Below are 72,089 nucleotides of genomic sequence, written 5' to 3'. Positions count from 1 at the left end.
ACACTATGTAGGAGGAATAGATCACATCAATACCATCATAGCAATAGTTAACTTCATAATCTATAAGAGATCATAATCATAGCATACGCCAAGTACTAACACGGATGCACACACTGTCACCGTTACACCGTGCAGGAGGAATAAAACTACTTTAATAACATCACTAGAGTAGCACATACATGAATAGTGATACAAAACTCATATGAATCTCAATCATGTAAAGCAGCTCATGAGATTATTGTATTGAGGTACATGGGAGAGAGATGAACCACATAGCTACAGCGGAGCCCTCAGCCTCGGGGGTGGATTACTCCCTCCTCATCATGGAGGCAGTGATGGCGGTGAAGATGGCGGTGAAGACGGTGGTGGAGATGGCTCCGGGGGCAATTCCCCGTCCCGGCAGGGTGCCGGAATAGAGAGTTCTGTCCCCCGAATTGGAGTTTCGCGATGGTGGCGGCGCCCCTGGAGTCTTTTTGGAGTTTCGTCAATTGGTGCTGCGTTTTTAGGTCGAAAGGAGTTTTATAGGCGAAGAGGCGGCGCAGGAGGGCTGACAGGGTGGCCACACTATAGGGGGCGCGTGCCCCCCCTTGGCCGTGCCGGCCTAGGGTTTGGTGGGCCTGTGCCCCCTCTCCGACTCTTCTTCGGTGTTCTGGAGCCTTCCGGGAAAAATAGGAGGTTTGGCGTTGATTTCGTCCAATTTCGAGAATATTGCCCGAACAGCCTTTCTGGAACCAAAAACAGCAGAAAACAGCAACTGGCCTTTCGGCATCTCGTCAATAGGTTAGTTCCAGAAAATGCATAAATATGACATAAAGTGTGAACAAAACATGTCGGTATTGTCATAAAACAAGCATGGAACATCAGAAATTATAGATACGTTGGAGACGTATCATAGATTATGAAGTTAACTATTACTATGATGGTATTGATGCGATCTATTCCTCCTTTCATAGTGTGATGGTAGAAGTGTGCATGCTATGTTAGTACTTGGTTTGGTTGTGTTGATCTATCTTGCACTCTAAGGTTATTTAAATATGAACATTGAATATTGTGGAGCTTGTTAACTCCGGCATTGAGGGTTCGTGTAATCCTACACAATGGTGTTCATCATCCAACAAGAGGGTGTAGAGTAGTCCTATTATGTGATCATTGTTGAGAGTGTCCACTAGTGAAAGCAGGATCCCTGGGCCTTGCTTCCAAGCATCGAATCTCTGTTTGTTTACTATTTTGTTGAATGTTTACTCGCTGCCATATTTCATTCAGATTGCTATTACCACTCATACTTATCCATATTACTTGTATCTCACTATCTGTTCGCCGAACTAGTGCACCTATACATCTGACAAGTGTATTAGGTGTGTTGGGGACACAAGAGACTTCTTGCTTTGTGGTTGCAGGGTTGCTTGAGAGGGATATCTTTGACCTCTTCCTCCCTGAGATCGATAAACCTTGGGTGATCCACTTAAGGGAAACTTGCTGCTGTTCTACAAACCTCTGCTCTTGGAGGCCCAACACTGTCTACAAGAATAGAAGCTCCCGTAGACATCAATACACCGCAAAGAATTCTTCATGAGACTTTAGAAAGGTACAAAATATAAACCAGACTTAAACCAACTACCTAACATTGGAGTTTAATGATTAGAAGAAAGGAAGTTGGAAGATCATTAGTAAACTCCAAGGGGGAGAGGAAGGCTGAAGGAGAAGTATTAAAATATGATATTTGGAGTATGATGGACCAAGAAGAAGGTCTGAACTGAGAGGAAGTCCGATCTTATTTTTATAAGGTTGTTGGGAACTACCCATATAAAAGTACTCTCAGGAGGTTGTCAGACCAGAAGCCGAGGTTCATATCTCGAGGAAGTAAGGGTTAGACCTTAACTTGAGTGGGTAATTTATAATTACTCAGCAGTAAAAGACCTCAAGTAAGTCTAAGGCAATGAAGTTGGATGAAGAAGATACCGGAGAACAATCTAAGCCTAAGAAGATACTATACGAAGGAGTTTGACCATACTAAAACATAAGCCTAGTAGAAAGATTCCTTTCATGGAACCTAAAGAAACCAAAAGGAAGATAACTAGTATAAACTAGAAGCCATGATTGGATGGACTAAATGGGTCTAATCCATTCGTAGGACTAAACTACCAGGACCATGCCTATTGTAAACACCTTACTAAGTACCATTACTTTCGTTATGGTAGTAAGGGACAACAATACCTTACTTTAAACAAATCCTTTAGAATTAAGGTTTGAGTATCGCAGCTGGTAAATCGTAGTGCCATATTACACCGCAGCTGGATTACCGCAGCTGGTAGAACCAACCTTTGAGTACTCAAATAGGAAGATGTCACCACAACCATTAGTAAAGCCCATTAACACAATAAGATGTCCTAAACCAAGGATCTTTGAAGAGTAAGACTAGAAGATTAGAGTGTTGGAAGAAATCATAGAATAGAAGAAAGTATCAGTGCCAGACATCAGAAGACTTCCGGAAGGATCTGGACAAAGGATATATTCAGATATATCTAGTGTGATCACCATGGAGTTGAAGGATGGTGATCTGTTCAAGACATTTCCACATTCCGAAACATGAGAGCGTTCGAACTTCGGGACGAAGTTCAGTTTAAGGGGGAGAGGCTGTAATATCCCAGGTTTAGAGGCAATAAAATGAGAGAACACCAAAGTGTGCATTGCATTCATGCATAGAAAATCCGGGGAATTTTCGCGCTTTCAAATAAAACTTACCACAGTAACTGAAATTTCACTTGACTTGCTGGAATTGAAGTAGATCATCAAGTCAAGCGCTATAAACTTCACTGTGACCTTTGCTAAAACCTTGTTTTGGGTAGAGATGATTTGATCTATGGGCTAGATCAAATAGAAGTAGATTTATAACAAATAACACCTTAAGTAAGGATCAACTACCAGATCTTATAAAGGATCTCAACATGCCATTCCTTACAACAACACATGAATAAGTATTCAATCCTAAATCAAAGAACTCAATTAATTAAGAAACTATTCTTTACTTATATAATCCATGTCTTCTACTAAATAAATGTTCCTACCATGAGTCACATGGTATATCTTTTCAACTACAATAATTGAATCCATGTCAAGGACATTCATATTTATTCTTCATTAACTTTGACCATTCCAACCTTGTTTCCAAACTCCTTCCATTAAACCTTAGAGAAAGGAGAGCACCATTCATATGCTTATATTATGCATTCAATAGAACCTAGCTTAATACTTAAACCTTATCCAAGTGAGGTACTTGTTGATACTAACCAATGCTACAAGAAATATAAGTCAAGGATTAAACCCTACTTGACCTAGCTCACACTTGATGGTAAGCAAGAACCTATTCTTCTAGTAATTATAGAGAGGCAAGTGTTGTGATCATTACAACTTTTGGTAATGATCATAAACCTAGAGAAACCCTACCTATTCAGAAGAGCTCAACCTAAAGAGGTATACTCAAGTATATGGACTTATACCTGATCTTGGAGAGAGAACCATGATTCACTAATGAATTATTATGAGACCAATACTTTTATCATTACAAATTGTGTAATGATCATAAACTTTAAGAATCTAAGTGAGTGTGTGGACAGAAGTATTAAAGAAGAGAGATTAGTGAGGAATGAGTGGATCATGTCTAATGCATGATCTTACCTTATAAATTGAGATGATAAGTTAAACATATACATGTGAGCCATAGATCTCATTCTTCTCATGAAATGATAAATATATAAATAGGAGTTAATCCAGACCAATACTCATGCCTTGTATAGAGTAGTAATGATATTGTATTTAAACCTTGCCTATTCAAACACTTGAGACAAACCTAGCATTGCCTTGATACAATAATTCTACCTAAGTGAGGAGGATAACCCTAGCCACTAAAATAGAATCAATGCTTATGCTCATACCTAATCCTAGTGGTGTATCACATTGGTGATCACTACTTAAACCCTAAACCATATTTGAATTCCAATCCAAGCATCACTTTGGAACATAAGTATAACCCTGGCATGCCTCATGCCTAATTAATACTTCTAATGGTGAAGTATTCCCAAAACCATAAACCTTGTCATATGGAACCAATTTACATAAAATATTATGTCCTAACTTGTGTATCCTGGATCACAAGTATAAACCAAGCCATATATACCTAAAGACTAGATTCCATTTGGTGAGTAGAGTGAAACCAATAACTAATTCCACTTTGATTTCCAATCACCTTGTTTACTTGCCCAAATGGAATATCGTGTCATAATTAAACCATCACCTTAACAAGTGAATTAACCATAATGAGCTTAGGATCTATGTTAAATAATTCAAGTCAGTAGTTTGCTAAGCAAGGTTATTTAACACAGAGTGAAGCCAACCATATTCTTAAACCTTTGGAAACAATTATTCACATAAAATCATGAACCAATCCATTCCCATTGCCATTTATTTTAAACTCTAGTTATAATTATAATATGTGCACAATCCAAATTATGATGTACAAGTCAAACCTAACAAAGTGTTCACCAAGCACATGTTATAATTTTCAACCATTCAAACAGATTGGTTCCTAAATAAAAGGAATAGAGATAAACATTTAAAACCATGTCCATTTTCAATTTAAAATGCATTTCACAAGAACACCAAATTAATCAATTATGAAATGGTTATTTATAAACAAAACAATACAACAGGTAGCATTATCAAATTGTTCTGATATTAAAATATTTTAGAACATGTAAAACAAAACATAATTCAACTTTGAATTCAAATAGAAATATCCAAACAGAAAATAAAAACAGCAAATAAAATTTGAAATGAGAAATGGAGGGAAACTTACCTGGACCACCGCAGCCCAACAATTCAACCATCTCCACACAAGCCCAACACCAGCCCAGTCCACGAAGAAAACGATCCAACACCGCGTAACGTTTCAACGAAGAAGAAAATGGGCATCGTCTTCTTCTCCGGCATCGACAGCGTGCCTGCGCCAGTCGGCGGCCTCCTCGTCGACGATAAGGACGGGACGGACTCCACAAGCGCGCTCAGAACCTCGCCCAACCATCCTCGCGTTCGTCTTATCTTTCCACGCCAAGATTCGTGCCCGTAGCGTGCTCGTCGTCGTCGTTGCATCTGCAACGTCTCCGCCGGTGTGCCGCCGCTGTAGAGCTTCCCTAGGCCTATAAATATACGAGAAGCTCCGCCACGGAACCCTAAGCCTTCGAAGCCTATCCATTTCATCTCAGCTTCTTTCTATCTCTCTCAATTAACCAAGCTCACCGGCAGTCCTTCTCCGGCTAGCCGTCGATAGAGACTACCCCGACGTCTACCAAGTGGCTCGTTGGGAGCGCCTGGCCGCGTAGAGCATCCTGGAGGAGTAGAGCATCGAGGGAAGTCAAGTTGAGGAAGAATTTCGCCGTTCCCTTTCACTCGGGTTCGCCGGGAAACCGTCAATCGCCGTCGTCTCCGGCAGCAATCGTCGTCGCCGACCACAACAGCATGTTCAGGGTGAGTTTGCGCGCCGACATAGCATCCTTTCGTTTCCTAGCATCATTTGTAGCTCTGTTTTGCCGTTTGGCCGGAGTAGCTCCGCCGCGGACATGACTGTCGGCGAAGCTCCGATGAACTATTCGACAAACCATCACCACCGTCGTGTTCGTTAGGTGCCAGGGAGTCGGAAAAACCTAGCCGCGCGTCCTGGGGGGCCTTAAAACGGCGGCGCCGTCCTCTACTACCCACCGGCGTCAAGCCGTCGGCAAGAGAGTGACGTGGCCGTGGGACCGGGAGAACTTTTGACCCGGTCTTCGCTAGCGGGGCAGTCAACATGTAGTTTGGTCCCACCAGTCAGTCACTGCGGGTATATCTGAACCGGTACGTTTAGTGTTTTAGGTTTATTTCAAATTTCAGTAAATTGCTGAAACTTTGCAAAATTGTATAAAATCCATTTCAACTCAGAAAAATATAAATAATATATCAAAATGTTCACAAAAATAAACTCTATTCAAACAAAATATAAAATAAAAATGTGTGTCAAAATAAAAATTCACTTATTTTTAACCTTATTAATTATGCCATTTCATTTATTTAAAATACAATTTGAATTCAATAATTAGTGAAGTTTAAAAATTAAATTTTAACTATTCAGTAACTAAGTAAAATGTTAAGATTAATTTTATTTATCATATTTGCATTAACTTAATTATTAGTAGTAATTCATAAACCCTAATTTGCAAATTACTATTCTATTTTTTTTAATAGTAAAAACTCAAGAAAATATTATAAGCCAATATTATTTTGGTAAATCAAAACTTATTTACTTAAACATTCTTAAGTTAACAAATTAAATACTTTAAACTTACTAACAATTATTAAACCCCGATTCTTAATTAAACCTAAATAGGAGTTACTCTAATTATTAAATCTTGTAAAAAAATTAATAAAATTCTAAACCATTACTAATTTTTATTCAAAGTAATTAGTAACCACAACTCTATTACCAATCATCATTTTAGGAGTTGTACCATAATTTAGAAACCCTAGTATCAATTTGAGTAAGACCTTGATTCCATTATTTCATGTGATCATTCCACTTAGAAGCAATTCCAAAACCCTAATTATGTGTCCCATGTGATCATGTGAGATTCATCTATACCTATAGAACCCTAGTTAGAAACCAATGAATGCATGCTTATGATCCACTAGCATAAACCAAGTCACATGAGATTATCATTCCATGTTCCTATTCTTAATTACAACCTATATGATTCACTAGTATCACTTAGGAGCAAACCCTAACTTGTTAATTGGATTAGTACCATTGATCACCACTCCTATATACCATACCATTAAGATTAACCTCAACCATCAAACCCTAGTAGCACCATGATGATAAACCCTAATACCAACCTTGTGTAGCAAATCACATCACATGCTCCTATTCCACTAAACCCTACTTAGGAAATGATAAGCCACTTAGCTTAGAAACTATTAGAAATTATTTGGTAAAGCAAATATGAAGTCATAGTAAACCCTGGCTCATAGCAACACCTTGATAATCATCCTTTAATAGGATACCCATAATCAACCATAGTAATAAACCTACCAATACTTTCTATATAGAAGCCCATTCAACTTAAGAACCCAACTAGTCCCTATTAGTGGAACTAAATGAATCCAATAGTAAACCCTAGAAGCCATAGCACCTATGTATAATAGTTCATATTCTTATTTAACCTGTTCTTCAAAAGTTATTCTTTTGAAGTACAAATGACAATCAAACCTTAGAAACCCTAATCCTTCTTTGAAATACTAAATATTTCTGAAACAACATGTTCTTCAAAAGTTATTCTTTTGAAGTATAGTATAAGTAATCATCAACCATGTTCTGTAGAACTTAAAACTGACCACTGTTCTTACATATTATTCCACCACCATTCTTTATGTGAATAATTGTTATGATGTCTTATATCACTTGGTTATGATGCTAATATAACCAAACCCTAATAAGAACCTTGTTTGAGAACCATTCTAAAATGCAACCAACCCTAAAGAAATCTTTACAACTCATACATCCTAAATCATCGAGGTTAAGTTACGCTCGGGACGATTGCATCTCATACTATGCATTATAGCATCATTGCCAGTTCTTTAAACATTGTCCTTACCGGACGATGATGGCATTTCAGAATTTGGAGTCATCACGTATCGAAGCTTTTGCCTGCATAATCTTGCAGTCAAGAAAGGCAAGTTCATCGCTTGCTCATGTCATTTGATTATTTGTATCAAACTATATGCAAAGTACTATACTTATCACTCATGCATTGAAAAGCAAAGTATTATTTTACAATTATGAATATGACTATGTAGTGGGCAATGGAACCATGGTATGTGTTGATATGGTGGAGGTTCCATTGCATGGGTTATATTAACCTAGGATTAATCACCAATGCCGTCCAGTGATTCTAGCGCCGTACAAACCGCGTTAACCATGAGATCTATAATGGCTCTGGGAAGCCAGCCGTATCTTTTCCCTTCTGCACGCCAACGGACTGGTAGAGCTGCGGGGTGTTGGAGGCACTTCCGTAGGTTGGGATAGCCTTTAAATCCCCATCCATTAGTGATGTTAGCTCTACGGTCTATGATGGATTGTCCGGAGTACACCGTGAGTAAAGCCGTATTATCGGAAGAAGTCTACTGGGGGTGTAGGGTCGGACAAAAGGGTGGGTTTGCAGTCACGGAGAAGGCGGTGTGGGCTTGGATCTTTATACCTGGCCTCACACCAAAGGAAGTGTGAACGGGGGCAAGTCCCTGCGGATGGCAAAAAGGGTGGGATCTCTTGTGGGAAAAGTAACGCACCTCTGCAGAGTGTATCAAATTGTGGCTGTCACTCCCTGTTCCGGGAAGGGAACTGCGAACGCGACAGGAAAGGAACTCCATGAAGTTCTAGTCAACCTGTGAAGACTGACGGGCATAGTTTTCAGAATAAAATAAACCTTTTGAAGAAATGTTTATGAAAAGTTACATTAGCCTATGACTTTCTGGTCTATGGCTGTAGCTAGTGCATGATACACCTATTTCCTAATATGAACTTGTTGAGTACGCTCGTACTCATTCTATCCCATTTGAACCCCCTTCTTAGATCAAGGCACCGAAGGAGAAACTACCGTGGAACTCGAAGACAAAGGAGTCAACTGCAACAAGATGAAGAATCCAATCAAGGAAGTCAATGGAGTCAACTTTTGCACCAACTATAATGGAAACCTAGACTAGTAATAGAAGGGAACCTTTCCCTAATCCTAGCACCTAAGTAGCTAGAATTCGATAGCAAGCCAAGTAGCTCTTAAAACTTGAGTTAGCAATAAGATAGACTACGAGTCGTTCTTCTGGAGCTCTATTTGAAGTTTTACCTCACTGTAAAGTAGGAGGTTGTGTGGATCTTATGTAAATAGTTCGTGTGTACTTCTATAGACATACCTTGGACTCGCATATGTTTCTGTTGTACCACTCTGAGAGATGTAATATGAGTGGAACGGTGTTTCACTTGTGTTATGTCAATGACTTGTGTACTACACCATGCAGTGGTACGCGGGGTCATCACATTTTCTGTATTATATATGCCCAATTGACTCACATCCCCAATGTAATCTTTTTAATGTTGGTATAGACTTCTTTACTGGATGTATAATATCATACATGGCATGCATTTGCCTAAGCAACATTCTATAACCGTTCTAGCCAAACTGATTGATCTGTCAAGCTTGATGCACTAGATGCCATGTTTAATTTACTCCCTTGCTCCGATCCATATTTCTTGATGCTAAAATGAAAGTATCTAGATACATCTATATTAACATTAAATAATATGGATCAGAGGGAGTACTTTTCTTAGATAGTACTACATAAGTTTAAAAAAAGTACTACTACATCACAAATGCATCAAAAGAGTACTACATCACAAGACCACCACGTGCAAAGAGCGTACATTGTACTAGTAGAGTTTAATGCTGAACTTCCAAAAGGGAATAAGATTGCATATATAAACTTTAAATAGGACCATGAGCATGAGGGCCAGCAACAAGGGCATTGACCGGGAACAAGCTAGGCAAAACGTAATTCTGGAGAAAGAGGCCATCTGCTATGTGCTTGGCCTTGGTTGCAAGGCGGTGCTTCCTCGATATACTTAGGTCTACACCCGTCGCATGCTCGATCATGTTGCGGATGTCCTTATGGACAATTTTGCCACATAATAGGCAAAATAGCTCCCCGCGCATGCGGAAACGAATTTGACCACCCTTTAGCCGCTTCAGAACGTAGCGGCTCTTCTGGTTGCTGCGCTCCTTGTTGTCGTCCATGTCATCAGAGTCCTCCTATGAATTATTAAGTACATAACCTGGTGTTTAATGACAGATCAAATAAATACTACACTATCATAATCAAACCTTAGGAACCCAAAAATTAAATGTGTAGAACAAGAAAATGGCAGAAGAAATCATACTAAATCACGAGAAAACCATATGAACAACAATGAACATAAGCCACAACAATTAAAAATCCAATAAGTATGAACCCATAAATTAATTATATGACTAATTAAAATAACTACATGGAAGATTAGTCAAAATTAAACTAGAAGCCTACCGTACGAACCGTAGAATCAAGTACGTCTACAAGAACAAGGTAGGAGATCCAATCAATCAAGAATCAGGCTCGTGCAAACCATATGAACAGTCTTATGACACAAAGAGGATCGGGAAATTTTTGGTAAAAGAGCAGTACCTCCTCATCGTCACCCTCGACATCCTCCTGGAACTGAACATTAGGGCCAAAATCGTTAAAGGGGTCAATGGCGGCAGCGATGAGGTCCGCGTCCAGAACCGGGTCTAGGAAGACCACGCCGTGGTCGCCTGCAACACCGTGCAGATCTTTGGCGGGAGAAACGGTGTTGCTATCCACCTTCTCCTCATACGCACTACCGCAGAGGCATCCTCAGTGCCAGCGGCCGCCGATTGCTCCGCCTCGTACGCACGACCTCTCTTCATGTTGCTGCGGTTAGAAGCGAGGAAGTCGATGCCTTAGAGGTGCGGTACGTGGATGGGGTTTTTTCACAGTGTGGGGGAGGAGAGAGCTAGAGCTCGGGAGAGACGATGAGGCCGATGATTTTATAGCCTCTGACTCTCTGTATCAAGTAGTGGACGCGTGTAGTCGTGCATGTAATCGACTTTCCACTTTTTGGGAAACGTGTACATGACCTTTCTTTCTTGGACCATTTAACTTCATGTGGGGCTCCGAAAGTCATAAGTAATTCAAAATCATTCAGAATAATATGAGACCTTAACCTTTTATTATTTGTATCAGATATTGTCAATGAAAAATAACATCCTTCAAAAAATAAATCCCCCATGCCAATCCGATCATGCCCGTCTACTCCAACTAGCTTCCTCTTGAGTAATTTGTCACCTTGCATTCTTAAAATGAACCAAAATTTGGCACAGTAGTGCATCATCACATGGAAAATGATGCTACCATTGTGTCTTCCCATTTTTGTTTGAATTTTTCAAAATTTTCATGCCCTACGCAAAAAAGGTACATTCCTTCTATGAAGCATGTATCAGAAAGGCATTACCAAACCTGGGGGAGCACATGGTGGTGTAATGATACATCACATTTGGACCACACGACACCATTTGGACCAACCAAAAAATTTCAACCACCCTACACAAACCTTGGTCAGCCCTAGTTTGACTAATATTCCAAAAATCGTACATAATTCAAAAATCTTCAGAAATATACGAAACATTTAGAAGACTGAAGACAAAGCAATTATGCCAAAAGACGAAGGCAGAGTAGGAATAGGTCTTTGCTATATTACACAACAAAGCCAAATGCAACTTTTCATCGATTGCAAAGTTGTGGCTGCAAGTAGCACACCCGGGTTCACTAGTGTCGCAATGGTTGGCGGCTGGGAGCGGAGATACTCGACTTCCTTCTTCAACTTACCGCACTCAGTGCGAACTTCCAAGTACTTCGTCTCAAAAGATTGCACAAATGTAGCATGTAAGTCCACTTCATGTCTTAAACTTTCACAGTCACAGTTGCAATCACACTGACCAGCCTCGTCAGTGACCACACTCATTGGTGGCTGGGCGCGTAGCTCCTTGACTTCCTTCTTCAAATTGTTACACTCAATGAGAACGTCTAAGTACTGTTTCTCACAAGATCGCATAGTACGGACATTCGCCTCCGATATGGCACGAAGGAAACCACACATGGCCACGAGGTGGCGGATTTTCTTATGAAGGATGGTGTTGTGGCCCCTGATCTCGTCCACTTTTACCGAGAATCTTCTTATCACATCATGCATTGTGAATTCATCAGCAATGAAGTATGCATAGTACAGATGAGGGGGAAGAAATAAACAAAGTGTTTTGTAACGGCCCATGGTAGGATACCCCATTAGATTTGCTTGTTCTTTTTATTTTATGCATCATCATGACATCACATCTCATCCATGTTTTGCTAAAATAAAATTATTTTATAAGCCCTAGCTATTTATTTCCCTCTTATTTGGTTTGTATAATAAAACCCCCTCTTGTGTCTTTTCTTTTTCAGCAATACGCTGACAAACAAATCTTTCGAAGTCTTTTTGACATTCAAATTTTCGGAAAATGCACCAGACTTGCTCTCTCTTCATTCTTTTTTTTCTCTCATCCATTTTCACTCAAGCTTTTCATTGGCAAATCCTGTAACAAGGAGTTGGAGCTGCATCCTTTTAATTTGGCCACTCCAGCCCATTCAATTCTTGGTCATCCTTGCTCCAGCCCAACTCCAACCTGAAGCCCACCTTACCTAGCGCTTAACCGAGCAAGGAGAGGTGCCTCCAGTCTTTTTTTGCGAATCACGGAGCTTCATTAATCAAAAGGTGGGAGTACAATCCTTATGAAGGACATGATCTAGGAAGGGTGGAATATAGTTAACCCACAAACACCTTCTTCTAGAACTACTAGCTACCTTAGCACAAGAATGAGCTGCCCCATTGGCAAGCCTCCCAACAAAGCTAAATTTGAAGCTAGCTAAAAAACCCACAGAGCTCCTTAATCTCCTAGCAAATGCCGGCAATTTCTGATCTGCCACTACCAGGATCTTTGATCATCTTCAGTACTTCATTTGCATCCGACTCAATCTCCACAACCATGTAGTTACGATCAAGAGCTAGTTGTACTCCATATCTGATTGCCTTCGCCTCCATTACCATCGCATTGGTTGCATCCCGATACCAAAGAGCTTGGCCAAGGATAAGATGGCCCTCATTATCACGCACAACTAGACCCGTTGAGCCTCCAGCATTCTGAGCAATAAAACTTGCATCACCATTTACTTTTAGAACACCATGTCGAGGTTTCTGCCACTTCGGCTCAGGTTTGTAGACCTTTATGCTTTTCTTCTTGCCTGGCTGTGCAAGATCAAACGTGGTCTCCATCACCCATTTAACCGAAGTTGTCACATTCGTTCCTCCCTCCCCATGCAACACGGCATTCCTTTCTATCCATATCGCCCAACAGCCACATAAAATAATACACGCCGACTCTATGCTTACTCTTGTACCTCCTACCAAGTCAGTGGCCCAAAACTCAGGGTGTAGTTCTGGTATTTTGAAGGAAATAGCTTTGTTCAGTTCATGCCAGAATTGACTCACCCACGAACATTTAAACAATGCGTGAAATATGGTTTCCTCCTCAGCTCCACATATCTTGCAAAAAGCAATTTCTTCCATATGTTGTCTGTTCAGAGTTTGGCGACAAGGGATATACTCATTAATCACCCTCCACCAAAAAGATCCGACCTTCGGCGGTACCTCCATTTTCCAGAGGATCTTGCATGTCTTGCTCACATCAATTCCTGAAATCGATGCTAGGTCGTTCTGCTGCAGTGTCAAGGCAAGATGACGGTAACACGACCTCACCGTGAATTGGACAGACTTTTCGAAGCTCCAAGACCAGAAATCTGAACTGAATATGCTTAATGGTATTTTAGAAATAGCCGCAGCATCTGCAGGAACAAAGTTAGCTTCCAGCTTCTCCCCGTTCCAGCCAGAACCCTCATCATTAATCAGTTCATTAACTCTCATCACATCTGCTCCAGGTTTCTGTACAATAGGTTTGAAACGAGAATTTCCACAGATCCAGGGGTCAATCCACACCCTGATCGACGTGCCATCACCTGGTCTTTTAATTAGACCCACCTCCATTGCCTCTCTTCCATGAAGAATGGCATTCCAGATATGGGAGGCGTTCCTCTTCTTCTTTGCATCCATGAAATCAGAATTATTGTAATATTTTCCCCGTAGAACACGAGCACATAGTGAATCCGGTTTTGTAAGGAGCCTCCAACCTTGCTTGGCCAGCATAGCCTGGTTAAATAGTTGGAAGTCCCTGAAACCCATTCCACCTGCACTTTTCAGTATAGCAAGTTTGTCCCACTTTCTCCAATGTATTTTATGTTTCTTCTCATCACCACCCCACCAGAATCTCGCAATTCAGCTTACAATTTTCTTACACAATCTCTTTGATAATTTGAAGCAGCTCATCAAATATGTGGGGATGGTCTGGCAAATTTCTTTGACCAAAACCTCGCGGGCGGCACTACTCATAGTTTTAGGCGCCCATCCCCGTAGTAGCTTCTTAATCCTTGTCAGGATGTGTTCAAATTCCTCATTAGTGGAGCTGCACAGAGCAGTCGGCAAGCCAAAATATTACTCAATTTTAGCTTCAGTAGAGATTCCCGACGCTGCATGCACCACTGTCTTGACCTCCGCTAAGCAATTCCCACTAAAATAAATTGCAGACTTTTCTTTGTTCACCATCTGCCCTGATCCCCGCTGGTACGCATCAAGGATCGCATGTAACCTTGTGGCACCAAGAGCCGACGCTTGTGTAAACACGATGCAATCGTCAACGAAGAGTAGATGTGAGATCCAAGGAGCATGAATACCCACTCTTATCCCCTTCGAAAGGAATTCTTGGACGCTAAACTTCAACATCGCGCTAAAATCTTTTGTATTCAATAAAACTAGATAGGGGGAGATAGGGTCCCCCTGTCTAATTCCCTTGTCGGTTTAAAAAATTCAAAAATTTCTCCATTAACTCGGGCTGAAAAGGAGACTGATTCCACACACCTCATCACCAAATTGATCCAATGATCAGAGAACCCAAGCTTAGCCATGATTTCTCTTAGGTAGCACCACTCTACCCTGTCATAGGCTTTAGCCATATCAAGATTAATAGCATAAGCTCCACACTTCCCTTTCTTTCTCTTGAGATAATGTATACTCTCATAGGCCGTGACTACATTATCTGAGATTAGTCTTCCCAGTACGAAAGCACTTTGCTCTTCTGATATAATTTCATCTAATACAGATCTCAATCTCAATGCAAGTGCCTTTGAAGCAATCTTGTATAGGACATTGCAAAGAGCAATAGACCTATACTGTGTCAAAAGGTTGTTTAACTTTAGGAATGAGCACAAGAATAGTCTTGTTCACATTTTCTGGCATCTCTCCACCCTCTAGAAAATGCCGTATAGCTGCACAAACATCTACCTTCAGGATATCCCAATGCTTGATATAAAAGCCTGTTGTGAACCTGTCCGGCCCCGGTGATTTATTTGGATGCATCATGAACAGTGCATTTTCAATTTCCTGATCCGAGAACGGTGCATCGAGCTTCTCATTCATTAACTCATTCACCTTTAACTGCACAAACTGTGTAACAATATCTGGTGTAGTATTGATGTGCAGTAAACAGGTTAGTGAAAAAACCTATAGACATACTCTCCACCTCCTCTTGGGACACGACAAACCTACCATCATTTTTCTTAAGAGAGACAATTTTGTTTGTTTTTGCTCGCTCCTTCGCCCGAGCATGAAAAAATGCCGTATTTCGGTCCCCTTCCTTTAACCATTGAACTCTAGAACGCTGCTTCATCATAGTTTCTTCTCTAGCCAGTAAATCTGAAATCATTTTCATTAAATCGCACACCTCCTTTGTCGGGCCAGAATTCATAGATTCGGCCCTTATTTTCTCCAGTCTACTCCTCATCGTCCTCAGTTGTTTTTTCACCAAACCAAACTCCTCTCTGCCCCAGTCCTGGAGCGTCTTTTGCATCTGGCCCAACGATGAGCGAAAATCCTAGAGGTTCTGAACTCCCCCAGCCTAGCCGTTCACCACGGTTGGGCCGTACCGATCATGTTTCGTCCACATGTTCTCGAAACGAAATGGTTTCGGTCCACCACTATCTTGCAGCCAATTAGATTTATTGACTGAAACTAGGAGAGAGCAATGGTCCGACTCCATCATCTGAATATGACGGATTAACATACTATCAAACCTTTCCATGAACACCACATCTCCTAAACCCCTGTCCAACCGAACTTTAATATTTCGGCTACCTTGTTGCTTGTTGTTCCAAGTGTACGGTAGTCCACTATATCCAATATCGGTAAAATTACAGTAGTCCACCGCCTCTCTAAAACCTTCCATCTTCCATTCTTCCTTCTCACCACCGCCTAGTTATTCTAAAGCATGCAGAATCTCATTGAAATCCCCACATCAAAGCCATGGTTTATCAAATTCTCGTCAAAGGTATTGTAACAGCTCCCAACTTCTCTTCCTCCTTGCCCGAACAAGATCACCATAAAAACCTGTGAATCTCCACTCGCCCTCTCCCGTGACTGCATTCTGGATGAACACATCAATGTGTGATCTACTAAAGGACTTGAGCGACACCGTCGAATAAGAATTCCAGAACAAAACCAGTCCCCCGCTGAGACCCTCACTCTTCACCCCAAAAGCATGGTCAAAGCCCAGCCTCCACCTTAACTCTTGAGCCTTGGTTTCCGACATTTTGGTTTCTGACAGGAAAACCACCGATGGACGATGCAGCTGAATTAAGCTGCTAATTTCCTGAACTGTCTCATGCCGTCCACAACCTCGTAGTTCAGACTCAAGAAATTCATTGTGAACACAGGTTGGAATCTTCCGCTCTTGCCTCGCAAAACTCACTAGCACACCAACACCAATCCTGCCTCACAACCAAGAAGCCAGCCTTTTGCTCAAGACCCAGCAACCCAACGATCGATCGATCCCTTCTGGCCAGATCAAAGCACGCACACAAATACTGACAGAACCTCCGATTCTGTAAGATCAACTCAGTTCTTCAACTAGAACAGAGCTTTGCCTCGAAAAACTCACCGTCGGATATGATCCGCGGGAGGAGAGAAACCCTTAAAGGGGACAAAACCTGCGTTGAAGTAGGTCACCAGTGGCGGCGGCGGCGAGTCAAACCCTAAAACTCCAGAAAATTGCCATGGGCGCCTCGTACCGGTTCGCACGTTGGCTACCGTCCTAGGAGCCTCTGCTCTTGTTAGTCGTCTTCAGCATGAGGCAGACCACGAGCAAGATGTGAGCTCGTTCCCCACCTGCTTTCCCCTCCACCAAATCCCCAGATCAAACCCTAGCCTCCTCCCTTTTCATTCCGCCGTTCCTCACCGACACCTGCCACGCTGAGTAGCCTCTTGGACCCAGCTTTGGCTTCTGAGTTCCTGGACCCGGCGCTGCTCGGGACCGACGGCATCTTCCTCGTATTCCTCCCGGGGCCGACGTCATCGCTGCCGATCTTGTCCTCGTATACAACCTTCCCTGCGCCGTCCTGATTACGCCGTCTTCGTCCTGGGTGAGCACCACCTCGCCTCCACTCTCTCCCTGACTGTTTTGTTGCAGTAGTCTTTTTCCCTTTCGATGCGCGACCGCGAGGTCGCCATGGTCGTTTGTCACGGTCGTGCACGCACAGGTTCTGCCGCTACAGCTTGCTCTTGCCACGCACAACCTAGCGCACGCACCTGCAGCACTTCCGCGTCACCATGCGCAACCCTGAGACAGCACGAACACGCCTTCCCACTTCTTGATTGTCGTCACCTGCACCTCTGTTCCATTGCGTTGCCAAGGTTTGGCTCCGTTTCAGGCTACCCCAAATTTTCTGGAATTCCTATACACCGACCAGGTCGGCTGTTACCACGCACCGCACAACCCCGCGCGTGCGGTATGGACCGGCCTGGTCGGCCCAGTTCGCAGTGTACTTCGTTTTCTGTTTCGTTTTTTCTTTTTTTTTTCTTTTTTCCTTTTCTGTTTCTTTTTTATTTTTTGTTTCTTTTTATTTTACAGATTCGAAAATACTAAGATTTTTAAAAAATTTGTTGAGATTTTGAAAAGTATTCATATTAAAAAAAAATATTCATATTTTTTAAAATTAGATTTTAAAAAATGTTCAAATCTCAAAAATGTTCATAGTTAAAAAATGTTCACAGTTAAAAAATATTTAAATTTTTAAAAATTTCAATCTTAAAAATGTTCAAATTTCAAAAAAGTTCAAACTTTAAAAATGTTTAAATTTAAAAAGTGTTCAAACATAAAAAAAATTGTTCAAATTTTGAAAAAAAATTGGAAAATGTTCAAAACATAAAACTGTTCAAAATTTAAAAATGTTCATATTTTGAAAATATCTGGAAAAATAGTTTCATAAATAATGTTAGATTTTAAAAAAGAAAAAATATTAGTAACAAAAAAGAAACAGAATAAAGAAAAAATTCGTACCTGAGCTAATGGGCCGCGGCCCAGCCTACCCGACCTGGTCGCTGGGTGTGCGGCACCCGGAACGAGCCGACCAGGTCGGCGTATAGCAACTCCCAAATTTTCTCCCGTGCCTGGACGTACATCAGTTTGCAGTCCTATAATCAGTCGATGATATCCCAGCTGGCCTGCTCTTGATCCATTTTCCTGCAGTTCACGCCCCATCTTTCTGAACTTGTTGTTTTTTAGTTTCAGACTAGATGGACCAAGCGCGCTTTGCCGCGCCGTTCTTTATTATTGTCGTTTAATTTATCGATCCGTACAACTTTGGCTTTGTGTGGGGTTTTTGATTGGGATTGAATAGCTAAACCTGCTTCTTGATGACAAACTGACAACCTTAGTTGAAATAAGTTGGAGCTAGTTTTTCCTTTGAGTGAGAAAATCATGGCTAGTACTATGGACAAAATGCTTCTTGTTGAGCACATTACATTGAGATTATTCTCACGATGACCATATAGAAACAAAGGTGAGGAGGGGCCTATGAGCCAAACCAATAGGTAGAGCTAGAAGAACACATCGTTCCTTGCCCTTGTCTCCGGCTTTGAAATTATTTAGGCATTTCAATACCTAAAAATGGAGATGTAAACACCAGATTTATCAAGAGGGATAAAGCACAATGATTTTCATTGGAAAATCATTTATCTAATTAAGTTAGGGAAGTATGAGCATAAAATTGCAATCAACATAGAAAAATCATAGCAGTCAAAACATTAAGATGAGGATACAATGCTAGAGTCGCTCGCAACTGGGATAAACTCATAGTATGTGCTGCTCATCTACAGGTGTTTCTCCTAGATAAAGTTATAGTGTTAGCGATTCACACCAAGGGTTTCCTTCAGCTTCCTCACAAATAAAAAGTCAATGCTTTATTTGTGCATGTGCATGCTCTGGATAGTAGCCACAAACTGGTAGCTTCCAGGGAATCCCCTCCACACATGGATAAGTTCGACTCAGATTGTGAACCATGAACCATCCTTAGAATCATCCTAAACATACTTCAGGTTATTTGTATGCAGATGGAGCTCAGGAATATTTGAGCATCTATGGACAAAAATTTATAGCTTGCCATTCCCTAAACTGAAATGTGAACTTTGTAGCAAGTAGGGGAGTGCTAAAAAGTAGTTGGAACCAACATATTAAACGATCAATTATCCAAAGCACGATCAAAAGAAAAGTCCAACCTACACTGACCACCGGAGAAACCAAATCCTTGCAATAAAGCCATAACTATAATCACAACAATCCATGGTATATGTCTCTGAGGCATAACAACTTAGGAGTATTTGAGCTTTCTATGGATGAACTACTATAGTCTGCCATTCCCTAAACTGAATTGTAAGCTTATTAGGATTTAGGGAATGGTGGTATCAAGCAATGGTTTCCGGTAACTGTCTCTAGTTCAACCATTACTATGCCAAAGCTTGTATATTGTCTCCCATATTTCTACCTTCTAGTAACCACGGAAAATGATTATTCTAGAGCTGCCTAAATGAACGTCTCGGTGTATGCAAAACAAAGGTAAGTTCTTAGAACCAGTGGCTTATTCTCAATGTACAAAAGAAAATAAAAAATGATTTTGAGTAGTTTTACCATCCAAGAACATAGTTCAGCACCATTATTGGAAATGTTTCTACCGCAACAATAAAAAAGGCGGATGTTGGCAAGGTATGAACAAACTCTTATTTATCTGCATTCTTCTTGTTATGTTGTTTAAAATAAATCCAAAAACTTGCTAAATAAATATATTCGAGAACATGAAACAACTGCATGTTTCCAAGTTCAGAAATTATAACTGCTTAAATAGCTATATGCCTCGGGTCTGATCATTTTCCAAAACTAACCTTGAAATTTGTATGTGCCCGTAATACCATGGAGTAATTGTCCTCAAAAGGCCGAAGAACTGGAATGGCCAGTCCCACCACCATCTGCAGCTATCAATGCACCTTCATGCAAAAAATGCAATATTAGCATAACTCAAGATCATGCGTCATATTGTGAGATGCATTGGGGCTGCATATATATTTATACAATGTGTGCTCAAACTCTGAAAGTGCATTCTAGAGCAAGAGCTACTATGCAAAATAAAACTGCAGCTGATGTAGCATAACTGTCCACATATGCTAGTTACAATGTGATTACCATTGGTATCTACAATGCAAATCTGGAGCATTAACTTTTAGTATTCAGATGAACTAACAAAATGTAAACCTTTAATTCTTAGGAATTGTTCCAACTGATATTATAATAAAACTCAGAGTATTCTCCTTGTAATAGAGAAATTTTACCAGCCATAGTTATATAAACAAATGAATACTCGGAGATGCAAAATGTGTTTTGCGAGGCCTGCCATGCATTTTACATAGTGAAATGGACTAAGTGGAGGGAAGTTTACTAACAAATTACACGTTTTCATCATCTCAGCGCTAATTATATGAAGAAACATGAATGGAACCCAAAAGCATACTGAAATGCTACAGGGGACCGGGCGACAATATGAAATATAGCTTAACTGTCTGTCACTCTTTGGACCACAATATTAATTGATGGAACCCATTGTACATGCTATTTTAAAGCCAAGTTCCAGTCTGCAAAAAGATGGAATCACCACAAACTGCATGTTCAAGAAAAAAAAGAGAAATTCTGCACATTAGCTGCACCACCTATCCTTTGATAGGTTTTGTTGTTGTCTCGAAAAATAAAACATGCCGACTTGGCGAGGTGGATAGGCTGATTATATTTCAATCAGCCTATTTATGAAGACACGTCATGGCTTTTAAATACATGGCAAAACCCAGTCGAACTAAGCCTTGGCGCATCCTATGTCACCTGAAGTAAAAATAAAAAAGGCTACTCAATGTGGTTTGATAAGCTAGATGAATCTTGGTAACATTGGCCAGATAGGTTTGTAATTCATGACCGATTATTTGGCTGTCATGTTATTCAGTCACTTTACCCGCAAAAGAAAATTAAGTTATTCAGTCACTTGGAAGATCCGGATTCAGTGTTACTTAATTTTTGCTGCATCGGATGGCCAATACTGATTTACTCCTGAACGGTGGTGAGCAACAAATGTAATTTTCTCTTAGTACACAAAGTGTAGTTTTCTCTGGGCATAAAAATGTTGGAGGAAATTCATAGCAGGCTGGTTGCCTATTCTTCATTCCATTTAAGCATGCGTATCAATACACTGAAAATATGCATATATGTGCATTCCCTTATCCGAGATGAAGGTATTTGAAAATATAAAATATCAGTTGGGAAACATATTGGAGTTTCAGATCAGCTGCCAACTGAATGTTAGAAGCATTGCAGGCTCCAATGCATATAATCTTGTAATGGCAACGGCCAAATCTCGATATGAATTCATCAGTCCAGGGCCGACCTCAAATCATCATATGAGAAATATCCAAAAAAACAATAATCCATATTACATTTTTCCTTTCAAATGTATAAATCATTTTAGAACCACTATTTCCTGAACATGAAAGTTGCATTGGTGTTCGATATTTGCAACAAAAGTTTATGGGTAGCAATAACTGTATCTGCTAACGGTGGCTACTATGTGTTTTGTTTCGCACAGATTGTTTTACTCTGATTGAAACGCATTGCAGATTTAGTATAACAAAAGCATATAAGCCATGAAATCTTTGTCAGGAAAATAATCACAAAGCCTAGCTAGTCTGTATTTTAGCTGATCCTTTTATAGAATCTAGCCATGCGCCCATGCTATCCCCTATTCTGAGAGGATTGATGCAAAGAGAGAGAGAGAGAATCCCCTATTCTGATAGGATTGATGCAGAGAGAGAGGGGGAGAGGGGGAGGTGTATGAGAAAAGTAAGCACGTACCTGAGAATGTGCGTGGACTTGCGGCTACAGGTCTTGCAGACTCGACCATGAGTGGATGGCCTTGCGGTATTTGGTCACCGGCAGATGCTGCAGCCTGAGCGCTCAGGCGAGAGGGGATCGGAGCCTTGAAGAGAAGGTGTAGGAGCAAGAAGAGGCAGGGAGGCCGCAGGGAGGGGCTTTCTGCAGGTCGGAGGAGCTGCGGGAGGCGACACTGATGACCTTTGACCTGCATGCCAGCGAATCGAGCCACGATTAGGGTTTGCCGCGGGAGCGCGTGTCGGTGCTGTGGAAGGTCAAGGCACGGCGGGGAACCAGTATATGTGAGCAAGGAAAAGCTCATCCGGTGATCGGTGGCAAAGACAGGCATAATCTTGGGTGGAGGCAGCGATCTTCTCACGAGGGTGAGGAGGAGAAAGAGGACAGTTTTCAGAAGTGAGGGAGGAGAAAAGGAGGATGAACACGCGCCCCCAAACCTGTCCAGCGGCGACACGCAACTGAACCATAGAGGTAGAAGAACCGACGTCCTGACCCGACACCGCCTCCCAAATCCACCGCAGCCAATCGCGAATTTAGCTCTAGGTAGGTCCAACGACAGCGACGTCTCGATCGACCAGAGGCGCTCGGAAGACTGGGAGCTTAGAGCTCTTTAAAGATAACACCTGTCCAAGTTCAGTTAACTTTGGTATAACAGTTCCTGGTGTCTTTCCTGTACCTTTCCAAAACCATCGAGCCAGCCTACTTGCTAGTGCTTCACACAGATCTAGAGACCCACGTTTTGTTATTTCTTCTCTGCTGAGGAATAATAAAATTGTTGCATCTACACCTTGTATAACCATGTGAAGAGTAGCCCATGTTGTTGTATCCCATCGGCGGAAAGTACCATGTGCACATGAGCACAAGTGCTCCTTGGACTTTTGAATTTTTGAAAATTTTCAAAATCTTGCTCTTTTATGTTTTCAAAAATTGTGGCATTAAATTTGTAGATAGATTTAGACACGAGGAGTGTAGTCAAAAAAAGTCCCATTAAAAAATACTTTGTATTTTGGAAAATACAAAAAAGACAAATTTCTGACTATAAATAGTAGTACAATAGTACGTATATTTTGTCAGTGTACTGTCAGAAATTTGTTTTTTTTTTGCATCTCAAAAATATAACGTATTTTTTGACGAGACTTTTTTGATTCCAATCCTCGTATACACATCTATCTACATATTTAATGTCATAATTTTTGAAAGCAGAGAAATATGAGAATCTGAAATTTTCAAAAATGCAAAAGTGAAGGGAGCATTGACTCCCATGTGCACAAAATCCTTGTCCTATCCCATCGCTGCTAATCTTTGGTCCCTGGCTCAAATCTTGTTCCCTGGATCAAATCCAGTTCCATGCAAACAAGTCCACCTTTTAATCATCTGTTTTGCTGCACTCCTTCTGGTTCACAAGCACACATTCAGTCTTCTCCCTTTTCTGTCTATTTCCATATTTTCCAAACTATGGCTCCAAACAAAATATTTTATAGATGAAACTAAATCAGGAAATTATGAGGAATCTAAAGATGTCATCCATATACATGTTTGCATCTGGCATCATGTAGTGTCGTGTTAGTTTGCATCGCATCTAAAAAATAAACTTGAGTATTTTGGAATTACCGGATAAGAATTCCCTGCTCCGTTAATATTGATTTAGCTCATCTGTGCCATGTCTTTTCTATGCTAATCAACATTTAATATTACTGGTAGAAAAGCAATTTGGACCTAATAATTGTTTGTCGGTGCTTAAATTGGATAATTTACATCGCATCATCGTTGCCATACCATGCATATCTTATCTCGATCATGCTGATTCTTCTCTGTAGTAGTAAGATTTGCATCCATTGTTTGTTGTAGCACTTGCTTCTTCCGGGATAGGATCACGAAGTGGTGATGTGAGATACAACAAGTTCTTCTTCAGCTTTTCACACCCGAGCCCTCCCTCTTCACCTATTTTAAATTTTTCTCTCCCTCTCACTGCTATCCTTATGTTGCGATTCTTATCGAGTCTCGTGTCCTATTCCACATGTTTACCATATCGCGGATAGACTTATCATGTGCCTGGTCGTTAGTGCCCGTCTGGACTATGTCGCAAACCTCTGGGTCTATATCGAAGTACGGCCGAACTTCGTCACGGGTAGCTTAGTTGGGTGGCTCCCATTAAACTTTCTCTTGCATTGGGGACGGTCTTGTTGTGAGACTACACCTGTAGTAAGTGGGTTCGAGCATGCATATGGTTACATTTGGGCAATGATGTCTACGGGTGCTTCTATTCTTGTAGACAGTGTTGGGCCTCCAAGAGCAGAGGTTTGTAGAACATCAGCAAGTTTCCCTTAAGTGGATCACCCAAGGTTTATCGAACTCAGGGAGGAAGAGGTCAAAGATATCCCTCTCATGCAACCCTGCAACCACAAAGCAAGAAGTCTCTTGTGTCCCCAACACACCTAATAGGTGCACTAGTTCGGCGAAGAGATAGTGAAATACATGTGGTATGAATATATATGAGCAGTAGTAACGGTGCTAGAAAAGTGCTTGCTGGCGTGTAGTTGATGGTGGTAATATTGCGGGCAGTAGAGATGCAGTAAAACAGTAAACAAGCAGCGATAGCAGTATTGGAAACAAGGCCTAGGGATCATACTTTCACTTGTGGACATTCTCAACATTGATCACATAACAGAATAAATAAATAGATGCTAGACTCTACACCCTCTTGTTGGATGATGAACACCACTAACTGTGTAGGATTACACGAACCCTCAATGCCGGAGTTAACAAGCTCCACAATATTCGATGTTCATATTTAAATACCCTTAGAGTGCATGACAAATCAACACAACCAAACCAAGTACTAACATAGCATGCACACTGTCACCTTCACGCTACGAAAGGAGGCATAGATCACATCAGTACCATCATAGCAATAGTTAACTTCATAATCTACAAGAGATCACAATCATAGCCTACGCCAAGTACTAACACGATGCACACACTGTCACCATTACACCGTGCAGGAGGAATAAACTACTTTAATAACATCACTAGAGTAGCACGCAGATAAATTGTGATACAAAACACATTGCAATCATAAAGAGATATAAATAAGCACTTCACTATGCCATTCATAACAGTGAATAAGTATTCTGTGAAATATAGCCTAAGAGACCCACACGGTGCACACACTGTCACCTTTACACACGTGGGACAAGGAGTCTCCGGAGATCACATAAGTAAAATCCACTTGACTAGCATAATGACATCTAGATTACAAGCATCATCATATGAATCTCAATCATGTAAGGCAGCTCATGAGATTATTGTATTGAAGTACATAGGGAGAGAGATTAACCACATAGCTACCGGTACAGCCCCGAGCCTCGATGGAGAACTACTCCCTCCTCATGGGAGACTGCAGCGGTGATGAAGATGGCGGTGACGTCGATGGAGAAGCCTTCCGGGGGCACTTCCCCGTCCCGGCGGCGTGCCGGAACAGAGACTCCTGTCCCCCAGATCTTGGCTTCGCGATGGCGGTGGCTCTGGATGGTTTCTCGTACCGTGGCTTTTCCGTATCGAGGTTTTAGGTCAGGGACCTTTATATAGGCGAAGAGGCGGAGTCGGAGGGTCGAAGAGGCGGTGAGAGGGTAAGGCGGCGCGGCCAGGGCCTAGGCCGCGCCGGCCTACCTCCTGGGCCCACCAGGGCTCCCCTCTGGCGACTCTCGGGTGTTCTGGAAGCTTCGTGGAAAAATAGGATGCTGGGCGTTGATTTCGTCCGATTCCGAGAATATTTCCTTACTAGGATTTCTGAAACCAAAAACAGCAGAAAACAGCAACTGGCCCTTCGGCATCTCGTCAATAGGTTAGTTCCAGAAAATGCATAAATATGACTTAAAGTATGCATAAAACATGTAGATATCATCAATAATGTGGCATGGAACATAAGAAATTATCGATACGTCGGAGACGTATCAGCATCCCCAAGCTTAGTTTCTGCTCGTCCCGAGCAGGTAAACGATAAACAAAGATAATTTCTGGAGTGACATGCCATCATAACCTTGATCATACTATTGTAAAGCATATGAGCTGAGATCAAATCATTCAAAGCAAGTATCTATATTGATATAAGAGATGATAATGCAAGAGTTAAACAAGCTAGAAGTTTTCATGAACTATTGCTTTGAAGACATGAAACCGTACAAAGTTCATTAAAGATGTGTTAAGTATTCAGCGTAGAAGTTCTAACCTTCATTCCAAGCATCAAGTAAATTTTCACAACATAAGAAGGATTCAGTCAAGTAAACATAAACATGAACGTCATGAATCAACTGTTTCGAAGTCTACTCAACCGGTGAGCGCAAGCATTTGGTATTAGCACCAGGATATTATGGAATAAAGAACGTTAATGGGGGTTTGGAAGGCCAAATGGAAGAAAGGCTTGCAAAGCTGTAAATGACCATTAGACAAGAGGAAGCCTTATGATCGAAACTATGCAAGGAGTAGTGATTGCCATGCAACGGATGCACATAGAGCTATATGTGTATGAAATCTCTCCAATGGAACTAGTGGGGGTGCATCCAACTTGGTTGCTCACGAAGACCTAGAGCACTTTTGAGGGGGCTCATCATTGGAATATACAACCCAAGTTCTATAGTGTAAATTCCCCACATAGTTATACTAGTAAAACATGAAAACTCTCTCATATGAATGTAGGTGCTAAACATGAGCACAAATGATGACTATGAATAATGCGGGTGCTAAAACATGAGCACAAGTGTGGATAAAAGATAGTAATGCTGCCCCCTTTTTCTTTATTCTTTTTTTCCTTTTTTCTTTTTTTTCTTTTTTCTTTCTTTTCATTTTTTTTCTTTCTCTTTTTTTTTTTTTTCTTTTTGATGGCCTCCACGGCTCTTTTCATTTTTAGGGGCAACATCCTAATATGACAACACACTTTTTGGTACAAATAACTCATAATGAATGAAACATGATGTATGAAACTGTATGCCTCTGCCAGTGTAGCAGGATGTGCAATGATCTAGCGTAACATGGGTAAACCACACATCAGCTGTATATGATCATGCAAAACAATATATAAATAATAAATGACAACATGGCATGTAATGTAAAATGGATGTTGCATGGCAATATATCTCGGAACAGCTATGGAAATGCTGTGGTAGGTAGGTATGGTGGCTGTTTTGAGGAGATGTATGGGCTTATGTGTAGGAGAACAAGAGAAAGTTCTCCCACAGGTTTGGATGTACTGGCGAAGTATGCACAATTCTCAATGTGAGCAAAAGGCAATGCACAGTACCGAAGAGGCTAGCAAATTTGGATGGTGAAAGTGCCAAAAACCATAGCTTAACATTAGTCAAAAAGAACTCACAAGCTTATTGCAAACAACTAGCAGGTTCATCATTAAGAGCATGATTAAAATTTACTCCAAGGAGGGCCGTTCACGGTGGCACAAGTACCCCGCTAGCTCCCTCGACCTTCAGCACAACTTAGTTATTACGATGAACTCTCAGACATGGAAAGCTATCAAGTCCAACTACGCCTTCAACTATTTAAATAGAGTTTGTAGTACGGCACAAGCTTAAAGACAACAATCCACTACTAATTTTAACTTATTTATCCAGCAAGCCTTACCATCTAAATACCTCAAAACATTTGCAAAGAATCAAGTTATCAAAGCTCAATGTTCTACAAGTATTTTATTATACACTACCACATGCAACATTTCCCGTTTCCAACCATACAACAATTTAACGAAGAAGAAACTTCGCCATGAACATTAAAAGCTAAGAACACATGTGTTCATACGAACCAGCGGAGCGTGTCTCTCTCCCACACAAGAATTTATTCAAACAAAAACAAAAACATACAGACGCTCCAAGTAAAGTACATAAGATGTGATGGAATAAAAATATAGTTTCACGAGAAGGAACCTGATAATTTGTCGATGAAGAAGGGGATGCCTTGGGCATCCCCAAGCTTAGATGCTTGAGTCTTCTTGAAATATGCAGGGATGAACCACCGGGGCATCCCCAAGCTTAGACTTTTCACGCTTCTCGATCGTAGTATAGCATCCTCCTCTCTTGACCCTTGAAAACTTCCTTCACACCAAACTCGAAACAAACTCATTAGAGGGTCAGTGCATAATCAAAAATTCACATGTTCAGAGGTGACACAATCATTCTTAACACTTCTGGACATTTCCCAAAGCTACTGGAAGTTAATGGAACAAAGAAATCCATCCCACATAGCAAAAGAAGCAATGCGAAATAAAAGGCAGAATCTGTCAAAACAGAACAGTCCGTAAAGACGAATTTTATTGAGGCACCAGACTTGTTCAAATGAAAATTCTCAAATTGAATGAAAGTTGTGTACATATCTGAGGATCACTCACGTAAATTGGCATAATTTTCTGAGTTACCAACAGAGAATTTTGCCCAGATTCGTGACAGCAAGAAATCTGTTTCTGCGCAGTAATCCAAATCTAGTATGAACCTTTCTATCAAAGACTTTACTTGGCACAACAATGCAATAAAATAAGATAAGGAGAGGTTGCTACAGTAGTAACAACTTCCAAGACACAAATATAAAACAAAGGTACTGTAGCAAAATAAACACATGGGTTATCTCCCAAGAAGTTCTTTCTTTATAGCCATAAAGATGGGCTCAGCAGTTTTAATGATGCACTCGCAAGAAATAGTATTTGAAGCAAAAGAGAGCATCAAGAGGCAAATTCAAAACACATTTAAGCCTAACATGCTTCCTATCAAAAGGAATCTTGTAAATAAACAAATTCAAGAAGCATAATGCAACAAGTATAGAAAGATAAAACAAGTGTAGCTTCAAGATTTTCAGCAAAAAGAGAGGTGTTTTAGTAACATGAAAATTTCTACAACCATATTTTCCTCTCTCATAATAATATCCAGTGGCATCATGAGCAAACTCAACAATATAACTATCACATAAAGCATTCTTATCATGAGTCTCATGCATAAAATTATTACTACTCCCAACATAAGCATAGTCAAATTTATTAGTAATAGTGGGAGCGAATTCAACAAAGTAGCTATCATTATTATTATCATCATCAAATATAGGAGGCATATTGTTATCATAATCAAATTTATCCTCCATAACAGGTGGCACCAAAAGACTACTATCATTATAATCATCATAAATAGGAGGCAAAGTATCATCAAAGTAAATTTTCTCCTCCATGCTCGGCGGACTAAAAAGATCATGCTCATCAAAACCAGCTTCCCCAAGCTTAGAATTTTCCATAGCATTAGCAACAATAGTGTTCAAAGCATTCATATTAATAACATTCCCATTAGCATGCATATAAAGTTCCATGGGTTTTTTAATTATCTCTTCAAACACATCATGTCCTAATTCAAGATAAAGTTCATAAAGATCTCTCATATTTTTGTTGTTTTCCATTATGCCTAACTAGTGTAAACAAGAAACAAAAATATGCAATTGCAGGATCTAAAGGAAATAGCTTCGAGCACACACACAATGGCGCCAGAAATGTACTGTTACCTGGAACCGGAGTATGAGTGCCTTTTACCTTTCCTCCCCGGCAACGGCGCCAGAAAAGTGCTTGATGTCTACAGGTGCTTCTATTCTTGTAGACAGTGTTGGGCCTCCAAGAGCAGAGATTTGTAGAACAACAGCAAGTTTCCCTTAAGTGGATCACCCAAGGTTTATCGAACTCAGGGAGGAAGAGGTCAAAGATATCCCTCTCATGCAACCCTGCAACCACAAAGCAAGAAGTCTCTTGTGTCCCCAACACACCTAATAGGTGCACTAGTTCAGCGAAGAGATAGTGAAATACAGGTGGTATGAATATATATGAGCAGTAGTAACGGTGCCAGAAAAGTGCTTGCTGGCGTGTAGTTGATGGTGGTAATATTGCGGGCAGTAGAGATGCAGTAAAACAGTAAACAAGCAGCGATAGCAGTATTGGAAACAAGGCCTAGGGATCATACTTTCACTAGTGGACACTCTCAACATTGATCACATAACAGAATAAATAAATAGATGCTAGACTCTACACCCTCTTGTTGGATGATGAACACCACTAACTGTGTAGGATTACACGAACCCTCAATGTCGGAGTTAACAAGCTCCACAATATTCGATGTTCATATTTAAATACCCTTAGAGTGCATGACAGATCAACACAACCAAACCAAGTACTAACATAGCATGCACACTGTCACCTTCACGCTACGAAAGGAGGCATAGATCACATCAATACCATCATAGCAATAGTTAACTTCATAATCTACAAGAGATCACAATCATAGCCTACGCCAAGTACTAACACGATGCACACATTGTCACCATTACACCGTGCAGGAGGAATAAACTACTTTAATAACATCACTAGAGTAGCACGCAGATAAATTGTGATACAAAACACATTGCAATCATAAAGAGATATAAATAAGCACTTCACTATGCCATTCATAACAGTGAATAAGTATTCTGTGAAATATAGCCTAAGAGACCCACACGGTGCACACACTGTCACCTTTACACACGTGGGACAAGGATAATGACATCTAGATTACAAGCATCATCATATGAATCTCAATCATGTAAGGCAGCTCATGAGATTATTGTATTGAAGTACATAGGGAGAGAGATTAACCACATAGCTACCGGTACAGCCCAAGCCTCGATGGAGAACTACTCCCTCCTCATGGGAGACAACAACGGTGATGAAGATGGCGGTGACGTAGATGGAGAAGCCTTCCGGGGGCATTTCCCCGTCCCGGCGGCGTGCCGGAACAGAGACTCCTGTCCCCCAGATCTTGGCTTCGCGATGGCGGCGGCTCTGGATGGTTTCTCGTACCGTGGCTTTTCCGTATCGAGGTTTTAGGTCAGGGACCTTTATATAGGCGAAGAGGCGGAGTCGGAGGGTCGAAGAGGCGGTGAGAGGGTAAGGCGGCGCGGCCAGGGCCTGGGCCGCGCCGGCCTACCTCCTGGGCCCACCAGGGCTCCCCTCTGGCGACTCTCGGGTGTTCTGGAAGCTTCGTGGAAAAATAGGATGCTGGGCGTTGATTTCGTCCGATTCCGAGAATATTTCCTTAATAGGATTTCTGAAACCAAAAACAGCAGAAAACAGCAACTGGCCCTTCGGCATCTCGTCAATAGGTTAGTTCCAGAAAATGCATAAATATGACTTAAAGTATGCATAAAACATGTAGATATCATCAATAATGTGGCATGGAACATAAGAAATTATCGATACGTTGGAGACGTATCAGGCAACCCCCGCAGGGTGTACATCTTTTCGAAAAGCCGTGTCCGTGGTTATGACCGACTTGAAATTGTATAGCTCGATCATAGAACAACTTACACCTTTATGTTGATGTTAATAACTTGCATAGTAATTTAGTATTACTACAACGGTTACTTAATAAAACTTGTCCGCCGTGTGAGTGACTTTGTAAGTACTTCCTTTGCGAAGGGGGGAACACATCGGTCAGGTTATGTCTGCAGAGTATAGAACTGTTAGCCTATATGCTCTCTCATCTCCTCTGATTAGACGAATGTTGTAGCGTGTCTCTATTGTTAGTCCAAGCTTTGTTGTCGCTAAACTCCACCATGTAGCCGGACGATGTTTATACCACCCACTAGCGAGCACAACTGGTCTTGTCTCGCAAGTACGTGCCATTGATACTTACCCTCGCCTTTCTTTTTCTTTTTTCTCTCCTCTCCCTTTTGTTAGCAACCCTTGGCCCGACTTTCGCAGGTTTGAGATGACGATGTTAGCAAGGTTACCCTTCCAGCTTGGCCTAGGTAGGGCTATGGACGTCATTGGTTATCTTCAGAACTCTTAGTCCCATTTGTATCTTGTCCTTACTCAGACGTATTTGATCTTCTGTATGATTCGGATCTTGAGTTGTATATTTGCATTCTTGACTCGCTAGAGTCGTTGTTGTAATACATGTTTTTGTGTGATCTATTGTAGACTTGTTGTAATTTTACTGCTCGTGGTAATTCCTCTGGCATCACATGGGTACTTCTTCGCGCACATCGTGTCAGAGGGCGTCTCTGAATCGATATCATGCGGATCTCGGGGGATCGCTGGAATCCTCATGGTACCTGTTCCGGGGCGTCACAAGTTGGTATTAGAGCTCAGGTTTTCGATACCCCACTTGTCCGCTTTGCCTGTAGGATAACCTTGCCAACGGTCGTTGTTGTGGCTTGGTAGCATAGAGCTATAGTTAAATCACTAGGAACTGGCTTTTTTTTTTTGTTGCAGAACATAATATGCTCCCTTTATTTAAAATGCATTTGAACATATTTTAAATGTTAAAAACTTGAAAATAAATTGCTGCGTGTACATCTCCACAACTTAGATGCGCACAAAGACAATTTACAAAAGATTTTTTTGTGCTGTGTAAAAAAGACAAAATTCAGAGCTACAATAAGGCATTTCTTGGGGTATTTTGTCTTTTCCACACATGCCATTAAAAATGTTGTTTTCTCGCAACAAATTTCGTGCGCACATAGATGTCAAGATGTACCGCATTATTCTTTGTTTTAATTTTTTTAAATATTTTGAAATGTGTTTTTTTTGTAAGCATATGCACCTGGGAGGCAAAATGAATTTCCGATTTATGTCAATGCTATATTAAAACTCTATAAATGTTCTGTTATATCTCATGCGATTGTTGTCTTCTTGGTACCCTCATGCCAAATCTATGCCCCGCTTGTAACTATTCTCACAATAATCATCCCCATGCAGGTTGCAGTTAGCAGATCACATTGAATGCTCCATTTAGCTATACAGAATTTACAGTTTACATGATTTGGGGGACTTCATTTCTGTAAAAGAATGGAAGGCAATTACAATTAGGGTTGCTCTTTCAATTCTTCGGCAGTCAACACTATTTACACCACTGTGCACAGCGCTGTACAACAACAACGACAAGAAGAAGAAGCGGGAAGAATGATGTACATTCGGCGATGGTGATCAGAGTGTCAAACTATGGTGTCACTTTGGCAGAAAGGGCAGCCGAGAGAAGCTGAAGCCGCCACCATTCTCGCTCACGATTAGATCTGAGCCATTTTTCTTTGTGGACTTAGGTTCCTGAGCGCCCTGAGTTGAACTCTTCTTGGTTATTTTCACTGGAAGAATTTGCAACCTTGAATTGGGGTCAGTTCCGAAGGTTTCGGCAAGTAGCTGGTAGCTCTCAACAAGCTCCAGCTGACGAGCAACTATTTCTGAACACCTTGGGAGGAGTTCAACGGGCTCCCCACCTGGAATGACAATATATTCAATTGCCAGCCGGGCCTCCTGCATGGGTGCACAATATAGTATAGCTGTTAGGCAACTACTACGATTAATCTCACAGGAAGTACAACAAGTAAACATAGCACTGTGAATGGAATTGGCACTTTTAAAGTTCCAGAGGGACGGAAGGAATAAATATGATGGTAGCCTGTAAAGCGCTGATCTTGATTTCTACTGATTTTTTATTTCATTATACATTTTTTATTGAGTGATAGTGTTTCACAAAAAAATGGAAGTATGAGCAGTGAGATTTTCATGTAACAGGGGCAGACTATCCAACTTGTTTCCTACTGCTGTCATTATCACCTTGTATTGTAAACTAAAGGGAAAGTGAAATGAGAAAATAATGTCGCAGCGGAAAGGAAGTATAGAGTATTTATTTAAGACATCCAATTTCCTTAAATTAGTGTAAATGCATTACCTCCAACGCATCGATTTCCTCCAGTGATGGCTTCCGTTTTGGAGCATCATCTTGAATCTCTATCTCTCCTTCCAAAACCTTAGGTTGCTTGCGTGATGGTGCACTAAGTTCGTCTCTTCCAACAATCATTTTGACAGCCTTTACTATCTGAGCCATTGTATTTGTCTGCTATTTATGAGGCAGAAGTCTGTTAATACAAGTATAATTTGTTTGCGTTGGTTATCAGAAAATAAATATATCATGAGATGACCTTAACGACAAATATGGGAAGCTTGTGGTATTTGGCAACATTACGAATCCATGGGTTCAGCTTCATTTCAGATCTTGATGCAAGAATCACATTGGCCGCTCCAATGTCATCTGTTATGTCTAATTCATCTTCAAAACCCATCACTGTTGCCACTTGCAAGATATCAGATTCTGAAACCTGAAAAGCAGAAAAAAAGAACTACAATGAGCTTTATGGTTCCTATGCTATATTTCTGTTAAATCATGTACATAATATTTTATACTACAAAAATCAGTCTTCAACTCTACAATAAGAAAACACAGGGAGATGAGCTATTCTGAATTGATGGTTGGGACTACTGAGTATTCCAAACAAGCTTGATAACTCTTCGAAATATTAGTTACATTCTTCTGTGAGTTGTATACTTCATTTTCTGCAAATCATAGGACTCACACAAGAATGTAGCCAGTATCGAAGGCCATGGAAGACATGTCCATCCAGATGTAAAATCGCATAACAATGTTGTAGCTAATAGCACAACCAGTAGAAAAGTACAATTGAGAAAACCATGTTACGTATCTCCACTTACCTGGTATGTGTACACACGGACTGGAGCCCTTTCAGCCACAAATGTTTTTCCTTTTGCTTTCTTTGCAGAACCAAAATCACCATCGACATTGTCGTCTGATGGTACACCCTTGCTTATTGTCTGCCTGGAGGAACCAACATCATCAACGAATTTATCTTCTGATTTGATTGCCCTACCGACCAGTTGTTGCAGATACGAAGGCATGTGTTCTGTTTTACTCTCTTTGTCAGGTATCACCAAAGATCCCCCTGAGTCAGCGGCATTGCTACCCATCATGCGAGCTTCAAATTTAGGAGGCTTACCTGTACCAAGAAACAAGGAAACTGAATTCAGAGACCAGAAGATGTCTAAAAATCCTTCTTATGACTACGTCGTGTGCTAGGAGTTGACTGAGTACGACTTTACTGTGAGTTAGTCAGAATACCTGCAAGAATAGCATCAACTGTAGTTTCTAACTTGTGATGCACTCGACATTCAGTCTTCGATACCATCTCAACAGCACATGAAAATGTTGGGGGCCCTTTTCTCTCCAGAATTGTTTTCTGAACTTTGCGCTTCTTTGCTTCTTCATCACCAAGAGTGACACTCTGTATAACGAACGTAGATTGTTGTTTCAGAAATAAATTCTTCCGTTTTCTCGACATGCACAAAATTTGTGCCATACTAATATCTTTTGTCAGTTTTAGCGTTGGAATGTGATTAAAATAATCTACAAGCCTGGAATTTTACTTGAAATTCAATCTTGAGAAATATGATAAAGTTGCTAATGGTACGCTTCGGCATCAACTAATTGCCTCTTGGGCTTTAATGTGCTCTTGATCAGGAAGGTGCTAAGCTTTTAAGAACAGATATAAAACTCTTGGTGAACAGATTGACAGAAAAGAAAAAAGTGCACCTCAATCCCACCAACAAGCATTTGCAAGCAAGGGTTTTTAATTATGCTGTCAATTGTGACCCCGTGAGCAGTTCCAACAAGTTGAACACCTCTTTGAGCAATGGTGCTGGCTGCCATTGCTTCGAGTTCTGTACCAATCTCATCGATGACAATAACTTCGGGCATGTGATTTTCAACGGCCTCAATCATCACCTACATAAACAACGTCTCATATGGTTGAGCGAACACACACTAGCTAGTAAAGTATATTCCACAACGTTAATTAGATGAAGCATAAGAAAGAATATGGAGAACCTACGTTATGCTGCATGGTAACTTTAGGAACTTGCATTCTCCTAGAACGGCCAATGCCAGAATGAGGCACGTCCCCATCACCTCCTATTTCATTAGATGTGTCCACTATGACCACACGTTTCTTACCCTCATCTGCCAAGATTCTAGCTATTTCCCTGTATATATTGATGAAAGCATTTTGAATTGTTAGCATCAGACTGTGACACCCATCGATTTATGTTTGATATTCTCAGCCTTTTACACTGCATTAATTAATACATGTAACATGCATTAGCATGCCCTGACTGATCTACGGAACTGGAGTTGGAGATACCTGATGAGAGTAGTCTTCCCTACTCCAGGAGGTCCAATGACCAATATGGAGCCGCCTCCCACGACCAAATCCCGGATCATCTCTGCGCTGCCAGAAATAGCTCGTCCGACACGGCAGGTGAGACCAATTATGTGAGCCTTCCTGTTTCGGATGGCGCTGATCCGGTGCAACGAGTGGTTGATCCCGGATCGGTTGTCCTCGGAGAAATTGCCTACCTGAAACGAGAAATCCATCTTTCAAACTAGCAAAAGAACCATCTCCACTCCACAGAAGTTTTTTTTACTGGGATCGCAGCGTGGCAGTATAGTGCAAACTGTAAAGCAAGCTTTACTGCTAAGGAAAAGTTCACGGCACCTTGGAGACGGCCTGACGGAGGTCATCGGCAGTGACGGGCTGGTCGGAGATCACCCAGTCCCCGGATGGGAACCGCGCGAGCGGGCGGCGGCCGAGGTCCATGACGACCTCCACCAGGTCCCAGACCTCCGGGTGCAGCGCCAGCTCCCGCCGCATCCTCGCCGGCACCACCTCCAAGAACGCCTCCAGTTCGGCCCTGGACCCGGCGCCTGGGGCCGGGGCGACGACCGGGTACGCGGGCGCCGAAGCGGGACCCGCGGGCTCGGCGCCGCGCCACGGCACGCAACGGTCGCCGGAAGGCCGGCGCACGGGGGGCTGCTGCGGGATCGCTCTTCGCGGGCCACCCGCAGCCCTGCGTCGCGCCGAGGGGGCGCGGCAGGCCGGGCGGAGCCGGATCGGCGTGGGGTTGAGCGCCTTGAGCATGGTGCGGCTGCGGTCGCAGTCGCGGGGCGGTGGATGGCGGTAGAGCGGTGAAATGGCGCGCGGTATATGTAGCGCGGGTGGATATTTGATCGGAATTCCGGTGGGGTGGAGGAGGGAAGATGAAGAAGAAGTGAGGGAGGGAATCGGAGGAAGGAAGATTCCGAGGAATACTAGCTAGCTGCGACTGGACTTCCCTGCAGAGGGTGTGGAGGAGGAAGAGTGTGTTCCAAAGGCGGGGACGCCAGGGACTCTTCTCGGCCGTTAACGTTCCCGCCTTCCTGCATGGACATGGCATATGGACCGTTGTAGTCGTGCAGATGCTACTTTGCCATGATCGGATATCCGGAATGTGAAGTTTCTTACAAAGACTTTGGCGATTTACACACGTGTTTTCGCTTGACGATGATCGACATAGTTTTGTTAGGTTGGTTTTCCAAGAAAAAAGATTACCTTAGGTTGATTTGGTTGCAAGTCTAGTACTACCTCTGTCTATAAATAGATGACAACAGTTTATCTAAATTTGAATGTATCTAGACACGATTTAATGTATAGATATATTTAAATTTAAATAAATCTTTGGTATCTATTTATGGACGGAGGGAGTACTAACAAAACTTTGAAAGATTTTCAGCACAACTTTTGTCATAAACCTAATCAATTTATTTTATTTTATGTGATCCGAAGCACCACTCTTGTCTTCAATACTTTTCAAAAGTCTTTTGTAGAGGAGTACCTCGCTAGTCCATCCGGTTTTTGTTCTCTGTCGCTTACTCGTCACTCCTCGATTTTCTCGGACTTTCTCCTTCATCATCATCGTAAAACAATGATCTTGCACATGTCTGACTCCATTGAGACCAGAAGGGGCAGAATCCCTCGATAATTTGTTATGCGAGATGGTGAGAAACCCGGTTGATATTTACCCATTAGGGATTTAGACCGTTTGGCCTAGAATGCAAGACAATGTCTCCTTAAATAACGAATTTTTTTGTGGGGGAGAATAACGACATTTTACATCACAAGTACTACTCCCTCCGTCCCAATAAAAAGATTTTTTTTGAAATGGAGGGAGTACAATTTTACCGCATGCAAAGCCTATTTACAATTCTGGAAATGCACTCTACTATAAATTTGATGGTTTTGTTTGTTTATGGCACACGCTTTACGAATTACTGCCTCCATTTCATACTAGTTATCGCTAATTTAATACTAGTATAATTTTTACTAAATCAGTGATAACTACTATGGAACGGAAGGAGTAAGCCACATGCTTGAGCTCTTACATTTTCTTACAAATTCTTGCCTTTACTGCTTTCTAGTTATGAGACACCTTTTTTCTTAATCTTTATTTTTTCAGGGAAGAACTATGTTAGCCAAAGAATAATGACATTACTAATACTCAAAGGGGAATAATATCAATACAACCATGCTCTACCATTTTCTGGATTTCTTGCCCATGTTTTCCAAAACTACTTTGTACTATTTCTTATTTTCTTCCTGACAGTATTTATGTTTAAAACTTCTACGCTCGTCGTCCCTTGCGAAAGGAAATGTATCTTTCTTACACATCTCTCTCGCAGAGTTGCTGTTAGGAAAAGAAATTTACGCACGTATGGCCAAGGTGCAGTCAGTACAACTCAAAGAAAATCGTCCACATCATTATATTATTCTCAAGAGAGAACCTTTTTCCCAGCACTGCTGCTAGCATGGTCCATGGGCCAGGTCCACAAGAGGGAGAGGAATAACAGGGAGTAAGATGCTCGGCAATCGGGTTCTGTGGAGGAGAACCAAGAGGGTAGCTTTTGGGGATTGGTCTCTCGGCCCACCTATCCCTTTCGCCTCCGGCCTCTTCTTGATCTCACTTCCTTTGCTTCCTGTTTTGTCCGGTTCAAGGTTCCATTTTTCCCGTGTACTATTATGATGCAACCACACCTGTCACTCCAAGTGGAAGTAGAGGCTCCCCGTCGCCACGAGCCACCGGCAGCCGGAGAGCCGCACAGCCACAGCCATCGTAGTGGTTTGGGCAACCTAAGGTTTGTACTAGTGTAAACCCCAGAAGTTTCTAAGGAAATACAGCATCTATCTTGCACGGAAAGTTCTGTCTGTGACTGGCTCACTTCGCTTCTATTTGGAGAAAGCCATCGTCTTTCTCATGCTCAGTTTCAATCGTCAAAGTTGTAGAAACGTGTGAATTTGATGATGCTGTTCAGCTGGGGATACGCTGAAACTATTTGTCTGCATTGAAGAATGTACACACAGAGGTCCTAGTCCATGTGGACATGAATGGATTCGCCCAACACAGAAGAAGCCTAATGTAGCAAGATTCTGGATTGTATTCGACTATTCGTTCTGTTGTTGAGTTCAGAATGTAGATACACAACTCAGTAAACACACTCTACTTTGAAGTTCAAGCTATTTACGCGCTGTATATCCCCAGGGGAACGTGTTATCCTCCTATCTGCCTTCCACAACAAGGTGTTTTTCCCCACCTGAACTATCCTACTCCTCCCATACATTGATACTCCTACTCATGTTGGGCATGGAAATGCCAGGAGGTGCTCGCAACCTTCAACACCAGCGAGATCTGACGCCCAATTCACAGCATACCTGAGAACAGGTTTAGATATATACACTGAATGCAAGATCAATATACAGTAAACAAAGTAACAAACAAGGAACAGAGAGAAAGCGCCATCTATAATAACTAAATTGGAGCAACCCACTAAGTGATTTCTCTTAACATGCAAGGTGTCCACATCAGCAGCCTGCCACCTCACAAAAACTACACATGCAAGCATGCCACGTCATGAAATAAATTATCAATTTTTATTGCTTTGTATCCTCCGAAGGATTTAATATAGCAGACTGTGTATATATGCCTGCCCATTCCTCTTCCGCTTCCCAGCTCCAATTAATGTATATATGCCTGTCCATTCATCTTCGTCTTCCCAGCTCCAATTAATCCGCTCCAATAAACATACGTCCCACACTTCCTTTTATTACTCCTCCCAAACCCTTAAGCGATTACAATTCTCATTTCCACCAACCAGAGCAAGGTGCGAGTCAGAAGGCCGTCTCTGGCTGCTGTGTCAATCTCGGCTGCAGTATTGATGATTCCTTACTATCCCCGTCTAATTTTTTATGTTGATTTCGAAACCTCAAGGTGCGCCATACGCTCAGCGCATTCTTTTGCTCCTTCGTAGTTGCTTTTCATGTTCAAGCTTTCCCCAAGGACCAGCACATTCTTTGCTTTTTTTCCGTCCCTCTTATGTTTGGTTTTGGATGATCTGCCAGCTCTGATTAATGTTCATCATTTAGTAGGCAGCAAGGGACACGAGTTTAGAGGATCAAAGATGCATGAAAACAATAGTAACAGAAGACAAGGACAGCGGCGCCAATGGCGATCTCACATGCCACTACGACCAGTGCCAGTATAGGTGCTTACTATTTCTACGCATTATCCGTTTTATTAGGGAGGCTCTCAATTCTTTCATGCCCCTATTTTTATTTTGTGCCTGTAAGGTTTGAAGCATACCTATATTATGTTGTCATGGCAACTTTGTAACTTCAAATTGTATATATATACTGTAAGAATAAAGTACAGAGAAAAACTGGTAAGGAAATTCTTGACCCGCAGCGGAAGGCGACCCATCTTCCGTTTTCCTCTCTTGATGTGAGTTGATACATTCATTACTCCAACCTAAGTGGAGAAATAATTATTTCCTGCAGTTGTATATATATGCTCATGGCTTAGAGATTTCTGTAATGCCTTTCGTTATGGTTTTTGCTCCCACTACTGATCTATTCAATCATTTTTGCAAGCTCTCTTTATTATTTTGTCCACGAAGCCATTTTGCTCCATCTTCTTTTACGCAGAAGGAGATTTGTGTTCCGTGGCCTGCGGTTATGAAGCTTCTTACTAATTTCATTCCTCCTTTACTCTTCCAATCTTTTCTTTATCCCTGATTTTGGTGTGCATCACATATCATTTGTCTGCCCCAAAAAAGATGTATTACCTATTCAGATAGGCGAAATAACACATGTCCGTTGGCATTTCATAGCCACATGTGTGAATCATTTCACCCAGCTTATTCAATTTCAGATGCAATTTCTTTGTTTTCTTGAAGTGCAGCACTTTCACACAGTGATTATCTTCATTGTCTACACTACTCCTATTTTTTTAGAAGCATTCAAACCTCACAATTTTGTTGATTACACATTCTGCAGCCAAATGGTATTAACATGAAGTCTGATGTCTGATATCAACCAACAACTCATATTTAAGGAAATACAAGTCTGCTTCCCATGAAATTATTAAATTATAAATAGAGAACTTATTACACAAAAGTGACAATAGAAATGTGTCGTGATTAGATGTTAATCTTTATCTGAGTGTCCAATTTATATAATTATAAAGTGTTAAAAAATCTGCCTCAAAAACATGGCTAAGCATCATAGGAGTAGTGTACACCTTATGTATATTCTAATACATTGTAACTTTTTTTGTATTCTCCTGTTCCGCAGCAACGCGCGGGGAATCATCTAGTTTACCATAGTGTATTCCACCTTTGCAGGATGGAAGATTCAGGAAGAGACCATATGCGTGATGGTGTCCATGAAACTGCCACATGGATATATGCCCTCCAGCTCTCATTTTGCAGGCGCTGGCAAGCTATGCCTTGAAACAGGAGCATGCCCCTCGTTCTCAACTGGAGGCTTGGACGATTTCAGCCTTTCTTGGTGCATCAATTTGTACACATTCTTCCCAATCAGGCCTCTCTCGATGGCATGAACCCAGAACATGTTCAGTGTCTCCTTCTCATCCCCATAAGAAGTACACATGCAGTTGTAGATCTGGGGCGTCACTGACATCTGCTTCTTTGCCATTTCGTTTAACGTATCCCAAGCAGCAGCAAGCTTTCCTGCAGCCAGCTGTGCGTATGCAAGTGTAGCATAGACAAGACAGTCGGCTTCTAAACCTTTGCCTTTCATTTGGTGAAGTGCCTTTTGTGCAAGATCAACCAGCCCCTTCTTGCACAGTCTTCGGATCAGAGACCTATATACTGATTTATCTGGTGGAAGGCCTCTTTGCACAAGTTCATCAGGAACCAGTAGCACTGCATCTGCGTTATTCTTCTTATGGAAAGCATCGACGAGCCAAGAAAATACACTATAATTGGGTGAAAATCCTGCAGACATGTAAATCAAACATTATCATTATAGACTACCATGCCCCAATAACCAGTGAAGTATAGACTACTATACTCTTTAAAGTGCTTCACTGGTTGATGGGAGGGGATCGCAAGGTGATTGCAAGGTCATAAAAAACTTAACCTGCACCCATCATCTCAAACAAGGCTTCTTTGGCTTCACCTAGCTGCTTGCCCTTGCAGAATCCATGGATGAGAGCTTTGTAAGTGAACTGATCCAACTTCAATCCCGACTCCACCATCCTCCTCTTGACCTTGCATGCCGATACCATGTCCCCCTTCTTGGAGTATGAGTTGATCAGAGTGTTGCACGTCACATGGTCAGCCTTCACCTTCCTCTCGTCCATCTCGTTAAGCAACCCATTGACCTCCTTCATCTTGCCATCCTCACAGAGCTTCCTGATGATCGCATTGTACGTTGCGACACTGGATAGCATCCCCCTTGCGTCCATCTCCCCTCGCAGCCTGACCGCCTCCCCCACATCGCCCGCCCGGCAGTATCCGTCAACCAGCGTGGTGTACGTCACGATGTCCGGCTTTAGCCCTTCTGCCACCATGTCCCTGTGGAGCTGGGCCGCCTCCTTCACCCTCCCGTCCTTGCACATCCCGTGGATCACGGTATTCCAGGTCACAGTGTCCGCCTCCACGCCCTCGCTCCTCATCCGCTCCCGCACGCACATTGCCTCGTACTGCATCCCCTTCCTGACGTAGAGCGCGATCATGGTGTTGAACGAGAAGCGGTCCAGCGGCACGCCGGCCACGTCCATCCTTGTCATCAGCGCCTCGGCGCACGTGGCGTCCCCGGCCTTGAGGCACACGTGCAGCATGGCGTTGCAGACGTGCGTGTTCATGATGACACCCGCCCGCGCCATATCGCCGAACACCTTTCGCGCGGTGGCCGTCATCCGGGCCCTAGCGAGCGCCGTGAGGAGAGCGGTGCAGGCGTGGGCATCAGGGGCGAGGCCTCGCGCGCGCATTTGGTTGAACACCCGGACGGCGTCGTGGGGGCGGGCGGTGTGGGAGAGCGCGTGGAGGAGCCAGCTCGGTAGGTGGGGCTCGGCGAGGAAGGAGGGGAGGAGGAGAGGGGAAGAGAGCGGGTGGCGGAGGGAGAGGTCGCGCAGAAGGGAGCGGGCGGCGGGGTGGTGGCGCGGGTACGGCGCGAGGAGGCGGAGGAGGGCGAGGGAGGCGTCGAGCGGGTGCGGAGGCGGCAGGGAGCGGAAGAAGGCGAGAGCGACGGAGGGCAGCGAGGAGAGGCGGCGGAGGACGGCGGCGAGGAGGGATGCGTCTGCTGCCAGGAGGTGGGCGTGCGGGTGGAAGGAGAATTTGACGACGGCTGCGCAGAGGGCGCGGGGGACGTCCACGCCGGCGGGCGGCGGCATCGGACGGACGGGGAATTTCTTTCGTGTTCCACGAAATGCTCTCGGCGCTGGGTGGCACTGAATCGCGCCAACTGTGAAGAAAAGAGTAGACCAAGCATGGATAGAGAGCGCGTAATCTTTAGGATTTATCCTTAATTTTTTTTCCGATAAAGGGAATATATTAATATCAAAATATACCAATTACACCCAGCCTCTGCAACAACGCCCCACCCTAATGGCAGTACGGATGCACACAGCCAAAAAAGAGTAAAGAAAACTAAGAAATAAAAGTCCCGCTACAGCTTTCTAGACCTAGCAACAGCAATACAACCACCACCGTGACAACACCTGAAGTACAGACTCTCAAAAAGCGACGCCTCCAAGAAGGAAACAGTGCACCAGCGCCGTCGTCGCCCGACCATAGGTCTTAGGATTCCCCCCTGAAGATAGTCTCTACTCTCAAAACAATGCCTCCAACAAGAACATTGCCAGACACAACCAGTTAAGGCCAGACATTGGGTTTTTACCCTGAGAGGTAAGACTCTGAACTTCCCCTGTGCTACCGCCCCCCACATGCATACCACTGCTGCAAGCCCGGAACGCCAAGCAGATCCCTCAGCATCACGTTGACTCGAACCTCCTTTAGCCAGTCCACCAATCCGGCCTTCATGATATTCCTTCTTCTGACTTCACCATGGACCAAAAAGTCACCTAATGTCAACACAGAATATAGCTTCGCGGCGCTCCCTCCGGAACCAAACGGTCGGAATAAAAACATGGGTGCGCGCGACCGAATACCACCCGATCCAGCAAACTGCGGGCAAAATATGCACTGTTCCATTCGCCAGCGGAGCTTTCCGGAACTCATCTCTCCAGCCAGATCAAAGCAAACTGACCTCCGGTAGATCTTCATCTTCGCTTGCGAGAAACCCGAGGACCGCCACCAAAAACAAAGCAAGACCAGCAGCCCCCACGCCGCAAGTCCCTCCTGCCGGATCACCAGGGAAGAAGACGGCGACGCGGATCATGCGTACCACCGCTGAACCGTCGCCGGGGGCGGAGGCCGCCACCGCTCCACCGAATCCTCCATGGCTACCGACGGAGAGCATCAGGCCCCGGCCAAGTAGCCGTGCCGCCCGGCTTCCTCCACCGGCGCCTCATCGCCTCCCATGGGACGCCACCGTGGAAACCCTCTCCTCCCCCTCGTCGTTCGATGGAAGGGGCGCCGCCACCGCCGCCGTGGCCGAGGCCGGGGCCGGAGCTGTGGCCAGTCCGGAGCCGGGGCCATGGCCAGGGCCGGGCCGGGGCCGAGGCCGGCAGCAGCGGCGGCTGAGGTGCGGCGGTCCGGGGGAGGCTGCTCGGAGCGGGGCGCGTAGATCCTCCGCCGCCGCCCGGGAGGGGGGCGGGAGAGGAGGAGGAGGCGGCTAGGTTAGGAGGATCTCAGAAAATGTTCACCTAGAGGCATAAAACCCGTGCTTCGCTACGGAACAGCCATTGGCGCCGCCCCTTACCCTGCTCCTCCCGTACAGGTTACCACCACCGGCATCGTCCTAGCCACCTACTCCTCCCATCCACCACGCTAGGCTTCGTTCCAACCATATGCTTAGCTCCACCACACCTCACCCGGTCTCCATCCACAACTACCGAAACACCAAACCTAGAGCACTGTGACATGCACTGATCTAATTCACCGTCGCTCCACTAGGCAGACCTGGGGATCCCCAAGAATAATAGCATCAGACGGCAGTGCATCCGGCGGGGTGTAGTTGCGAGCCGATGCAAAGAAGTTTTATGTTTATATCGTTATGATGTTACTATAAATTTTCAAACCCTATTTTGTTTTACCGGGTTTTATAAATCCATCGACTCTTTTCCATATCTTAATAAGACTAAAATAATAATGTTGCTTTGGATATGTTGCAAAAAAATCTAAGTTTTGCAAAAAAATGAAAATACTTGGCTTTTCGTTGTCCTCAAATCCCCTTTGTTTTACTATAAAAATCAGCCTAATCGGGCAGGTCAAAGTCGACATTGGTATGTACCCAACCCTAGCGCTAGGGAAATGGAAGTGCATGTGAGATCGGAGATCCCCCGCCGCCACTTTCTCTCCTCTCACTATTCGTCTTTGTAGGATAACGTTGCATAGAAAACAAAAATTTTCCTACGGCGAACACGCAATCCAAGCCAAGATGCAATCTAGAAGACGGTAGCAACGAGGGGGTATCGAGTCTCACCCTTGAAGAGATTCCAAAGCCTACAAGATGAGGCTCTTGTTGCTGCGGTAGACGATCACTTGCCGCTTGCAAAAGCGCGTAGAAGATCTTGATCACGATCGGTTCCGGCGCCACGAACGGGCAGCACCTCCGTACTCGGTCACACGTTCGGTTGTTGATGAAGACGACATCCACCTCCCCGTTCCAGCGGGCAGCGGAAGTAGTAGCTCCTCTTGAATCCGACAGCACGACGGCGTGGTATCGGTGGTGGTGGAGAAATCCGGCGGAGCTTCGCTTAAGCGTGCGGGATATGGTGGAGGAGAGAGAGACCGCTAGGGTTTGGGGAGAGGGGCGCCGGCTAGGGCACCCTTGAGGGGTGCGGCCATGGTGGTGGCTTGAGTAGCCGGCCAGCCCCTCTCTCCCCCTCTTTATATAGGTGGAAGCCCCAAGGCTTAGGTCAAAGAGTCCGAATAAGACCCCAACCAAAACCTTCCAAGTGTCCAAACCTAGGGGGAGTGGGACTCCCCCCTTTCCTTGGTGGGGTGGCCGGCCACCATGGTGGGGAGTCCACTTGGGACTCCTCCTCCCTTAGGTTGGCCGGCCAAGGTGGGTGGAGTCCCTTTGGGACTCCACCTTCCATCCTTATTTCTTCCGGACTTTTCTAGAACCTTCTAGAACCTTCCGTAGAACCTTCCGGATCATTTTAATTCACATAAAATGACTTCCCATATATGAATCTTATTCTCAGGACCATTCACTAACTCCTCGTGATGTCCGGGATCTCATCCGTGACTCCGAACAAACATTCGAACTCCATTCCATATTCAAGTACTACCATTTCAACATCCAACTTTAAGTGTGTCACCCTACGGTTCGTGAACTATGCGGACATGGTTGAGTACTCACTCCGACCAATAACCAATAGCGGGATCTGGAGATCCATAATGGCTCCCACATATTCAACGATGACTTTAGTGATCGAATGAACCATTCACATACATTACCAATTCCCTTTGTCTCGCGATATTTTACTTGTCCGAGGTTTGATCTTCGGTATCACTCTATACCTTGTTCAACCTCGTCTCCTGACAAGTACTCTTTACTCGTACCGTGGTATGTGGTCTCTTATGAACTCATTCATATGCTTGCAAGACATTAGACGACATTCCACCGAGAGGGCCCAGAGTATATCTATCCGTCATCGGGATGGACAAATCCCACTGTTGATCCATATGCCTCAACTCATACTTTCCGGATACTTAATCCCACCTTTATAGCCACCCATTTACGCAGTGGTGTTTGGTGTAATCAAAGTACCTTTCCGGTATAAGTGATTTACATGATCTCATGGTCATAAGGACTAGGTAACTATGTATTGAAAGCTAATAGCAAATAACTTAATGACGAGATCTTATGCTACGCTTAATTGGGTGTGTCCATTACATCATTCATATAATGATATAACCTTGTTATTAATAACATCCAATGTTCATGATTATGAAACTAATCATCCATTAATCAACAAGCTAGTTTAAGAGGCATACTAGGGACTTCTTGTTGTCTACATATCACACATGTACTAATGTTTCGGTTAATACAATTATAGCATGATATATAAACATTTATCATAAACATAAAGATATAAATAATAACCACTTTATTATTGCCTCTAGGGCATATCTCCTTCAGTCTCCCACTTGCACTAGAGTCAATAATCTAGTTTATATTTGTAAAGATATAACACCTTGGCCTTCTGGCGCTTTATCATGTTTTTGCTCATGGGAGAGTTTTTAGTCAACGGATCTGACATGCTCAGAATCGTATGTATTTTGTAATTCATTTGCGTCTCAACGCATCACTCATTTCCAAATGAGTTGGCATTAAATATGTTTGGTCTTCTGGTGGAACCTTAATTCCGCGATCTGAAATATGTCACTAATATTGTCACACACAATATAGCTTCAAAGTTCTGACTTTGTCGGAAATACACCAAGTTCTCAAAGAACCTTTTGACTTAACATCCTTTGTCATTTTCAAAACAATGACATACTCTGCCTTCTTTTGTAGATTCCGTCACAATATTTAGAACTCTTCTAAATCTAGCATAGACAACTTCTAGCTCATTGTGCTACCTTTTAAAACAACACTTAGTCTAATTTGAGATTGAAATTTTATTTTTATATGTGACAAAACAAATATCGGTGTAATCACCTTACAGCGATTTGTTTGTCATTTCTCCATACAAAACTATATATATATCCTTGGTTCTTCTAAAATACTCAAGGATATTCTTACTGTCGTCCAATGATCATCTCATGAATCATTCTGGTATATGCTCATAACACTTTATAGCACATGATATCTGATTGTGTACATATTATTCGTGATCTATAATCACTCATGTGTTTTTACTCATTGAGTGTCAGATACACTCAAGTCTTGTTAAACCTTTACATGACAAGAACATTTTCTTAATATTTCTATATTGAACTACTTCAATATCCATTCTATGTACTTTGACTTAAACTTATTATGTGTTTCAATCTATCTTCATAGATTTTTGACACTAAATATGTTTCAGTCCATATCCTTTCATTGAACTTAATTTCTCAATGAAACCTTTTAATCAAGTATATAATTACATCATTTATAACCAACTATATGTCATCTACATAAAGTATTATAAATGTGTCTTAGCGCTCCCACTTAATTTCTTGCAAATGCAAACCTCTTCATCGTCTTTGATGAAATCAAAAACTCTTTGACTATTTCATCTGGTGAAGATTCCAACTCCGTGATACTTACTTCATCCAATTGAAGTTCGTATACCTATCTAGTATTCCACGGACCAGCAAAACTCTTGGTTGTATCTTGTATACACCGTTAATACACACTTCTGATAAGTAATGTATTTTGCCATCCTACTAACATATCTCATAAAGGAAATATATAGTGATTACTAGAATAATCCATATAGACTTTAAGCATTGCTACGGAAGATCTAGTCTTATCGTAGTCAACTCTTTGAACTTTGTCGTAAACAATTTTTCGACAAGTCAAGCTTCTTCAAAGATATTTCATCCAAGTCCATCAATTTTATAGATCCATTTACTTTCAAAAAGTATTCATCTATCTTGGATTTCATGGCTTATAGCCATTTTAACGGAGTCAGGGCCCATCATAGCTTCTTTGTTTGTAGTTGGTTTATTATTGTTCATAATCAATCCTTTGTCCACAAATCATTTATTTGATCACAAAGTAAACCATACCTACAAGGTTCAATATGTACTTCGATCTCCATGGCTAAAACACTTTGTAGTCATGGGAGCCATGATCGTCGTGGCCGCTTCCGAAACCAATTCCGATGCTGCGCTACTCTGATCATTATGCTCAGGTTCATAAACCTTATCAAATTATATTGTCCTCCCACTTAAATACTTCACTAGAAACAATTTCTCGGAAATAAGAAACATTGACAAACACTTTTGTCTTTGTCTCGTGGGAAGAATTCCCAATTAAATCTCTGGGATAACCAACAAAGACATTCATCCGATTTTGGTTGACTATTAGGGTTTATACCCATGCCATAACTTGTATGGTGTCATTTCAACGGATCATGATGATGCTCTATTCAGTGTAAAAGCGGTAGTCACTAAAGCATAATCCACAAAAATATAATGGCGTCATAATATTTTATCTCATCATTAATCCAACAAGGTTTGGATACATATCTCGGATACTATATCATCATTATGATTCTCCAAGAAATGTGAGTTGTAGAACAATTTCATAACTCTCTTAGATGTTCGCTAAAACTCGTAATTCAAATATTTCCACCATGATCCAATCATAGATATTTGATTTTTCTATTACGATGATTTCCACTTCATGCTGAAATTTATTTGAATCATATTCAAATGTTTCAAACTTTTCCTTATTGAATATATCCACATATATACTCAATTCATTGTTTGAAAGTTTTCATGAAGTAGAAGAATCTCCCGCACACAACTATGCTCAGTGAACCACATACATCATTATGTATTTTTCCACTAAGTTTGTTGCCCGTTCAACTCTTGGCCTATGAACGGTATTTTAATCATTCTCTTTAGAAAAGATTTGTAAGCACCAAATGATTCAAAAATCAAATGACTCCAAAAATCCATTTGCATGGAGTTCCTTCATGCATTCCTTTCTAACATGACCTAAATGGCGGTTCCACAAATAAGTGGAATTCAAATTATTTGCCTTATGGCATTTTAGCGTCAGTGTTATGTATGTGTGTTTCACCATTAAGATTTATAATAACTTATCCATCGTACATGGAGTAATGTCATAATTTAAACAACTCATTGTTTTTATTTGACCAGAGCAAAATAACAATTTATTAAGCTCTTTATTATAAATTCTAAGGGCTAGATAAAATGCCAATGACGAACATAATAACACTTTATTTTTGTTCCTGACGTGCATTCCTATCATATTTCTTGTCAGTCACTTAGGCCATTGTATTCTTGTATTGCGTTGTTTTGTATGACACTTCATACCAACCAATATAGTACTAATACCCAAGAATTTCATAGTGTGAGTTAACTAGGAATACAACCATAACATGTATATCATTTATATATACCTGAGCTAGACTTTCTAGTCTTCTCTTTTCTTTTTGCCAAAATATCTTTTGCAGTTTCTCTTTTAGCTTTCCTCATTATTCAGAAAAACACTTCAACATCATTAACTTCTAGGTTTGTTGGTCAAATACCAATAACCTTGAGGTTCTTACTTTGAAATTGATCATCATATGACAAGTGTTCCAGATTTCACTATTAGTAACTTTGTAATATGATGAACAATTTCACTCATAATTTTATCCATCATATCATGACGACTTTCCGAGACCATGTCTGTACATGCTAGGCTCGTAAAGTTTTAACCTTGATATTTGCATGTGCAAATCTAGCTTGCACCCGTTTTATGCACACGTAGAATCTATCACACCCGATCATCACGTGATGCTTCGAAACGACGAGTCTTAGTAACGGTGCATATTTAAGGATGGTCACTTCATGGATATGCGAATATCGTTAGTGCCCCAATAGTTGGAGGATTGTGACGCCTTGCGTCTTCAACCTTCGTACATTCCCATAAAACTTATGAGTTTATGTAGTCTCACCAAACTTTATTCTATCATCTTGCAATAAGGTCTTAGATATCACATATATCTCATACCTTGATTATTTCTGAAAACTAAATTTTCAGCTCCTTACTTTTCAAACATATTTGAACTAAAAGTTTCACGGAGACAAGATAACTTTAGGTACTAATTGAAATCATAGCTCTTTGAATCAACAATGTGAGGTTTACTAAAAGTTTGCAATAGGACTTAATCAATTCTTGATTCTTTAACAATACGGTACCAATCCGTAAAGTTTCTCATCAGATTTTAACAGTATTTCTATCTCAGTAACAAGACTAGCGCATAGTAGTAAACGGATGCCAATACTACAAAATTAATTCAAAATACTACTCAGACTATGTTTATGATAATTAGTTCATATTTTAATCTAATTACTAATGAACTCCCACTTAATACAACATCCCTCATAGTTATTAAGTGGTACACGATCCAAATTCACTACACCAAAAACCGATCATCACGTGAGATGATGTAGCTTCAATGGTGAACATCAACATGTTGATCATATCATCCATATGACTCGTGTTCAACCTTTCGGTTTCCGTTGTCCCGAGGCCATGTCTGTACATGCTAGGCTCGTCAAGCAAACCTAAGTATTCCGCGTGTGCAACATGGCTTACACCCGTTGTATGTGAATCGTTGAATCTATCACATCCGATCATCACGAGATGCTTCGAAACGACGAACTGTTACAACGGTGCATACGAGGGGAGAACATTTTATTATCTTGATATTAATGTGAGGGATCATCTTATAATGCTACCGTCGCGATCTAAGCAAAATAAGATGCATAAAGGATTAACATCACATGCAGTTCATATGTGATATGATATGGCCCTTTTGTCTTTGCGCCTTTTGATCTTCATCTCCAAAGCACGGACATGATCTCCATCATCTTCGGGCATGATCTCCATCATCGTCGGGCATGATCTCCATCATCGTCGGCGTAGTGTCAAGGTCCATGGCGCCGTCTTCATGGTTGTTCACCTCATGTAGCAACTATTACAACTACTTTGAAATACTACTCAACATGAAAATTAAAGACAACCATAAGGCTCCTGCCGGTTGCCACAATGCAATAATGATCATCTCATACATATTCATCATCATATCATGGCCATATCACATCACCAAACCCTGCAAAAACAAGTTAGACGTCTCTAATTTGGTTTGCATATTTTACGTGGTTTAGGGTTTTCGAGAGAGATCTAATCTACCTACGAACATGAACCACAACGGTGATACTAATGTTGTCAATAGAAGAGTAAATTGAATCTTCACTATAGTAGGAGAGACAGACACCCGCAAAGCCTCTTATGCAATACAAGTTGCATGTCGAACGAGGAACAAGTCTCATGAATGCGGTCATGTAAATTTAGTCCGAGCCGCTTCATCCCACTATGCCATAAAGATGCAAAGTACTCAAACTAAAGATAACAAGAGCATCAACGCCCACAAACCATTGTGTTCTACTCGTGCAACCATCTATGCATAGACACGGCTCTGATACCACTGTAGGATAACGTTGCATAGAAAACAAAAATTTTCCTACGGCGAACACGCAATCCAAGCCAAGATGCAATCTAGAAGACGGTAGCAACGAGGGGGTATCGAGTCTCACCCTTGAAGAGATTCCAAAGCCTACAAGATGAGGCTCTTGTTGCTGCGGTAGACGATCACTTGCCGCTTGCAAAAGCGCGTAGAAGATCTTGATCACGATCGGTTCCGGCGCCACGAACGGGCAGCACCTCCGTACTCGGTCACACGTTCGGTTGTTGATGAAGACGACGTCCACCTCCCCGTTCCAGCGGGCAGCGGAAGTAGTAGCTCCTCTTGAATCCGACAGCACGACGGCGTGGTGTCGGTGGTGGTGGAGAAATCCGGCGGAGCTTCGCTTAAGCGTGCGGGATATGGTGGAGGAGAGAGAGACCGCTAGGGTTTGGGGAGAGGGGCGCCGGCTAGGGCACCCTTGAGGGGTGCGGCCATGGTGGTGGCTTGAGTAGCCGGCCAGCCCCTCTCTCCCCCTCTTTATATAGGTGGAAGCCCCAAGGCTTAGGTCAAAGAGTCCGAATAAGACCCCAACCAAAACCTTCCAAGTGTCCAAACCTAGGGGGAGTGGGACTCCCCCCTTTCCTTGGTGGGGTGGCCGGCCACCATGGTGGGGAGTCCACTTGGGACTCCTCCTCCCTTAGGTTGGCCGGCCAAGGTGGGTGGAGTCCCTTTGGGACTCCACCTTCCATCCTTATTTCTTCCGGACTTTTCTAGAACCTTCTAGAACCTTCCGTAGAACCTTCCGGATCATTTTAATTCACATAAAATGACTTCCCATATATGAATCTTATTCTCCGGACCATTCCGGAACTCCTCGTGATGTCCGGGATCTCATCCGTGACTCCGAACAAACATTCGAACTCCATTCCATATTCAAGTACTACCATTTCAACATCCAACTTTAAGTGTGTCACCCTACGGTTCGTGAACTATGCGGACATGGTTGAGTACTCACTCCGACCAATAACCAATAGCGGGATCTGGAGATCCATAATGGCTCCCACATATTCAACGATGACTTTAGTGATCGAATGAACCATTCACATACATTACCAATTCCCTTTGTCTCGCGATATTTTACTTGTCCGAGGTTTGATCTTCGGTATCACTCTATACCTTGTTCAACCTCGTCTCCTGACAAGTACTCTTTACTAAATACCGTGGTATGTGGTCTCTTATGAACTCATTCATATGCTTGCAAGACATTAGACGACATTCCACCGAGAGGGCCTAGAGTATATCTATCCGTCATCGGGATGGACAAATCCCACTGTTGATCCATATGCCTCAACTCATACTTTCCGGATACTTAATCCCACCTTTATAGCCACCCATTTACGCAGTGGTGTTTGGTGTAATCAAAGTACCTTTCCGGTATAAGTGATTTACATGATCTCATGGTCATAAGGACTAGGTAACTATGTATTGAAAGCTAATAGCAAATAACTTAATGACGAGATCTTATGCTACGCTTAATTGGGTGTGTCCATTACATCATTCATATAATGATATAACCTTGTTATTAATAACATCCAATGTTCATGATTATGAAACTAATCATCCATTAATCAACAAGCTAGTTTAAGAGGCATACTAGGGACTTCTTGTTGTCTACATATCACACATGTACTAATGTTTCGGTTAATACAATTATAGCATGATATATAAACATTTATCATAAACATAAAGATATAAATAATAACCACTTTATTATTGCCTCTAGGGCATATCTCCTTCAGTCTTCTCCTCACGAATGACTTGACTTCTACGCGAAATACCGCATACTGAGAGAGGCAGGCAACCGAAAGTCAATTCCATCAAGATCATCAGATCTTATCTTATACCCCGAAAGTCAATTCCATCAAGGTAATCAGATCTTATCTTATAGCAGTCAATACTTATTGCTTACCAAGGCTGCTTGGTGATATTCTGCTGATTTGCAGCGGATAATCTAATACTTGCCTGGGCACTGTCCTGTCTTAGGCGGTGCTCACGTGTCTGGCTCGTTGGATCCCGATCGACCGGCCTGAAATAAGCGGGGCTAACATCTAAAGCAACGACATCGCACTTTCCCCATTCCCCTCCCCACCCTCTCCCGCATCGGGCTCCCCTTCTCGATCTCCACCTCTGAATCTGCGTCGTCGGCGGCGAGCCGTCCGACGGGAAGCCTCGGTGGAGCCCCCTGGTCGGTGTGAGCAGCGGTTGGAGGAGTTTCGACGCCGCGGACTAGCGGATCGACGCGTTTGGGGCCGGAGTCGCCGTGGTGAGAGGGTCGCGGACTAGCGGATCGACGCGTTTGGGGCCGGAGTCGCCGTGGTGAGAGGGTCCTTCAACGGCTCGGCGCCCTACTCCGCCGGATCTCCGTGCTTGTCTGCCGACGGCGCGGGTAAAGCCGGTGGAGGCGGGTTCATGGCGTCCATCGCGAAGCTGCAGAAGATGATGGTGGAGGAGGTTGGGGATGATCAGAATGCACGAGTTCCTGTGCGCGTGCGGGGCGGCGGAGGCGGTGTGTGCCGCCGCGGTCGCTGGCGGCAGCAAGTGCGTCGACGGGGACGGCGCCGTCAAGGTCAAAGCGGACGAGCTCAAGGTGTGGCTGGACCTGCTCCCGACCAGCACCAACGGGTTGGTGTGCCAGCTGGATGACTTCCTGGACGGCATTGTGGGGTGCGGAAGGAGTTGTCCGATCTCTGCATCCAACATTGAATTTCCACGGACGAACGAATGATGATGACCCCTGGAATCTTGTCAACTGCTTGCAACGCGTGGTGGCAAGTAAAGCAACTCCTCGCTGAATGCCCTTTCATCGGCGGTCATGGTGAGCAGCAACCAATTTGTGCATGTGCGCAATGGTGAAACTTTTCTGTCGCATATGATCTCTACACATAGTTCAGTTTCATATCCTATGTAGATAGTATTTCTATAGTGTAGAACCATCTGTATGTGCTATGTGCATACCTTATCTTTCTGCGGTGTAGTTTTTCTGAGTTTTTTTACACTTGGGATGTAGTTTAGCGCTTCAGTGTGTGTTATTCCAACTAAGATTAATATAGAACAATGTAATTATGTTTAAATCAGGTTAGTTAATTCTGCGTGTACCATGATGAACTTTCTTTATGTATACACCGGAATGTTATTATGCTCATGTAAGGATGTTGTTTTTTGTAGTTATCCTTACATTAAGATGTATTTTTTTATCAAACATGCCTGGGAGTATCATTTCTATTAGGAAGAAAGCGCTAAGAAAGCACAAGCAACTTCTATCGCTCGGTTGGTTCGGTGCTAGCGTTTTGCTCGATGCAAGATTGGAGCTGGTGGTGTTCTATCACCTTTTTATTTGGTAACTACTCTCTATCTATGTCCATCATTAGAGAGTGAGACCATTTAGATAGAAATGAACCTACTGACCCAATCTGATTGCTTCTCCCATTTGTTTGGTATTCATCTGTGGTTGAAAACTTGCATCTTGGGAGATAAATCTCTGCACTTTGTACTGTGTTGGTGGTAGTCTCTGCTGGCAATATGTTGTTGTAGCTCTAGAAAAGATGGCATGTAAAAGTTTATCAACACTACCAAGGTTGCAGTCGACCGATCCTCTGAATTTTTGGTTCAACTAGCTTTGAGTTTATGTTGATATTTCTTGGGAAGAAACTATGCTTATTAATGTTTTTTCGCAAATACTCGTGGATGTAAAAAACCTATAAAACCATGAGTATTATATGTTATTCTTGTGTATGCACAATGTATGCTTTTTTACACCTAGAGTTTTTAATTTTATTGCAAAGTGGGTGTTACTGTATAATCTTAGGCTGTAAAATTTGTATATTAATTACATCTTGTTCATATGGATGTACAGGATGTACTTTTATACTCAAAGGTTACAAGGTAGAATTTTTCAAGTTTTTATAGATCTAACAATCCATGTTTTATTTGTATGTAATTTTATACACAGGATGTAAAATCATGAATATTGTATGTAATTTCTATGCACATAGGATGTATATTTTTTTCTCTTAAAGTTTTTTGATCATATCATGCATAAACAGGATGTATTTTTTCTCAAATTTTTACATCGTAATCCATGTTCACGGAATTATAGATTTTTAATGGGTTTCTAATGCATAAATCATTGAATATCTTATTTAATTCTTGCAAGATTTAAATTTCAGCCATAGTTACATAGTTGCCTTTGCTAGTTCGTGTATTAGGATGTATTAATTTTGGTTTTGTAGTTGGGGTAACAGCATGAGTATTTTTTTGCCATGGTCCAAATAAACTTCTGCCATGATAGAATGTAAATTACTAGGAAAAATAACATCTATATTTTTTTACTTTTTGCAGGAGTGCCCAATTTTCAAGTAGTTTTGTCTAGTGGAGACTTATTCTGTGTTAACTGAAATCTTTCGTCTCCTTCAGAGTCTTAACTTCACAATGTATGCACTGTTTCAACCCATGTGTCTGCAGACGGGTAGGTAAGGCCTGATTGGTTGCTAGCAGCGTTTTCCTGCACCTGGGGAGATTTTCTCCTTGGAGCCATGTTCAACTGAGCCAAATCTAAAACCATGTTGTGCATATTGATTGATTGCTAACAATTTATTTTTCGGCTCCGAGGGAGAAACAGAAGTTCGTGTTTGGTTGGCAACAAAGATGAATTTTCGTGTCGTGCACGACGTTTGGATGCGTGCACGCAAAGATGTATTTTTTCTATATAATACATTTGCTATTTTCCTTTTAACTTAACAATCTGGTGTGATTTGGAAATAACAACTGTACGTGTAAAACTGGATGTTGCAATTTTACAACTAAGTAAAACTGGATGTAATTTTGCAATATAAACACATCATCTTTTTATTTGTTTGATTCTGAACTCTACTATTATTTTTTCTCCAGGGGCTGGGATCATGCATTTGTTTTTTACATCCCTGAAGTGTAGAAGCCAGATGGTGCTGGTTTTTCACCACATGGTGCAGCAACAAAGGAAAAGTTACATAAGTAGTGACCAAATTTTTTGCCTCGCTGGATCCGAAGATTATTTCCCCTACCAATACAAAAAAATGGTGCATTTTCTAGGGCACGTACTTATGAAACGTACACAAACTATGTCATTAAGGTTTTAGTGCCTTTTTGCTTTAAGTTTTATATAATTTGGTTTTCATGATTATCGATAGTACTTGGGAGGCATTTTGTTCATCCTTGTTTCCCTTGAGTTTTAGCTTGATGATGTAATAATGTTGATATATTTACATCTAGCCGCAGCATGAGGATTATTGTATCTTTTTTCCCTGAGTTTTTCAAGGGGGTGCCGGGAAAAAGGGCATGTTTGGTTGATCACTCGAGCCAACTTTCAGCTACCGAGGATTGGTAAGCTTTTCGTGGTTGCTTCTTTCACGTGCCAGAAAAACTGAGCTATGCGCACTGGAGAAAGGAAGAGCCGTGGCAGACTAGAACTTTCCATTTATGGAACACGCAGTGACAGTTGCATGATTCTTTCTATATTAGGGAGGGGCACCGTGTAAGACCATTTCGTGCGCGCGCACCGTGTAGCCAGACCCATATATAAACTGGCAGGATTTACTTTTTTTTTTTTTTTTGAACTTAACTGGCAGGATTTACTTAGCGATTGTCTCAGCTGGTTCGCATGAATTAACTGTAAATCCCGCGTGTGTCTTGGCCCATTGATGCGAACCAGGTTCGCAGTCACATGGCCCAGACCGATTTTGTACATATCGAATCCCTTGTATTTCTCCTCCAAATTCCTTGTATTTCCCCAATCGACGGATTTGTGAGTTGTTTTCCGCTGTGTTCTTGCGCGAGCACCAACAACACACAAACTGGATTTCTAGACCGCCACTACCGGCAGCTATCAAGCGGTACTACCGGACACCACCTTGCGGCACCACCGGGAGCCACCAACAGCCGCATCATCTCGCACCGCCGCTGCTTCCCATCAACCGAGCCACCGCGCCGCCGCTCTTTTCCCCGCCTTCGCTTTCGCCGCGCGCTAAAAGCATCTCCAACAGGCGCGCTAAAAGTCCCGCGCGGCAAAAAAAATCGCCGGTTTGCCGCGCGCGGGCGCTGCCGCGCTGCTCCAGCGGAGGCGGGAAAACGGCGCGCGCGCTAAAACTTTTGCCGCCCACGCGCTTTCGCGCTATCCCGCGCGGGAAATCTGCCGCGTGTGCTGCCGCGCGCGCTATAAACACGACACGCGCGAAGCGGCCAACTGCCATTCCTCCCACGCGTCTTCGCCTCCGTCCGTCTCTCTCCCCGCCTCTCTCCCTCCCGCGCCGCTCCGCCTCCGGCCGTTCCGCCTCCACGCGAAGATGCCTCCGCGCCGCCGCCCCCCCTCCGGCTACCACGGCGTTCGGGCGCGGCCGAGCGGCCGATTCGATGCGGAAATCCGTTCCGGCGAGGAGCAGATCCGCCTCGGCACCTTCGACACCGCGCACGAGGCGGCGCGGGCCTACGACGCCGTCGCGTGGCGGCTAGGCCGCTCCCGCCGCGCGATGAACTTCCACGACGTGTTCACGCGGGAGCAGGCGGAGATGCTCGCGCCGCCGCCGCCGATGATCACACGGGAGGAGCAGCGCCGACAGCGGGAGCTGGAACAGCGCCTTCTCATCGCCGAGCGCGACGAGGCGCTTCGCCTTGAATGGGCGCGCCGCTTCCCCGAGGATGTCGCCGCCACGGCGGCCTTCTACGCGGAGAAGGAGCAGAAGGAGGAGGAGGAGGAGAAGGCGGCGGCGAAGGCGAAGAAAAAAGCTTCCCGCGACAAGCGCTGCGCCGAGTCCGCGGTGAGGAAGGCGGCGAGGGCCGCGAAGGCGGCGAGGAAGGAGGAGGAAAAGAAGGACGGCGCAGGGCCGTCGACCATCGTCCTCTCCTCCTCCTCCTTGATACGTCCAAAACGTATCTACTTTCCCGAACACTTTTGCTATTGTTTTGCCTCTAATTTGTGTATTTTGGATGCAACTAACATGGACTAACGCTGTTTTCAACAGAACTGTTCTGGTGTCTCGTTTTTGTGCAGAAATCCAACTTTCGGGAAAATCCTCGGAATTTATGCAGAAGGCCCTATTTTCCCAGAATACTGACGGAGCCAGAAGGACAAGTAAGGTGGAGGCCCGAGGGCCCCACACCATAAGGCAGCGCGGCCTAGGGGGGGCCGCGCGGCCCTATGGTGTGGCCCCCTCGGCCGGCCTCCGACGCCCTCCTTCGGACTACTTATTGGCCTCGACCTAAAAACGCACGGAGAGAAGTCGAAATCGCCAGAAAGCCTCCAGAACGCCGCCACATCGCGAAACTCCGTCGCGGGAGCCAGAAGTCTCCGTTCTGGCACTCCGCCGGGACGGGGAATTGGAGGAGATCATCGCCATCATCACCGCCAACGCCTCTCCATCAACCAGCCATGCTTCCCCCATCCATGTGTGAGTAATTCCCCCTCTGTAGGCCGAAGGGGATGGTATGGATTGGATGAGATTGGTCATGTAATAGCATAAGATTGTTAGGGCATAGTGCCTAGTGTCCGTAATTGGTACTTTGATGATATTGTTGCAACTTGCTATGCTTAATGCTTGTCACTAGGGCCCGAGTGCCATGATCTCAGATCTGAACATGTTATTGCTTCATCATGATATTCATTGTTTATTGATCTTACCTGCAAGTTGTATACACATGTCGCTGTCCGGAACCGATGGCTCCGAAGTGACAGAAATCGGGACAACCGGAGGGAATGGTAGTGATGTGAGGATCACATGTGTTCACGGAGTGTTAATGCTTTGCTCCGGTACTCTATTAAAAGGAGTACCTTAATATCCAGTAGTTTCCCTTGAGGCCCGGCTGCCACCGGCTGGTAGGACAAAAGATGTTGTGCAAGTTTCTCATTGCGAGCACGTACGACTATAATTGGAACACATGCCTATTGATTGCTTTGTGCTTGGACACCGTTTTATTATCTGCAAATGCCCTGCTATGATTGTTACATGAGTTTCTCTCATCCATGCAACGCCCGTCATCCGTCCCCGTGCCTACAGTATTTTAATCCTGCTGTTTACTAAAATCACTACTGCTGTCTTTGTTACTCGCTGTTATTTCACTATCGCTACTGCTATAAAACTGTGACGACAGATAAACTCTTGCGAGCTAGTCTGTTTCCAGGTGCAGCTGAATTGACAACTCCGCTGTTAATGCTTTCAAGTATTCTTTGTCTCCCCTTGTGTCGAATCAATAAATTGGGTTTTACTTCCCTCGAAGACTGTTGCGATCCCCTATACTTGTGGGTCATCAAGACTATTTTCTGGCGCCGTTGCCGGGGAGCATAGCTTTATTTGGAAGTTCACTTGGATTGATATTGTTCGCTGCAAATTCTCCATCATGGGTAAACCTCGCGATACTAAGGTCGCCATATTACCATCCACTACAAGAAAAGGTACAACTCTGAGTACCTCTGCTGCTCTTGATTCACCATCTGTGATTGATAAACTTGTTTCACCGCCACATGCTTCACATGCGGGTACTTCTGCTGAATCTGAAAACTCTCATAATATTAATAATATTTCTGCTGTGCTTGATGATAGTGGTTCATTGGGATCCTTTCTAGATGCTACGATTGCTAGGTCTAGACAAATTGAAAATACTGAAACTCCTAATGCTACTACACCTGTTAATTCACCTGAACTTGATTATTCTAGTGATGATCCTAATGAAGATTATGTGGAGCTTAATGATGATTTTATTGAAAAATGCAATGCTACTACTGATGCAAGAAAAATTTAAAAGTTGCTTGCAGAACATGCTGTTAGATATAAACTGTCTCCTGATCCTAAGTTTGCCACATCTCCTATAAACATTAAGGATAAAGATTATGATTTTTCTCTTGATTTATCTCATATAGCTATTGTTGAGAAAACACCCTTTTGTGGTACTGAAAAAGAAAGTGCTATTGAACACATGATTGAGCTATCTACTCTGAGTAGCTTGTTTTCTGATGATGTTAAGAAGCGTACTTACTTTGTTGCTAAAATCTTTCCATTCTCATTAAAGGATGACGCTAAAACTTGGTATAATAGTTTGCCACCTAATTCTATTAAAAGTCCAAAAGAATTGCTTGATGTTTTCTTCCGTAAATACTTTCCTGCTAGTGCTCAACATATTGCTTTGCAGAGAATCTATAACTTTGACTAGGGAGATGGAGAGAAATTGCCTGAGGCTTGGGCGAGATTTTGCTCTCTTATTAGAGCTCGGCCTGATCATGATTTGGAAAAGCATGATTTACTTGATATATTTTATAGTGGACTAACCATTGAGTCTAGGGCATACCTGGATAGTTGTGCTGGTTGTGTTTTCAGGAAAAGAACTCCAGACGACGCTGAAGAATTATTGGCTAAAATAGGCCGGAATCATGATGATTGGACTACGCCTGAACCAACTCCAACGCCAATATTAAAGAAGAGGGGTTTAATTAAATTGAATGATGAAGATATGAGGGAAGCCAAGAAGTCTCTCAAAGAGAAAGGTAATAAATCTGAAGATGTGAAGAATCTTCCTCCCATGGAAGATATATGTGAGATAATTCCCCCTTCATCCATGATTGAGGTAAACTCCCTTCAACGCTTTACTAGGGAAGATATTTCGTATTCGAAACCTCCTGCACAATGCTTAGATGAGTTTGATAATTATATTGTTAAGCAAGAAAATTTTAATATGAGAGTAGAGAATCATTTAATGGAAAATTCTCGAGCTATTAGTGAATTGCATGATATTGTAGAGAGAACCTCCAATGATGTTAAGATGCTTGTTAAACATTTTCATATGGTTCAAACTCAAATTGATCAACTCACTAAAGTGCAAAATGACTTGTTGGGGAATAATTCTAAAGAAAAACATGCTTATGAAGTAACAACTAGAGGCGGTGTTTCTACTCAGGATCCTTTATATCCTGAGGGACATCCCAAAAGAGTTGAACAAGATTCTCAACGAACTAAAACTAGTGCTCCATCTAAGAAAAAGAAAAAGAAACATAAGAATGTTGTAGAATCCTCTGAACCTGTTAATGATCCTAATAGTATTTCTATTTCTGATGCTGAAACTGAAAGTGGTAATGAACATGATAAAGATAATGATAAGAATGATGCTTCTGATAAAGAAGATGTTGAAAAAGAACCTGAAAAGCATGCTAAAAATAAAAAGTACACTAAAGAAGATTTTATTGCTGAGAAACATGGTAATGAAAGAGAACCTTGGGTTCAAAAGCAAATGCCTTTTCCTGCTAAGAAACTAAAATCAAAGGAAGAAGAACACTATAATAAATTTTGCGATTGGATGAAACCTTTATTCTTGCAAATCCCTTTGACTGATGCTATTAAATTGCCTCCTTATTCAAAATATATGAAAGATATTGTTACTAACAAAAGGAAAATCCCCAATGAGGAAATTTCCACTATGCTTGCTAATTACTCTTTCAATGGCAAAGTTCCAAAGAAGTTGGGCGATCCAGGTATACCTACTATTCCTTGTTCTATTAAGAATAATTATGTTAAAACTGCTCTATGTGACTTGGGAGCCGGTGTTAGTGTTATGCCTTTTTCTCTTTATAAGAGGCTTTATCTAGATAAGTTGATACCTACTGATATATCTTTGCAAATGGCTGATAAATCTACTGCTATTCCTGTTGGTATATGTGAGGATGTTCCTGTTCAAGTTACTATTAACTGCTTGATATTAACTGATTTTGTTGTGTTGGAAATGCCTGAAGATGATAATATGTCTATTATTCTTGGGAGACCCTTTCTTAACACCGCAGGGGCTGTTATTGATTGCAATAAAGGAAAGGTTACTTTCAATGTTGATGATAAAGAGCATACCGTCTATTTCCCCAAGAAGATTGATAAAGTATGTGGAGTCAATACTATTTCTAATGTGAGAACTATCAAAGTTGGAACTATTGATTGTCCTATATATGAGCCTAAAGAAGAATATCAAACTCTCGTGATTGGATCCATATCAATACAATTCAAGGTAACATGATTGATTTGAGGTTTATTTCTTCTTATGCTATGTAAAATTTATTTGGTGGCAAGACTTGATCAACCTTGTTAACAAATACTTTTTATATGCATAGAGGAGGTAAACAACATCTCTTTCTTCCTCCATTTGCTCTAGTTGCTGTAGCACTTTTAATTTGCAAAGTTCCTTAGTTAATTGGAGATTTCAAAATTTTTCCTGGCCAGTAATAATAAACTTAATACCCAGAAATGTGCATTTTTCAAAGTTTTCAAAAATTCCCAAAAATTATACCGTTGGTCCTATTTTTCAAAGAGGCACCTGGGAGCACCAGAGGATGACCTGTGGGGCACCCCAGGGTGCCACACCACAGGCCGGCGCGGCCAAGGAGGGGGGCGCGCCACCCTGTGGTGTGGGCCCCTCCTTGCCCCACTATCTCATCTCTTTCTCCCAGCATCTTCTCTCTCCCGAAAAAAACTCGAACCAGCTTTCTCTCACTCGCGTTTTTGCTCAAGAGCTCAGGATTTTTCGATCTCTTTGCTCAGCCCAGATTTCTGTCTGAAATTTGGCACATTTGCTCTCCGGTATGTGACTCCTCCGCCTATCCAAGTAGAATTTTGTTTGGTTGAGTATATCTTGAATATTTTGCTGCTGTAGGTAACATGTTTAGTGAGCTTGCATGCTTGTTCTAAGTTGTATAAACTAGTTTTGATGCATGATTAGTACTCTAGCAAGTTCCTATAGTAGTTCCCCTTGATTATATGTCACCAAATCAAATTTTATATTATTTGTTGAAAATTTCAGAAAATGGAGTGGAATAGATATCAACTTAACCAACAAGAATTGGAGGTCCAACAAGTTATGAGAGTGAACCGTGAAGAGGGAGTATACCCCTCTTACTACCCGTGCGCGGATTTCATGAGAAGCGCGGGAATATTGGAAGATGTTCGGAGTCTAATTTCTCGTGCAGGGATGAGTGATTTTGTTGAAGGAGACCAAGCCAATATGCAAAATTAACTATGTCTGTTTTGCAGGACTTTAAGTTCAATTGGTCGCGATCTAACCCCACGGTTCAGTATAAAATTTACAATAAAGCTGTCAACTTGCCATTCAGTGATTTTTGTGCAGCAATTAGAGTACCGCAATGGGGATCATGCGAGAAGATAAGGGGATCGCCGCAAGAACTTTTAAGCCTCTTCAAGATGATTTGCTGTGGGAGGAGTTTCTCAGAGGATAGTGGTAAAATCACTAGCATTCAGCTCCCAGCTATCCGCTACTTTGCTTATTTCATTACTAAATGCGTTCTTGCTAGAAGGATTGGTGGTAGACTATCTATTCTGGATTTAGCTTTTCTAGCTGCGGCACTGCAAAGTAGTAGGACTTATAATTTGGGGGCGTTGATAGATTATAGACTTGCCACTAACCGTGAGAAAGGTGGAATTTGTGGAGGTCTCATCGCCTCTCGTTTACTAGCTTTGCATAATGTAGAACCTCATCATCTTGACATTCCACTTTCCATAGAAAAACTTGACATAGTCTCTATGATTAGACATGAATTTGTTTCTGACTCCTCCAACTTGGGTAACCTGTTTTACAAGATGACATTTTATAAGAAAGTCTGGAGAATAACTAAGAAAACTGAGAAACTAGTAAGATTGCCTGCGCCTGTTCTGCTTAACCTTGATTCCAGGGAAGATTGGTCGGTCACAGAAGGTGCACTGAATGCACACATAGAGGGAGGAGGCCATCATGCAAGAGACAACACGGAGGAGGCCGAGGAACACCTCGACTCATCATCCGATGCAGCAAGTTCCTCGCATCAACATGTTGGGTATGTGGAGCCTCCACGCTTTTCTTCTGCACAGGAACTTTACTATGACTACGCCATGAATTATCCACCGGCGAGGAACAGCGACCCTCGTTGGGGTTGAACTCCACTTAGGCCAAAAGCCTAAGCTTGGGGGGAGGTATACCAGCATCACTTATTCTTTGCATATTATGATTGCTGGATACTTGTATATACTTGTTTTGTTTGTTTGAGTGATTTTCTAATGAGAGGAAGATGATATTTGGGGAAGTGCTGCCTGAAAACAGATTCTGGACTGTTACCGTAAAAATTCTCAAAAATAGCCAGAATAGTATTTTGCGAAGCCAATTTTTGTGCATGTTCCCCAGGTTGTTATCTAACTTTCATTAGTTGAACACTTTTCAATTTGAGCAGTGGAAGAATTTATTAAAAATCGGGTACTGTACTGCTATCAAGATTGACGAATTTCTGCTGCTTTGTGTTTATGTGAGTTTTCTAGCTTGCTATTTCTTGTTTTTGCTTTGTTTCTTTCCCAAAACACAAAAAGACCAAAAATATTTCTGTTGTTTCTCTTCACCATTTGTTTGTTTTGGTTTCTTGTATTTGTTTCGCTTTATTTGCTATTGCTAGTTTGCTATAAGAAAACCCAAAAAGATTTTGCTTTGTTCGCTTGTTTCCTTTTGTTCTTGTTTCCAAATTCGAAAACACCAAAAATATTTGCTGTTCTTCTTTGGTTTGTAAAGTTCATCTTGAGTTCAATGGTCTTCGGTGGCTGGAGCATGGTTTTCATTTCATATTATCCAAGCTATACAAGTGAAAAGGCAATAATGACGATCTACGACAATCTGATTGTGGTGAGAGGCTGGTATGAACTCTATTTGTTTCATTTTTGTACATATACTCATCCATGTGAGCATGCTTAGTTGGTTCATGTGAAGTATATGTTACTTGAGAAAGTCTAGTAGTTCATGATCTCTCATGTTTAGCTCCAATTTATTAATATGAGTAGAATGTCATGGATGTTTGCTTGCATTGTTTTATTCATAAGTAAGTATGGCATTGTGGTATCCTCCTCTGAATAATTCATTTATATCGACTTGGCACATGCTCACGCATGCATATGACTGAACCAAAGTCAATTAAGCCTCGATGATTTATATTGCTTCAGAGTTCTTGTATCACTTTTATGCCTCCGTTAATTTATTTTGCCGCAAGCATGATTATGACGATTCTTGCTCTCTTGATTTGTCGCTCCCTAGTCTTTTGCTAGCCTTCACTTGTACTGAGCGGGAACGCTGCTCGTGCTTCCAAACACCTGAAAACCAAGTTGTTCCAAAGTGTCCACCATAAATACCTATGCATGGCATTTCAAACCATTCCAAGTAAATTCTCATGCGCTACCTTTAAAACCTTCAAAATGCTTCTCAATTTGTGTTTATGTTTCATAGCTCATGAGGAAGTATGTGGTGTTTAGCTTTCAACCTTGTCATTTACTTTTGACGGACCCTCATATGGACTAGTGGCACATCCGCTTATCCAATAATTTTGCAAAAAGAGCTGGCAACGGGATTCCCAGTCCCAAATTAATTAACTTAAATAGACACTCCTCCATGGTTTGTGGTTGTTGGACGGCACCCGAAGGATTCGGTTAGCCATGGCTTGTGTAAGCAAAGGTTGGGGGGAGTGTCATCATCATAATAAAACTAAAATAAAAAGGCACTCCTTCATGGTATGTGATTGTTGGCAGGCACCCGAGGATTCGGTTAGCCATGGTTTGTGAAAGAAAGGTTGGAAGGAGTGCCAAATAAATATGAAATAATTCATGGGAGCCGCTCTTGGGAGTCCGGTTGGCAAGGTAGTTGGTGTACCCATTACCATTCGTTGACAACAACAAACACCTCTCAAAATAATTTTACTCCTGATTTCAAAAATGAAAAGCTCTAGCACATGTTAATCCCTGCTTCCCTCTGCGAAGGGTCAATCTTTTACTTTTGTGTTGTGTCTCCATTCTTTCTTTGAGCACTATCTTGAGAGCCCCAACTGTCATTCTTAGTATAATATGCTTGTCCCAAAATGTGATTGATTGTGGTATAACTTTGATGCTTCTATCTTTGACAATCACTACTTCTAGTCTTTCTATGAACTCCAGAGGTGCCCGGGCATTTATGTTTTGCCAATCAAATACAGGCAAGCGAGATACCACTTTATCATACTCTCTTATGAACATTGCAATCCTGCTTATATACATGATTCATGATGCTTATTATTAATTGTTGGTACCTCTCCATGATTGACATAGCTGTTAGATGATCTTATTTGCATGTATCTCATTATGAACTGCTTAAGTATTAGCCATAGCATGAGAATATATACATCATATGAGCAAATGTGTTCGTGAAAGTTCTTTTATCGCTCAGTTGTTAACTGAATTGCTTCAGGACAAGCAATAAGCTAAGCTTGGGGGGAGTTGATACGTCCAAAACGTATCTACTTTCCCGAACACTTTTGCTATTGTTTTGCCTCTAATTTGTGTATTTTGGATGCAACTAACATGGACTAACGCTGTTTTCAGCAGAACTGTTCTGGTGTCTCGTTTTTGTGCAGAAATCCAACTTTCGGGAAAATCCTCGGAATTTATGCAGAAGGCCCTATTTTCCCAGAATACTGACGGAGCCAGAAGGACAAGTAAGGTGGAGGCCCGAGGGACCCACACCATAAGGCGGCGCGGCCTAGGGGGGGCCGCGCGGCCCTATGGTGTGGCCCCCTCGGCCGGCCTCCGACGCCCTCCTTCGGACTACTTATTGGCCTCGACCAAAAAACGCACGGAGAGAATTCGAAATCGCCAGAAAGCCTCCAGAACGCCGCCACATCGCGAAACTCCGTCACGGGAGCCAGAAGTCTCCGTTCTGGCACTCCGCCGGGACGGGGAATTGGAGGAGATCATCGCCATCATCACCGCCAACGCCTCTCCATCAACCAGCCATGCTTCCCCCATCCATGTGTGAGTAATTCCCCCGCTGTAGGCCGAAGGGGATGGTAGGGATTGGATGAGATTGGTCATGTAATAGCATAAGATTGTTAGGGCATAGTGCCTAGTGTCCGTAATTGGTACTTTGATGATATTGTTGCAACTTGCTATGCTTAATGCTTGTCACTAGGGCCCGAGTGCCATGATCTCAGATCTGAACATGTTATTGCTTCATCATGATATTCATTGTTTATTGATCTTACCTGCAAGTTGTATACACATGTCGCTGTCCGGAACCGATGGCCCCGAAGTGACAGAAATCGGGACAACCGGAGGGAATGGTAGTGATGTGAGGATCACATGTGTTCACGGAGTGTTAATGCTTTGCTCCGGTACTCTATTAAAAGGAGTACCTTAATATCCAGTAGTTTCCCTTGAGGCCCGGCTGCCACCGGCTGGTAGGACAAAAGATGTTGTGCAAGTTTCTCATTGCGAGCACGTACGACTATAATTGGAACACATGCCTATTGATTGCTTTGTGCTTGGACACCGTTTTATTATCTGCAAATGCCCTGCTATGATTGTTACATGAGTTTCTCTCATCCATGCAACGCCCGTCATCCGTCCTCGTGCCTACAGTATTTTAATCCTGCTGTTTACTAAAATCACTACTGCTATCTTTGTTACTCTGCTGCTGTTATTTCACTACTGCTACTGCTATAAAACTGTTACTACTGATAAACTCTTGCGAGCTAGTCTGTTTCCAGGTGCAGCTGAATTGACAACTCCGCTATTAAGGCTTTCAAGTATTCTTTGTCTCCCCTTGTGTCGAATCAATAAATTGGGTTTTACTTCCCTCGAAGACTGTTGCGATCCCCTATACTTGTGGGTCATCACTCCTTCGAGTGGACGACGACGCCGGTGTCGAAGACGACTCCGAGCAGCTCGGACTTCGATTGGGAGTCGGACGAGTAGTTTGTTTGCTTTTAGTAGTTCTATATGTCGCATTGTATCGTTCAACTTTTAAATATATTCGTATTTTCGATGAAATTTCCATAGTTTGTTTGATTTAAATTTTTAAAAGAACGATCGGATTACAGTTTGTGCCGCGCGCTGCAAAATAGAGCCTCTGCCGGAGGTACGTTTTTCGCACAGCAACGCGCGCTGCAAAATAGAGCCTCTACCGCGGGCAAATTCGCTAACACGCGCTCTAGCGGTATACAGCGCGCCCAATCGCGGGTTTACACTGCGTCACGGTGGTCCTCTGGGTAGTGACAGGTAGGGTAGGCGGTGCCTAACGCGGTCGGGGCGCGGCGGTGTCTGTCAGCGTCCGCGGCGGGATTTCTTCTCCGTCTCTGGCAGCGGCGGTCACGGGTCACGGTCGTCTCCATGTCTGGCGGCTTCGTGCTCGTGCGGTGATGCTCAACCCGTCGAGAAGTGGTCCAGGGCGTGCTCGAGGTGGTGGCGCGGTGCGTGTCCAGTGTGCGTCCGTGGCGTGCACACGTGCGACGTCATCGGCATGGCGTCGCCATTCTGGACGCGCGTGTTCCAGCGATGGTCGGCGTCCTCCTCGACAACGGTGTGCATAGGCAGTGGTAGGGAGGTGAGGTGGAGCGATGGGGCACGGTGGTCGTGGCTGGGGAAGAAGGAAGAGGGGTGGGGCTCGACATGTGGCACATGGCCGGCATGGCCATGTCCATGCATGTTAGGGCTTCTCCTTAGGGTTGCTATGCAGGTAAGAGAGAGAGAGGGGACCAGGGGACCGTGTAGGGTCAAGTGGGGTATTAGGGTTAGGCCAAAACACTATTTGAAATAGTGTTGAAGATTTGATCTATTTGGAAAATTCAAATTCTTGCCAAATTTGGTTTAGGTCAAGTCGTTCCAAAATTTGAAAATTGTTGGTTTGGATGAGTTGTAATTGACCAGAGACAAACATAGGTGGTGGTGGAATTTAAAAATAAAAGAATTGCAAATTTGCAAAATGTGAGATTGTTGCACTTGTTAAAAAGTCTTAACTTTGCATGAGCATAGATTTTGATCCAAGATGATTTTGATATGGTGGTATTTACAAAAGTTGTTCACCTTGATGTGCTCTTGGATGTGGTGCAAAGAATTGGGAAAGTTTGGTTTGAAAATCTTGAAATCCAGGGGCTCAAAGTAGTGACTAGAATATAAATGGCAGATTTGACCATTATTCTATGTGAGCACAATTTGAGTTTGGATTTGATTTGATTTGTGTTTCTTTGATTCCAAAAGTTGTAATAAGTGTTTAGTAACATAATACAACTAATGGTGAAAGTCAATTTGGTATAAGGTAAAGATTTTCAAAAGATGGCATAAACCATATGTGAGGGTTTTAGGGTTTTCTTATTTGATTTCTTTCTCTTTTTAATTTGATTTGATTTGTGATCTTCTCTTGATCACTTTAGGGTTTTAGGGTTTAGCACAAAAACACATAAGAACTCATCATGGCATATCACACAAAATGCACCAGTCCTATGCATAGCTCTATATGCAAATAAAAGTTTTTGTTGGTTCTAAATTTTGGATCTCTGGAATTCTTATTCTTCCTTTTATTGAAATTTGGGATGTTACAAGCACTCAGGCTTGGAAAGCCTAACGTGAGCCTATGAGGTGGGTGTTGTGTGCTTGGGCGTGTCGAGCTGTTGCTTGGCCTACCCATAAGCTTGGGAATGCGAGGCGACCTCACGGTCCTTTGTAGTGACCTCATGCACATAAACCCCTCGTACTTGCGCGCTCTGGGTTTTCCTACTCCTGGGGCTTACACTTAGCCCCTCCAAAAACTTGAGAACATGCCTGCGTGCTATCCACTTGTGCCCTGACTCGATGGATGCTGCATCATAGAGTTCGAGAGGGTCACAGTTATCCTAATCAGCCGATAAGGCTTGCAGCTCTGCCACATATGCCATCACTGTCATGACCCCCTGGTGGAGATGGCGAATCTTCCCATCAATATGAGCAATGAACATGACATTGCCCTTACCAAAGTACTGGATGGACAAGGTCTTCCATATTTCAGCAGCTGTGGATAACCCCTCCATGGAACGCCCAATGGAGGGCACCACCGAGTTCAACAGCCACCCAATAAGCAGAGAGTTGACGGTTTTCCACTTCTTACCCTCAGCACTAGTCTTGTCTCCTGGTTCTTTGACAGTCCCCAATAAGTACCCATCAAGATCTGTCAACACCCAGATTTTTAAGTCCAGATGCCTATTATGCCATACATCGCAATCCCAGGAAGATTGTTTTTGTGAGACATAACAGTTGATATCACAGAACATCATTCATTACAAACCATAATAGTCTTACAACAAAGGATCTCATGATCCAAGTCTCACAACAAAAGTTGATCTAAGGATCAATTACAAAACACACAACGGAAGAAACGTGGTAGCGGTCCATCTGTTCCACATGCAATGCTTGATGTCAGGTGGTAGTCCTAGTTATCGTAGACATGCTGCTGTCCACCATCTGGGTACTGGTTCTCCTCTTCATAATCTGGTCATTTGAATAGCCAGGGACACATCCATGAGTACTTTAAAGTACTCACAAATTATACTAACATAAGTACTAGCAACTCTAAGCATGGTTCTAAGCTCTATTATCATTTGCATAGGGAACATTAGTGTCATTCTTTCACATTCCAAAATTTTCCAAATTTTGGATTGTAAAGTAGAAATAAAATTTAAGCTTGGTTGGTTGTCTTGATTTAAAATTTACAATGAAATAAATTTTTTTGGTGTTACTTAAAACTTTTTTTTTCAAAAATGGAGTTTTCAAAAACATGCATTGCATTCATAAGCATCATGACATCGTTGCATTTCCTAGGAAAAACTTGAATAAAAATTTAAATTTTGTTAAAGAAACCTAAAA

General features: G+C 42.5%; 2 protein-coding genes and 1 long non-coding RNA gene across 4 annotated transcripts; 1 reads left to right on the top strand and 2 right to left on the bottom strand.

Moving 5' to 3' along the window:
- Window positions 1–32,842: 32,842 nt before the first annotated feature.
- On the bottom strand, window positions 32,843–37,040 carry LOC127321996 (protein SEEDLING PLASTID DEVELOPMENT 1). The gene is made up of 9 exons (XM_051350945.2): window positions 36,480–37,040; window positions 36,126–36,340; window positions 35,817–35,967; window positions 35,519–35,710; window positions 35,048–35,210; window positions 34,624–34,925; window positions 34,056–34,232; window positions 33,806–33,970; window positions 32,843–33,387 (listed from the first exon to the last, which is right to left on the bottom strand). Exons 1-9 carry the CDS (start codon window positions 36,900–36,902, stop codon window positions 33,085–33,087), a joined length of 2,091 nt encoding a protein of 696 aa, XP_051206905.1. The 5' UTR covers window positions 36,903–37,040; the 3' UTR covers window positions 32,843–33,084.
- A 2,078-nt stretch (window positions 37,041–39,118) lies between these two features.
- Window positions 39,119–43,585, bottom strand: LOC127321873 (uncharacterized). The gene is made up of 3 exons (XM_051350833.2): window positions 42,234–43,585; window positions 41,451–42,088; window positions 39,119–39,506 (listed from the first exon to the last, which is right to left on the bottom strand). The coding sequence occupies exons 1-2, from the start codon at window positions 43,486–43,488 to the stop codon at window positions 41,550–41,552; spliced, it is 1,794 nt and encodes a 597-aa protein (XP_051206793.1). The 5' UTR covers window positions 43,489–43,585; the 3' UTR covers window positions 39,119–39,506; window positions 41,451–41,549.
- A 10,708-nt stretch (window positions 43,586–54,293) lies between these two features.
- On the top strand, window positions 54,294–57,756 carry LOC127321901 (uncharacterized). Of its 2 annotated transcripts, none has more exons than XR_007864397.1 (2): window positions 54,294–56,897; window positions 57,316–57,756. It is a non-coding gene; the product is annotated as an uncharacterized lncRNA (long non-coding RNA). The 2 variants fall into 2 exon arrangements; XR_007864396.1 differs by having other exon boundaries at window positions 54,294–57,120.
- Window positions 57,757–72,089: the final 14,333 nt, after the last annotated feature.

This window comes from Lolium perenne, chromosome 2, assembly GCF_019359855.2.
Source record: "Lolium perenne isolate Kyuss_39 chromosome 2, Kyuss_2.0, whole genome shotgun sequence".
Lineage (NCBI taxonomy): Eukaryota > Viridiplantae > Streptophyta > Magnoliopsida > Poales > Poaceae > Lolium > Lolium perenne.
The sequence above is the reverse complement of the archived record's forward strand: the minus strand, read 5'-3'. Positions and strand labels throughout refer to the sequence as shown.

What these genes read in the sequence shown, in the direction of transcription:
- LOC127321873 (XM_051350833.2), bottom strand. Translation starts at nt 43,488, where the DNA reads ATGCCGCCGCCCGCCGGCGTGGACGTCCCCCGCGCCCTCTGCGCAGCC. An exon ending in GTTTGAGATGATGGGTGCAG is followed by an intron (nt 42,089 to 42,233) that starts GTTAAGTTTTTT and finishes ACATGTCTGCAG; the next exon opens with GATTTTCACCCAATTATAGT.
- LOC127321996 (XM_051350945.2), bottom strand. Translation starts at nt 36,902, where the DNA reads ATGCTCAAGGCGCTCAACCCCACGCCGATCCGGCTCCGCCCGGCCTGC. An exon ending in TGCTTGTTGGTGGGATTGAG is followed by an intron (nt 35,211 to 35,518) that starts GTGCACTTTTTT and finishes TTCGTTATACAG; the next exon opens with AGTGTCACTCTTGGTGATGA. An exon ending in AGTTGATGCTATTCTTGCAG is followed by an intron (nt 34,926 to 35,047) that starts GTATTCTGACTA and finishes TTCTTGGTACAG; the next exon opens with GTAAGCCTCCTAAATTTGAA.